We start from the raw sequence: 61,362 nt of genomic DNA on the forward strand, positions 1-61,362 counted from the left end.
AGGGAAAAGACAGAGACAGAGAAACAGAGACAGAGGGAAAAGACAGACAGAGAAAGAGACAGAGAGAGACAGAGAAAGAGGGAAAGATAGAGACAGAGACAGAGAGAGAGTAGTATAAGGGAAAGAGCCCTGGATTGAGAGCTAAGAATTCTGGGGGTTAAGCTCCAACTTTGCTGCTGCTACTAATAATAATAATTCATAGAACAATTTAAGGTTTGTAGAGTGTTTTGCAATTATTATCTCATTTTATCACAACAACTGTGGGAAGTAAGTAGTATAATACACTCACTTTACAGATGGGGAAATTGAGGCAGGTGGAGGTGTTTTGTTTTGTTTTTTAATCGACTTGCCCAGGGTCACACAGTTAGGTGGGGTCTGGAGTCACATTTGATCTCAGGTCTTTCAGATTCCAAGTCTAAAGCTCTATCTGCTAGGTGATACAGTAGATAGAATGCCAGGCTTAGAGTCAGAAGATAGCTCTCTCAACTTCCACAGTGACTTCAGCATCTGCCTTTCAATCTTCCCCTCTAAGCTAAACCTTATCATCATCTTTGGGAATTTCGACATTCACATTAGTGATCCTTCTAACACACCGTCATCACAATTTATCAACCTCCTCAATTCCCATGGCCTCTGTCTCCATTCTACCTCAGTTACTCACACCTGAGACCTTACCATTACTGGAACTTTTCCAAGATCTTGAATTCTAAAATCCCTCTCTCCTTTTCTTCCCCAAATCTGCCTTGCCAACTTTCCCACTGTTTTTCTCCTCCTGAATCTTCTTTTCAACCTCACCAAGGAGTCCAGTCTCTTAATCCCTCCCTGTTATTTACATTCTTTACCCCTATTCTGGCGTTATATCCTTTCCTTCACAGCCTTGACCCGAAAACCATTTCAGCAAAGCACTTCCCCCAAATCTCTGCTGTTCCTGCCTTGTTAATACTTCCATGTGACCTCTATCTCCCTTCTCTTTCCTATTCCTCCACTGAAAAGTGCTCCTAAAGGAAGCAAATACCTTCCTTGCTAACTAGGTCCACTAAAAATTCTTGCCTCGCTGACCTTAATTGAGCCCTCACTCCTGTATGGTCATTTTTAATTCAATAAGTGTCCCCTGTCATACCACCCAGAGAGGTTCCCACTGTTCTCAGAAGGATCTAAATCTCTCTTCTCAAGCCTCCCCCTCAAATCCACCCCCACTTTTTTCTATTCTCTTTTATGTGTTGTCTCCCCTAGTTAGAAGGTGAGCTCCGTGAAAGCAGGGACTGTCTCAGTTTTTCTCCATTTGGATACTCAACATTTAGTACAGTGATTGACCTATGTTAAGCACTTAAAAATGCATCTTTTTGGGTTCATGAATCTCCAACTTTACTGAGAATATCAAGGTCACCCTTTATGTGCTTCCTTTCCCACACTCAAAAGTCTTTGTGCTCTTGGCTGGAGGATGAGAAGGCCTTCTTCCTCAGCAAGGCAAGACCTTCTACTTCTGCCCTTCCCATCCCCTCCTGAACCTTGCTTCATTGATCATATTTTCTCTTATATTCAATCTCCTCTTCTTTTGTAGCTTCTGATCTGTTGCCTATAAATATGCTGAAATCTCCCAATTCTTCAAAAAAGATTTCCTTGAACCTGCATTTTTCTCAAGCTATATCCTGTAGCTGAAAGACTTATGAAAGCTCTCCTAGCCTCAGGAAGAAAGCTACTTGGTAAGCAGCTTTTTGCTCTTGGGATAATTCTGGATTTTAACATTTTATTTTTTTAAGAGAAACCATTTCCTCATTTTAGATACCATTGCTTCTTTATAATAATAATGCCCTTTTATACTTCTAAATAAATACTTCTAAACTATATATCTTTTATATTATACTACATAGTATAATATGTATTTATATAGTATAGAGTTTTTATACTACAGTATCTTTCTTCCAAAAGATCTTTAATCTCTCTTTAAATACTTCTGTCTTTCTGACTGCCTAGACACATTCTCAGACCTCACCCATCCATCATCATAATCATCATCTTTGCTAGCAATAATATGGTATCTTAAGGTTTGAGAAGGAATTAAAATATGCTACCTCATTAGATCCTTAGAACAACTCTGTGAGGTGGGTGCCATTATCATCTCCATTTTACAGATGAGGAAACTGAGGTTAAGAAAGGTTAAATGTCTTGCCCAGAGTCACACAGCTAGAATCTGAGGTGTCAGGTCTCTCTGACTCCAGGTCCAGTGTTCTATCCATTGTATCACCTAGACGCTATTTTTAAAACAACACCAACTACTACTCCTGCTACTACTACCATAAGCTCAAGATGCCCTATAACTCTCCTCCCTTTCACAGCTAACCTCCTAGATAAAGTTGTCTGTATTTGTTGCCTCCATTCCTCCTCCTAAGACTGGAGGTCCTTGGGAACAAGGGCTGTTTTTTGCCTTTCTTTTTCTCTCCAGCACAGTTCCCGGTACGTAGTAGGCACTTACTAAATGCTTACTGATTGCCTTAGCCTTTTGTAACCTAGTTTCCACTTTACCACAACTGTGCAACCTTTGTCCTGTTTACCAACATCTCCTCTTGAATACTCTTAGCTCCTCCTTAGCTTCCATGATCCTGCTTTTTGCTGATTCTCCAGCCACCAATCTGACTACTTCTGTGTCTCCTCTGCTGGGTTATTACTTTACTCCTACCTCCTAAGTGTGGGAGTCCCCCAAGGCTCTGTCCTTTCTTCTCTCCTCTAATATCCTTCCCTTTAGAGATTGCATCTACTAGTATGATTTCTATGATTACTTCTATTTGGAGTTGAGAAATAGCCCCATTCTCTCCCATAGAGACTCACTTCTCCAAATGTCTGTGGGACACGTCCTCTTGGATCTTGCCCTCTGCCCCTCAAACTCAACACGTCCAAAGCTGAACTTGTCATCTTCCCTCTCTAAACTTGTTCCTCTTCCTGGAGTCACCATTACCCCAAGGCACTGAGAGTTTAAACCTCAGCCATCTTTCACTCATCCCACGCGTCTAATTAATTGTTTATGTCTGTTGACTCTATCTCTACCATCTCTCTCCTTTTCTCTTTACTCACACTGCTACTACCTTAATTCAAGATTCATAATCGCTTGTCTGGACTGTTGTAATAGCCTCTTAACTGTCTTGTCTGCCTCGGCTTTCTAGTCTCTCCAATCCATCCTTTAAAGGGCTGCCAAAAAACCTTATCAAATACCTAGTTCTTACTGTCACTGCTGCTCACAAACTATCAGTAGCTCCCTATTTAGCATAGGAAAAATAAAAAAAGTTCCCACACTCTTGCTTATGGAAGCATACCCACTAAGTTTTCTTATTTCTTAAAACACAGTAATAAATTATATTAGAATAGAATCTTGGGCTAATATTTTTGGTCTCACCTGAATAAAAAACATGATCAGTACTTAAATTCCAAGAACACAATGTCTGCTGCTGAAATCTTTTTTCAGTCATTCCTCTCAAAAGCTTAACCAGCTTCTAAAGGGAGAGAGGCCTGATCAACACAAGAAGGAACCCAGATTCCCTAAAAATGATAAACTCTAATCTGGGCAGCTAGGGGACACAATGGGTTAGAGTAGTGAACCTGGAGTCAGGAAGACCTGAGTTCAAATCTTACCTCAGACAGTGTGACCCTGGACAAGTCACTTAATCCTGTTTGCTTTAGTTTCTTTATCTGTAAAAAATGAGCTGGAGAAGAAAATCAAAAACCACTTGAGTATCTTTGCCAAGAAAATCTCAGAAGGGGTCACAAAGAGTTGGATAGGACTGAAAACTACTAAACAACAGCAATAACAAAAAATCCTGATCTTGACTTCATATCCTTTGTTTTAATCTTTTTGTAGAATTTTGTCTTTGTTTCTTAGCACTATAAATTCTAAGTAGAAATGGCTTGCTCTCTCTGTCTCTCTTCTTTCTCTCTCTCCTCTCTCTCTCCTTCTCTCTCTCTCAGTCTCTGTCTCTGTCTCTCTGTTTCTCTCTCTGTCTCTCTTTCTCTCTCTCTGTCTCTCTCTCTCTCTCTCTGTCTCTCTCTCTCCAGCTATCCTTAGAATTTAATTAAATTTGTCTCTGACAGGCTTATGCTAAAAATACAAAATACTGAGTGTTTTTCCACAGTCTCCAATAGGTCAATGAAAAGATCCTTTATGGGTCACAAGTTTTAGTCTGGAGTCAAGAAAACCTGTATTCAAAACGTACCTCTGAAGTTTACTGCCTGTGTGACCTTGGCAAGTCCCTCTACCTCCCTAGCATCAGTTTCCCTGCCTGGAACAGGGATTAGATGAGATGGTCACTCGTCCCTTTCAGACCTAAATCTATGTTCCACACCACCTTCCTCTTCGCTTGTACCAGGCAGACAGGATTATTAGTTGTTCCCTGATGGTGCCTTGTGTTCATCTGCTTCTTTATCTCCTCCATTCTCATCTCTATCTGCTGAAATCTTTCTCTTTTTTCCAACATGCCCCTCAGGCACAACTTCACCCGTGGGCCTTCTCTTCCTTCCTCTCCCCTCTACTCCACCTTAAAAGCAATAGCTTCATCTTCAAACTTCTTGAAGCACTTTGTCAGGATCTCTGTTTTGCTTTCATTCCCTTACACCTTATATTCCATTAGATTGTAAGCTTCTCGAGGGCAAGAACTCTTGCTATGTTTCACTGTTGTGTTCCTGGTGCTTAGGTTGTTGTAGGTATTTAGCAAGTTTATTGAAATGAATGCAACCATTTACAGAAAGGGGAGAATATAAGCTCCTTCAGACTAGGAATGATTCCATTCTGCATATCTGAATCTCCAGAAACTAGCATAGTTCTTAGCACATAGTTCTTAGGTGGTTAAAAGTAGAGGCAATTAGGTGACACTCAGATAAAGTGTGGGACTTGGTGTGAGGAAGATCTGAGTTCAAATCCTGTCTCAGAAACTTATTAGCTGTGTGACCCTGGGCAAAGCACTTAACTTTTCTGTACTATAGTTTCCTGACTGTAAAATGGAGGTATGAATTATATCTACATCCCAGGTCAGCTGGGTGGTACAGTGGACAGAGTGATAGGCCTGAAGTCAAGAAAACTCTTCCTCCTGAGTTCAAATCTGGCCTCAGACAGTCACTAGCTGTGTAACCCTGGGTAAATCACTTAACCCTATTTGCCTCAGTTTCCTCATCTATAAAGTGAGCTGGAGGAAGATATGGTAAATCACTCAAATATCTTTGCCAAGAAAACCCCAAAAGGGTTCACAGAGAATTGGACACTATACAAAAACAACAAACCTCTCAGGGTTGTTGTAAGGATCAAATGAATTAACAAATATAAGGTACTTTGTAAACCTCAAAGTGCTATATAAATACTAGCTATGTTGCATGGTTGATAGATCAATTTCCTCTCACAAACTAGAATCCACCTACCAAATAAAAAGTCTTTCTCTTTCTGTTCATCTTGGACTTAATGCCCTCAATTTTTGGAGACCTGTTTTCCTTCCATACCACTGCCAATCTTTTATGGGTCACACGCTTCTTGTAAGAAAAGTCCTAGGAATTAACCCAGGAAAGCCAAATGGGCAGGAAAAATAGACTTTTGGGGTATTACTATTACACTTTCCTTTGAAAGAAAGGAAGGAAGAAAGAAAGAAAGGAAGGAAGAAAGGAAGGAAGGAAGAAAGACAATCTGACTGTTAAGTGGATAAATGCAATTTTTTGGGAGTGCAGTGGACCCCTAATATTGGGAGAATACCATCAGAAGGTGTTTGAGTCAATGATAGAGAAACTAAACATTACAAAACCTCCTTAAAAGTAGTAGAGAACCTGGGAGGAAGTGAAATGTCACAAATCTGGCCTTCAGGCTATAAGGACCAGGGTAGTCACTGTTGCAGAAAGAAATTTGGAGGGGCAGAGCCAAGATGGTGGAGTAAAAGCAGGGGCTTACTTGAGCTCTCCCCCAAACTCCTCCAAATACCTGTAAAAATGACTCTAAATAAATTCTAGAGCTGCAAATTTCCAGGCCAAGACAACCTGGAAGGTCAACAGGAAAGGTCTGTTGTACCAGGCTGTCTAGCACAAAATGCACCAGCATAGACCAGCCCCAGCAGACCTGGAGCAGGCCTCAGGGAACTGAATCACTGGCAGTTTCCAGACTTCTCAACCCACAAACACCACAGATGGCTTAGAAGATCAGTAGGAAAGGTCGGACATGGGTGAGAGAGGAGCTTGGTCCGGCCCCAGTCCTAGGGTAACAACAATGGCAGCAGCAGCACAGCTGCTTCTGGAGCTCTTGGCCCCCAGATGGTGGGGGGATCAAACAGCTGATTGGAGCAGGATTGCAGGGAGCTCTTTGCTGGCCCTGAGGCAGGATTCTCTTGCTTTGCCTGTGTTTGGATCTGTGTCGTAGTCCTGGGTGGTAGTCAGGCGGCAAGGAGGAGCTCTGGCATGGTGGAACTTGTGGCGGAGGTAGAGAAGGAATGCTCCTAACAGTTCCAAGACAGAAAAGAGTGCTTGTGGTCATTTACAGACCAGAGCACAGGCCAGGAAAGGAGCAAATACCTCTCCTTTGATCATACCACCTTGGAAGAACTGAAAATTTACAGGTCCCTAGAAGTATCTCTGAACACAGCTGCACAAAACCCCTGAGGCTTGGGACAATACACCCTCCACATTGGAAGCAGAACCCTATCTTAACAAAGAGTTTAAAAAGTCAAGTAATTGGCTAGGGAAATGAGCAAACAGCAGAAGAAAAAAAAAATCAGACTATAGAATTTCAATTTGGTGACAGGTAAGATCAAAACATACAACCAGAAGAAGACAACAAAGTCAAAGTTTCTACATCCAAAGCCTCCAAGAAAAATATGAATTGGTCACAGGCCATGGAAGAGCTCAAAAAGGATTTTGAAAATCAAGTAAGAGAAGTTGAGGAAAAATTAGTCAGAGAAATGAGAGTGATGCACGAAAATCATGAAAAACAAGTCAATGGTTTGCTAAAGGAAACCCCCCAAAATAGTGAAGAAAATAACACCTTAAAAATAGATTAGGGGCAGCTAGTTGGTGCAGTGAATATATTGAGCACCGGCCCTGGAGTCAGGAGGACCTGAGTTCAAATCCAGCCTCAGACACTTAACACAAAAACTAGCCTGTGACCTTAGGCAAGTCACTTAACCCCAATTGCGTTACCCTCTCCTCTCCAAAAAGCAAAAAAAAATAGATTAACCCAAATGACAAAAGAGATCCAAAAAGTATGAGGAGAAGAATGCCTTAAGAAACAGAATTGACCAAATGGAAAAGGAGGTCCAAAAGCCCACTGAAGAAAAGAATTCCTTAAAAATTAGAATGGAGCAAAAGGATTATAAAAAATGTACATACCCTTTGACCCAGCAATACCATTTCTAGGGTTATATCCCAAAGAGATCATAAAAATGGGAAAAGGACACACATGTGCAAAAATATTTATAGCAGCTCTTTTTGTAATGACCAGAATTGGAAATTGAGGGGATGCCCGTCAATTGGGGAAAGGCTGAACAAGTTGTGGTATATGAATACAATAGAATACTATTGTGCTATAAGAAATGATGAGCAGGACTTCAGAAGAAAAACCTGGAAAGATTACATGAACTGATGCTGAGTGAAGTGAGCAGAACCAGGAGAACACTATACACAGTAACAGCCACATTGTGAGATGACTAATTTTGGTAGACTTAGCTCTTCTCAGCAATGAAAGGATCTAAGACAACTCCAAAGACTCACTCAGGTCAAAGAGCCATCCAAGCCCCTCCAACAAATTCTGTGGGAGGCAGAGTAATGGCTCAGTTTAACCACTCACTGTATTGCTGCCCTGAAAAGCATGAGCAGCCAGTTTGCAGGTTGCTGATCTGGCAATTCTTTCTCATGCTTTCTTTAAGTCCAGTGTGAAGTTGAAGGGAAGAGGAGAGAGGTTAAGTAAGGGCAGGTTACTGAATAAAAGATTCTCTCTTCCATGCCAGTTATTTCTTCAAAGGAAGGAGGGAAGAGAGAGATCTTCTTTTCAGAATTAATTCATTAGTCAACCAAAAAAAATCACTGATTTTATTCTTAATCTTAATTTTAAAAAGAATCAATATGAAAATTAAAATTTCACTGGACAGTCTGTAAATGGCCCACTCAGTCCTAAACACTCAGCAAACTTTAATAAGACTGTTTGAAGCTACTCTCCGAAGATATTTCAAAACAGTATGAATGTTAATGCATCTGAGGCAAAGTCCTTGGAGGGCAACCCGAAGTTAACGTTTTCCCCACAATAGTCTTTTGTTCTTAAAATACAGACTTGCTATTAAATTACTCACCATCCCATCTCACATTAACATCAAAGGATCCTCACATTTCATCCATGTTACCTGAGACTGTAGCACTTCCTTTCCTTTCTGAAATATTCATAACCCAGATGAAGAATGAGGATTTCAATCTTTCTGTTTTAGGCGGAAATGGCTTAAAGAAATTATTCAGAAGAAAGCAACCTGAAAAACCCTTAGATTTTGAAAAGAAGTTGCTATCCGTCGGGTCCTCTGGTGGTTGTTCAGGCTAGTGAATGAATCAAGGTACCTGAAGTGAAGACTTATTCTTTCAGTTCTTCCTTCTTTAAGTTTAGTCCTAAGTATTAAGTTACCTAGTAGATCACTCAATTTCTGTGTGAGTAAATTAAGGACTGTAATTCTGGCTGCCAAGAGAGTCTTTGGTATACTACTAAATCAGTATGCATGATTCTCCTGGAATAGAAATTATATGTGTCTGAAACATATATAAATCCAAACAGAAAAGTTTCTAATTAAAGTAGTTTAAAAAAATATATAAGGTGCCTTTCCCCCAAGATAGCACCAAAGACGAAGAAGGAAGCTGTTTTTACCCCCACCAAGACAGAAGCCAAGTCTGAGGCCTTGAAGGCCAAGAAAGTGGTGCTGAAGGGAGTCCATAGCCACAAAAAGAAGATCTGAACATCCCCCACCTTCCAGCGACCCAAGACACTAAGACTTTGAAGGCAACTCAAAACCCTCAGAAAAGTGCCCCTTGGAGAAACAAGCTCGTTCACTATGCCATCATTAAGTTTTCCTTGACCACTGAGTCTGTTATAAAAAAGACTGAGGACAACAGCACTCTAGTCTTCATTGTGGACGTCAAGGCCAGGAAACATCAGGTCAAGCAGGCCATAAAGAAGCTGTATGACGTCGACGTGGCCAAGGTCAACCCATTGATCTGGCCTGATGGAGAAAAGAAGGCCTATGTCTGACTTGCTCCAGACTATGATGCTTTAGATGTTGCCGGCAAAACTGGAATCATCTAACCTGTGTCCAGTTGTCCCACTCCACCTACAATAAAAAGTTTTCCAGTAAAAAAAAAAAAGGTGATTGTTGTTATTCAGTCATTTCAGTAGTGCCCAACTCTTGGTGACCCCATCTGGGGTTTTTATTGGCAAAGATTTTGGAGAGGCTTGCCATTTTCTTCTTTAGCCCATTTCACAGATGAGGGAACTGAAGCAAACAGGGTTAAGTGACTTTCCCAGGGTCACAAAGCTAGCAGGCCAGATTTGAACTCATAAACACAAGCCTTCTTGATTCCAAGCCCAGTGCTCTATCCACTGTGCCATCTAGTTGCCCCAACAAGGTGAATACTACTTTAAAAAATAATTTTCCTACTTATCATTTACTTCCTATGGATATACAGAAAAGATATATGAGTTTAATGATATGCACTGTGAAATTGTTATTTTGGTAGAATTGACTCTAGCTTTAACTTAACACGTATTATTTTATAAATGACTTCATATGTTCCCCTCCTCTTGGTAAAGAGGCAGGGGACTATATGTGGGGAATGTTGCATATACTGTCAAATGGAACTGTTGTGCCTGTTATTTTTGTTTAATTGGTTTTCTCTGCTATGAAAGGGCTTAGTGTTGAGGGAGGGGCAGTGTTTAAGTCAGAAAATTACTATGGTTCTGAAAAAGTTAAAAGCCTCAAGAAAACAACTCTTCTCCTTCGCCCCCAATCACATATCTCTGGGGCATATTCCTCACTATTGTTGTTTCCCTCTGATGTATCTGCTAACATCTATTTCCTGGAGAATGGATTGGCTTGGAAATGGTAAAAAGAATGAAATTCTACATAATCTGAGGTGGAAGAGATCTCACAAGTGATCTGGGGTGAAAGATACCTGACAAGACTGTCCTCTGCAACATGGGGTCATCTCTTCTCCCCATGGAAAACCTCCAGGGTGAAGGTCTGCTGGCCATGGCACTTTGGGACAGCTCTAATTGTTTTTACCTTAATTATTTATAATGCTCTCCTGAGGCAAGTCAGTCTCACAGCTTTCATTGAACTTCAGAGTCCAGAGATCTGTGGTAGGTGGGTGGTGGGTGAGTGGGATGGATGAGGTTTACAAGTTGTGAAATGCTTGGTTCAGGGCCTCTCTGGGCAATCAGCTTGAGTACAAATGATCTCTTGTTTATATGACACTACATTATATTATATTACATTACGTTACGTTATATTGTTAGGTTATGTTGTGCGATGCAATGTGATGTGATAGGATATGATGTTACGTGATGTTACATTATGCTATGTCATGTCATATGATATCATACTATATCATATTATATTAATTGTATTATTTTGTATTTATTCTACTCTATTGTATGTTATGTTATGTCATATATCATATCATGTAATATTATATTATGTTATGTTATACTATGTCACATCATATGATACTGCACCATACCATACCATATCATATCATACTGTATCATATCATATTATAATAAAAATGCTCCTGTTGGAAGGGAACTCAAAGGACATTGATTCTAAGAAATCCCAAACTGTGGGCCAAGGAAGCTAGTTATTGTAAGGGGTCTGAATATGTGAATAAAATACAAACATACTTTCTGTAGATTGAATAAATAAAATATCTTGTACCTATATGAATTACTGTTTTCAAAGATATGCAAATGCTGTTGCGATGAGTAAAATACAAACTCAATTTTCAAAAGAAAATACTCACATTGCTCCCTGTTTCTGGAATGCTGTCTTCCCCATCCTTGTCTGCTGTTTATATCCAGATCAAATGCCACCCCCTCTAGGAAGCCTTCCCTCCCTCCTGTCCCCACCTTCTTACCCCAATAACCTTTCCTTCTTCAGACCTCACCTTGCTTGTGCCAATCCCACCTGCTTATCCATTATTACTTTGTACAGCAGCCATTTGTTTAAGTATCATTGCCACCTACTATGAGTATAAGCTTCTTGAGGGAAAGATTTGTAAAACTGTAGCTTTGCCCTAAGAAGCTCCCATCCTGGGAGGGGAAGACATACTTTTGCTACATAGTGGTCTGGAGACTGGTGTTCTCATACCCTTCCCCCAAGGCCTATTCTGTGCAGCATGACCCCCCCAGCTCTCACCTGGTCCAGAGCCACCATCACCATGGGTCCCCTCTCCTGGGGACCACCTTTCTCCTTGGGGCAGGGCTTTATTCACTCCTGGTGGGAATATACTTGTGATAATACCGCCCCTATACCACCACTGCCAGCCTTCCATGGGACCATCCTCTCCCACCCCTCCATCAGACCCTCTCAACTTGCCCCAGTGGAAAAATTCCTAATTACAGCTCTGAGGGACAGCTTCTTACTTGAGTATTCTATCTTCACAGAGGAAGCAGCTCGTACATGTTTATTGAACTGAATTGAAGGTAGTTACAACTTCCTTACTTTTACTAACATCAGTATGGCTGAATTTACTTGACCTAAATGCCTTCCTTCAAAATGCTCATGCCTCCACTATCACTCAGAAAAAGCAAACATTGGCTGTTTTCTGCCTGTGTTCTCATCAGAGTCTGTATTCAGCAGAAGAGAGCTGTATGGGACTTGTGTTAGGCATATTGGTAGTGCAGGGGGAGAGATGGTGTCCTGGAATGCTGGAGGGCAGCTCAGGGTGGATTTGGCTTTGAGTGATGGGTGATAAGAAAGGGAGGTGGTTGACTATGTTTATCACTGAGCACTCCAGTGCTTTTATGGGCCCTGTCCTTGCCTCTTTTCTCTGCTAGGCTGACTTTCTAGAGCCTGAGCAGAAGCACATTTCTTTTTTTTTAGCAGGGATGTTTGTTTTTATTTTCTGGCTTCCTGCTTTAACAGTTTCTGTCAGACCAGTTTTCTTGAGAAACATTTTGAATAAACACCAAAGAACAGGGAGGGGGTGGGGGCGGGGGGGAGAAGTAGTGGGACTTAAGAAAATTTAATTTATCCATATCATAGATCTTAGGTTTTGGTTCCCACACAGAGGTAAGCACAACTCACTCAGGTACAGAGAATCTCTTTGACTGGGGGAGAATTAGGGAACCAGGGAGATAAGCTGATGCCTTAGGCCAGCCCTAAGCGATCATTCTACTCTAAGGCATTCAAGTTCATCTGTAAATTAAGAAATAAATAAGACTAAAAATACAAGTGTACTTTGATTTTGTGTAAGAGATGTGTTCCTGATTTTGTGGGTAAAAGGATTTTAAAAAAATGTTATCATTTTAACTGACTAGACAAATTGCATGTCTGTTGCCTGCCAATCAGCCTGAGTCTGTAGGGGCTTGTCACCAAGGGTGACTACCAAGTGATGAAATTTTTAACCAGAGTAACTCATGGACACTATCTCTTGTCCTGTGCAAACACTGTCACTGTCATCTGTGTCAATGCAGGAACAACTCATCATAATACAATTACAGATCTTTGTAGGACGGAAACACCACCATTTAAATAAAATAAGCATCCAAAAAAGTACAGAATCTGATCCTGTGTGTTCTACTATAGCAACAGCTTGTTCTTTAAATAACTTCTCACATTTCTATAGTTCTTCCAGATTTACAAAGCACTTTTCTGACAACTCCATGAAATAAATAGTGCGTTATCATCTCTATTTTACATAAGAGCAAACTGTGTAGGGAGAGGCTAAGTGGCGCAGTGAATAGAGCACTGGCCCTGGAGTCAGGAGGACCTGAGTTCAAATCCAGTCTCACTCAGACACTTGACACACTTACCAGCCATGTGACTTTGGGTAAGTCACTTAACCCCAATTGCCCTCCAAAAAGCAAAAAAAAAAAAAAAAGAAAGAAAGCAAACTGAGTCTCCAAGTAATACACCCAAGGTCCCACGACTAGTAAGAATCAGTCCAGCCTTAGATATTGTTGTAGATCTGTGGCAAAGGCCAGAGCCCTTCCACTCAGGGTGGCCTTGACATCCTTTGCCAACTCCTAGCTACGTGACTTTGGGCAATTCCCCATCCCTTATTGGGCCTCAACTTCTTCAGTGTAACATGGGATGATTGGACCTTCTGGAAATCCCCATCAACTCAGTCTGAGAAATTTTCTGTGACTCAAGTCATCTCTGTGGTTGAGAATACAAGACAATCAAACTTACCTTTATGGGACCTACAGTAGAACCTCACTCTTTTGAATTAATTGTGTGAATTACTGAAAACTTGGAAGAATAGAATACTTTTTTTTTTAGTCTGTGGTCTCCCTGTCTGGAAGTACCACAGCTGCTTGGGGGCAATCCCATTACAGCTCAGTTTAGGCATGTTGACTTGTTTTGTTTCTGACCTAGGCAAATTTGCCCCTTTTTAAGCAATCCTCTTATACCCCTTAGGGGCTCGCCATTTTAATGCCAGCACTGTGAATTGGCTTTAGCTCACTGCAGCTCAGAACTCCCAAGCTCAAAAGATCCACCAGCCTACCCTTTAGTAGGCATTATAAGTAGAAAAAAAAATTCTTAATTCAGTCTTAAATATTTTCAAGTATGTTAATTTAGCTATATAGTATGCTCAAGTGAGATTAATAAGACATTGCCTAGTAAAAAGAGGAACTAGTTGAAGGAACTGAAAGGAGTTTATATGTTTTTAAGGACAAAGATCCCCCAAAATTCAATTAACCTCGGCTCAGTGAGCATTTTTGTCATTGATTATTCAGAGATTAGATTGCTTTGCTCTCATATTTATTCTCAGGTTAGTGGAAGATGACTAATGAGGTTCTATTTCAACTTTCAGATTGTGTTTTTCACAAAAAAGGAATTCCTCCGAACCTGAACTGATGGTTTATTACTGTTGTCACTTGTCATCTTGTTCCTAATAGTGGAAAAATACCCTTAACAGTAAGGATTGGCTTCGATGCCTATGTTCTCAGAAGTAATCTAACTTGGAAACATTAAAGACTAGTCTAGAAATATGGCGCAGTAGAGAAAATGAAGGACTCTATCCTAGTTGGCCGTTCGGGTTATTGCCCAGTCTCCTTCAGAAGCTCCACAGTGTTCCTTCTTCCACCATGTCTATCTGGAGTGTCCTCTTAATCTCTCACTATATCAGTCATCACTCAAAAGGGTTCCACTATCTATATCCACAGACTTTCCCTATAGAATATTAGATTTGAAAGGGGCCTGAGATGTTATCTCATTCAAATCTCTTCCGTTACAGACAAGGAAACTGAGGCCAAAAAAGGAATTGTCTTGTCTAAGGGATCATACAACAAAATCATTAGCAGAGCCAAGGCTAGAATCCGGTCTCCTGACATTCGGTCTAGTGTCTTTTCTCAATTCTATCAAGCTGGCTTCCTATAAAGATAAAACACAAAGGCGCCTATCTTTTTCAGCTTCATATACCATTCCAACTATGAGATACCTTAAACTGAATGTAATAGCTCCTCTCAAACTTCAGTAGAACATGGAGACACTCATCTTCTCTCTATGCTTTTCCCAACTTCTTCAGTAGGGCAGTCAATAGCAACATATCACTTACCTCCCTGAGCCCCAGTCTAAGAATCTCAGCCATTTTTGTCCTTATTTTTGCTTCCTTCATTGTACATATCCACTCTATTGATTAGGCCCAGGAGGTCTCTTAACCCTTTCAGTTCTGAGACTTCTGTTCTTCAGCCCTTGATATCTTGGTTGGTGAATACCTCCACTAACCCACTCTCAGGCAAGCCCCAGTCACAGTTCATTTTATTCTTTATTCCCTGTACATTTTTCTTTTCCTTCTTGTATCCCTGTAGCAGCAAGCACCCCAGCATCCCCAGGGTCCTTGCCAACACAGGTTCTTGGATCTGCTTTGATAAAGGAAAGCAACTCAAAATGGGTTAACAAGCTTACTTTGATCAGTCAAATATGTATCATTTACCTAGTTCAGGGGAAAAAGGTCAGCACCCCAAACTTCAGAATACACAGACAGAATTATCAAGACAGAGAAACAGATCAAGTAGACAGTTTCCAAACTGTCCAACCATTACATCCATACCCAATCAACATCTGGGTTTCAACATCTGGGTTTTTCAAAGCTGAGGGGGGGCTCTCAACAATGGCTTCCCAGAATCCAGATCAAATCACATAACACTTCTCAAAGTGAGCCCCAAAACAAAGCTACACATCAGGGCTTATATAGCCTTCTCCTGGCTCAGAGAATGTAACAACCTTATTGACCCACTGGCTAATCAAAAAGTATCTACTGAAAAACAAGCCTCCCACCCCAGGCTCCAGGTGCACTTTAGCCTAGGGGCGGGGAGGATCTTTAAATTTACATTCCCATTACAGTCCCCCATTCCATCTCCCACTGGGGAAAAAAAGGAAAAAAAAAGAAAGACAAAACACTAATAAAGCATAAGCATAGTCAAGGTTCTAAGACAACTCCAAAAGGCTGATGGTGGAAAATGATATCCACATCCAGAGAAAGAATTACAGAGTCTGAATGCAGATCGAAGCACACTGTTTGCTCTATTTTTTGTTTCCTTTTGTTTTGTTTCTTCTTTTCTGTGCTTCATTCCATTGGTTATAATTCTTCTTTACAACATGACTGCTGTGAAAATATGTTTAATATCAATGTATATGCAGAGTCTATATCAGATTACACACTGTCTTGGGGAGGGAGGAGGTGAGAGGGGGAAAAAATCTAAAACTCAAAAGTTTGTGGAATTGAATATTGTAAACTAAAAATAAATAAATAAGCAGTAAAAAAAAAGAATAAGCACTCAAACAAGACAAATACCTTGTTGTCCATGTATTAAAAAATATGCTTCAATCTATATCCCAATTCCATCACCTATGTGTAAGGATGCTTACATCTCATTCCCACTGTTTGTCTCATAAGCTATGCCATTTTCATGGCTCTCTCCCCACCAGGCTCAGCAAATTCTCTTGCTCTCAATATTTGAATCTCATGCTTCCTTTAGGAAATACTTTTTTCCAATAAGAGGATGGTAGTTATTTACTCCATAATCATAATCAACTCCCACGATTTCTTTTTTATTTGCCATCGCAGTGAATGGTGTCACCCTTTTGCATGTGCTTCATGAAAATACTTTCATTACTGTACAAACACTTGATTTTAAATCAAAGCATACAGTTATCTCAATAACTGTAGTCTTGTTTGGGTCAAAAGAGACCAGATCAGTGTAGTTTGTTTTGTAAGGTAAAAATAGGCACATAAATACTCTTGATTAAGTTATGATTAGTGGGACTTGAGGGTAAAACTGAGACTGGAAATCAGCAGGATGCTTTTATAACAATTTAGTAAAGACTTACATTTAGACAATAGCCAGCCCTGGACAAAGTATCAGCTGGTGACAGTGATATAGTTCTATGTCAGTGTATAGTTCCCTTTGGTCATAATCTCTGGGGATGCACATAGAGAGCAAACATTTTATCCTTGAACATATACTTACTCAGCTTAGCAACCTGCAGAAGTTACCAAAGAGGTGTCCAGAGCCAACACTAGGTACCAAGGCATGGAGAGGACCTAAAGGCCTAGGGTGGAAAAAGAACCTTGATGTTCCTGGCTCAAAATTATATGTATTGTAATTTGCACCAGTAAGGGAAATGCAGGAAGTAAGACCCGAGTAAATTGATCTGGTATCGTTTATTCTTTTCTGGGTTTAAAATATTTATACTGTAATTGCTCCACTGAGATACCTGACCTTATTCATGAGGGTACCTATCACTAACTTGGGGAGGGGGGCGTGGAGGGGAGGTGAGAGGGGAAGGTGGAGATTTTTACAGACCTTACAGTAAGCCCTAATTACAAAACAAACAACTAAAACAATTGTCAGAAATTTTTTTTAATGCTCCAAAGTACAGAGAAGTCTTGGTATTCCAGAGCCCTGAAACAGTCAGCAATGAATGAGCCATCATTACCATGGAGATTGGCTGCAGGAACATCCCCATTCAACCCATAATTCAGTGCTTCCTACCATCATCCTGTTGATGTAAGTAATCTGCAGATGTTTCCTTCTTCACTAGCTTTCCTTTGGTGATGGGTTAGTGCAATCAGCCACTGCATTAACAGGAGAGGAAATAGGCATGGAGAATGGACGACTTGCACACTATTGCCTAGAGATTCAGGGACAGAGAAAAGTGTGGAGGCAGATTCCTTATCTTGAAAGTGGATGCTGATGGACTCCCTCCAAAACCTCATTTTAGCTTCCATCATAGAATCTTGTTAAAAGTTAAGAGAAACCTCAGGTCAAGAAACCTTAACTTTTTTGTGTGTCATAAACTATTTGGTAATCTTGATGAAGCCTGCAGAAGCGAAGGGAAGAAGAATTTATTAAGCACCTACTATGTGCTAAGCACTTTACAAATATTATTTCGTTTGATCCTCACAACAACCTGGGAAGTAGGAGCTATTGTTATCTCCATTTTACAGTCATTGGAGGAATGCTAAATTTTAGCCAAAGGCTAGTGAAAATAAGCATGTGATATTTTTCCATCTAAATTCACAGACCCCTAAAGCCCCCTCAGTTAAGAAATCTCACTTTATATGATATCCAGTCTAACTTATTATGTCATGCAGGTATTCAGTTTGACTCAAATCAACAGATATTTACTAAGCACGCGTTCTGTACTAGGCATTGGGGATACAAAGATGGAAGATGCTATCTTCTCTCAATGTGTTTCCTTTAGCTTATGCCTCTCAAAATCACTGTCAGAGTGAGAAGAGAGAACATCCAGATGGAAGGAGGTGTTTGTTATGGAATAATCAAGGAAAATAAGGGTTAAGAAAAGGCCAACTTGGTCATCCAGCTTATATTTGAATAATTCCAGGGATGACAGTCTCAAAGGTGTAAATCTTTCCACTCTCCCATAAATCTAACCATAAAGTATTTTCTAATATATAGCCAAAATCCACCTTCTTGTAACTTCTACCCATTGGTCCTTATTCTACCTTTTAGAGCAGCAGTGTCAAAAGCAACTAGAAACCAAGGCCACTAAACTGTACATAAAGATCCCTGCTTCCACATGTTGACTTAGAAAAGCTTATATTCTGGAGTAAGGAGGACCTGAGTTCAAATTACACTAGCTGTGTAACATTGAGCAAGGCACTTAACCCCAATGCCTCTCCAAAAAAAGAAAAGAAAAGGAAAGGAAAGGAAAGGAAAGAAAAGAAGAGAAGAGAAAAGAAAAAAAAGAGAAAACTTTATATTAATATTATCCTATGTTTTATTGTATTTCTATTTATTTTGTTAAGTATTTTCTAATTACATTTTAATCTGGTTCTGGGCAGCAGTGGTTAGAGCTATATACAATAAATAAAATCCCTCCACTTATGGGGGGAAAGTTCCTAATTCTTCCATAAATTTTGGATTATCCAGATAAACATCTCTGGTTATTTCAGCTCTTCCTCATGTGCCGCAGATTTAAGCGCTCTTAAAAGTACCACTCACATATCGTCAGGTAACCCTCCACTGCCTGTGCTCTGGTCTGTCATTATCTCTCTTAAAACAAGTCACCTGGAATGTCCTGCCTTTGAATCTCAGCTCTGCCATTTACTGGTGCTGTGAGCTTGGATATTTTTCTGATCCTTGAGTTTCCTAATTTTTGAAATGAAAGGGAACAACTTTGACAGCATGAAACTACAAAACTTTTCCAAGAATAAGATCATTAAAATTGAATTAGAAGAGAATGGTTAGGGGAGGTTAGGTGGCACAGTGAATAGAGCACCGGCCCTGGAGTCAGGAAGACCTGAGTTCAAATCTGACCTCACTTAACACTTACTAGCCATGTGACCTTGGGCAAGTCACAACCCCAATTGCCCTGCCCTCCCCCCTCCAAAAAAAAAAAAGAGAGAGAGAAGAGAATGGTTAGAGTCAGGGGAAGATATCACTGAGAGAAGTCTGACTCCAAAATATATATGAAGCCATTTTTCTTTCTTTGACTTTTTTTCCCTATAAAATGACTAATGTGGAAATATTTTTACACCATTACCATGTATAACCTATATCAGATTGGTTGCCATTTCAGGAGTGGGGGAAGGGAGAGAGGGAAGGAGAGAATTTGGAACTTAAAATTCTTAGAAAGAACATTGAAAATTGTTTTTATATGTAACTGGGGAGAAAATAACATTATACTGAAGTAAGGTTGTAGGGAATGCTACAAAAATGAAAAAGTTAGACTGCATGATTTCTGAAGTCCCTTCCAAACATGCAGAATAAGACAAATTTTCAGACCCAGCTAATATATTGATTTGTTTTGTTTGACAATACTTGTTTATTACAAGGGAGAACTAATTGGGAGTGGTAGGAACTGGTTGATAATGTTAGTAATGCCAAAAAAAAAAAGGAGAAGAAAATGTTAACATTTAAAAATACATATACATATATATGAAACTGACACAAATGTGTAATATAATACCAAAGGCCAATCCCTCAAAGATGTACCACCACAATATGTGAATTTTATCACACCAAACCAATCCTCTTTGTCTCAGTTGTCCTTGGATGATTAGTGAAGAGAATAGATGCATGACAAAGGAATACAAGAAGGAATAGAAGCAAAAAAAGTGAGGAGCTGACCTCCAGAAGCTCAGATGTGGCTCCCTGGAAGGGATTTTACTGTTAATACAATGGCAGAAGTTGGAACCATGCAATGGAGTCTTGTACTGAATTGTAACTGACTCCAGTCAAGGTACAAGGAAGCAGTTGGCACTGACTTGTGTGCCATGAAAGCATTGTGTGATGTTTTTTGGATATTTCAGTAAAGATAGAACCCTTGAACTAGTGAGAAATTGATTTCACTGGCCCCAAAAGATGGTTGATATGCATTTTTAAGTATGTTTTGGGTTTGATATTATAAACTTGTATTGCATACTTGGAGAGTATCTGAACCAGCAAATCATTAGAACCTTGGGAGCATTAAGCTTTTCTCTCTGGAAAGAGAAAGTAAGAACATGAGCCATGTTCTAGTAGTGACTGACCATTTCACCCAGCACAAACATGGCTTCCCAAGCAGAATTGTCCGAGGCCATGGCTACTTCAAACTGTCTCTTAACTAAAACACATACTAGTTTTGAGGCTCTTAATTTTCTCCATTTTCTTGTACTTCAAAGCATAAGTTAATAGGCAAATATTTCTCTTTCCCAAATGTTAACAAGCATGGGATAAAACCTAGGCATCATTCCTGGTAGCATTGTATGTATGCACTAGAAGTACCACAAGCTGACTCCACTGAGGTGGGCTCTTGAGATCTGAGCAGAAATCTCAGTGGAGTCTGGTGTCAGAGTTCTACAGAGAAATCTTGGTATGAAAGAAACATACAAAAGAGCAGTCATTTATGAAAAACCATGCCCTACCAAGTCACGGAGAGAACATGGCAATTTGCCAGTTAACAAAATAGTTCCAAAGAATGATCAGGGCCCTATGAAGACATTGAACCAAAACTGCCTATTACCTATTAGAGAGTTAGTCAGACTCCCTGATGAACCAGTGAGGATGCTGAGGAAAAGGAAGGGAAGGGAAGGGAAGGGAAGCATAAAGGAAAGGGAAGGAAAAGGAAGGGAAGGGGAAAGGAAAGGAAAGGGAAGGGGAAAGGAAAGGAAACAGAAAGGAAGGGAAGGGAAGGGAAGGGAAGAAAAGGACCCTCACTCCTGTTGTAAAGACAAACAGAGCTAGGTTCAGGAGATGATAACTCTGACTTGAATAGAATTGGATTCTCCTCCACACCAGAGAGTCAAGGAACTCACCCTATATATCCTAACCACAAGAATAGTATCCATCTCTTCAGCCGATGAGGGAGAACTAAACTCAGAGGCAACTCCTTTTCGCCATGGTACCCAGATGCAACTGTCCATCAAAGAGGAAGCCAATAGAGTCTAGCAGATTGACTCATCTGGTAGAGACACTACATTCTGTGAGAAGCTCTATCAGAAGCCAAGAAACCTGCCCAGTCCAGCCCAGCAGCAGTTCCACCCATCTAAGAGATGCTATGTTCTTTGAGGAGCAAGCCCAAATGAGCAGAAAAATGACTTTTCCATTACTAATGCCAAATATTGTAGTGAATTTCACGAGGACTCTTCCAAGAAAGAAAGCACATCAAGGCCTTGCAGTTCCAGTTTTTCGTTGTCTTGGTCTCATGTGTTTCCTACTCATGTATGCCACAACTATTGTACTTTAAATCTGTTTCCATTCTCATCCCCCATGGAATATGTGATATTTTGGGAAGTGCATCCCAATTTTGGGAGGGGGGAGTACTTTGTAACTCCTGTTCTTCCTATGCCATTTAAGTAATTTTTTTTCTAAGAGCTTATTCAGTCTATTTGCTGATTGTTAATGGGAAGCACGCTAATGGGGACTCATAGGCTACAGTGTTACAAATTATAGTACCCATAAACTTACTGCTAGAATCTGAAGAGTTGTTCCTCTGGGGATTAATCTGGCCAGTTCGAGCACAGATTGGAGAAGTGAGGTTATAGGGGATGCTACAAAAAATTAATGAAAAGGTTAGACTGAACAATCTCTGAAGTCCCTTCCAGACATGCAGAAGGAGACAAGTTTTCAGATCTAGATAATGTATTGATTTGTTTGACTATACTTATTTATGACAAGAGAGAACTATTTGGGAGTGGTAGGAATTGGTTGATAATGATAGTAATGCCAGAAAAAAAAAGAAGTCAATATTCATAAAATGCACAAAAGAGCAGAAAGTTCAGAAGGCCACACAGACAAGCAGGGAAGTTCTGTTACTATTATGTTAAATTTGCACTTACTAATTAATTAATTTGCTCTTATTTTTTTACTTTTGTATACTGAAATGTTTGTATTTGTTAAATTCATAATAAAAATTAATTTTTAAAAAGTCTCTTCCAGCCCTCATGGTCTATAATTCTATTTTGTTTTTTCCCCCCAGGGGGAAGGCAAGGCAATTGGGGTTAAGTGATTTGCCCAAGGTCACACAACTAGTAAGTGTGTCAAGTGTCTAAAGTCAGATTTGAACTCAGGTCCTCCTGACTCAGGGCTAGTGCTCTATTCACTGCGCCATCTAGTTACCCCCATGTTCTATTATTTTATAAGAGAATTAATGTGAAATAAAGCCCAAAAGGTCAGTTGGAGAGGGATTTTAATGCCAGATGAAAGAGATTGTATTTTATATTAGAGGCACGAGGGAAGCAAAGGCTTTTGAGAATGAAATAACGTGACCAAACGTGCCTTAAGAAGATCACTTTGGCAGCTATATGAAAAATGGATTTGGGAAAGAGCTGGGAGCATGAAGGCCAATTAGGAAGCTATTAAGCTGTCCAGGTGAGTAACAAAAATCTGAACTAGTGTGTAGTTAATACGAATGAAGAAAAGGGGAGGGATGAGAGAGACTACAGAGATAAAATCAACAAGTCTTGGCAACTGACTGCATGGCAGGGGACAGGGTAGAATCAAAGATAAGTCTCAAATTTTAAACTTGTATGTCAAGAATAATGGCAGTAGTTTAAAAAGAAATAGGATTAAGTCAAGAAAGAACATATTTATTTCAACTCTACTCTGGTTAGGCTACCATCAAGTGTCACGTTGATTTCTATTGACTAAGGTGGTGGTCTCTCACTTAAATCCAATTCACTTGCACATCACGGCATCACCTCCCTGATGGTCCTCTTCGAGAATGAAGGGCAGACAGCAACAACAAGGTGGGACAATAAAACCAGTTGAGACAAAATATCCCCTCCTGTCCAAAAAACTCTATGGTCCATTGTCCCGCAAATGCTTTCGAAGTCCCAGGGAAAGTGGGCTCAAGCACAGAGAGCTCATGTGGCAGAGGGATAACACAGCTTTTGGCTACTAGAAGTCCCTTTCTCCCATTTGTGGGGAAATCATGGGGTTTTGCTTAAACATGGTAAATCTATATCTATCTCTCCTTGGCTCTTGTTGATGCAGACGCTACTACCGACTGGGATAAATCTGGGACCTCTACAACATTGGCCAAAGCCTCTTCTCACCCCCTCCCCAGGGTGACTTCCCTCTTAGCAGAGTGCTAGAAAGCTACACGTTCCAATTTCTGGGACAGCTCCTCACTATAGCTAATTGATACTTTCATACAAAACCCAGAGGGCATGACAAAATTCCCCAGCCAATTGGAACAGACCCCTTCATTTCATTTCATCCAATGACTATCAAAGATTTTTCACCTTTAGTCTAAATATTTTCTCACCTTGCTCAGGTATCAAGGCTAAAATAAGGTGAGTTAGTTTAAACCCTACACTTACATACCTAGTATTATTCTTTGCCTTTCTCTGTATCCTATGTCTCTCAAGAGCAGGGTCGTGTCTTTTACATTTTTGTATACCCCGTGACGCATAGAATCTTACATATAGTAGGCCCTCAAGAAGTGGTTTGTTTTTTCAAAATCAGGATGATGATTTCTTTTCTCCCCACATACCCTGATACATTTTGTAGGTCATAAGAACCCACCATAAAAGGTACTGGACTTCCTTGAAGGAAATCTTCTGAAAGCTATATTAACCCTTTCAGAAAACTAGAATATTTAGTAAACCATTGCCTTAATATTAGTCGGGGGACATGGCTACAGACCTTTCCAAAAGGGTTTAATTTTCAAGTAGGATATATGTTTATCTCATGAAAAGTTGGGCTATCCAGGCTACCTAGAGCCGATTTCCTGACGGTGAGGAATAGGGGTCAAATAGGCTTGGATATACTGGGATCTAACAAACCTATTATTGGCTTCTTTCTACAGCCAAGTTTTTGATGAAGAATAATTTAAACTTACTATAGCTATTTTAATGATGACACATTTCTTTAAGAACACATTTTCCAAAGCAACAGAAGACTAGGTTCTTGATCATTAGTTGCTGGTCATTAAAATATAAATCTAATTATCTAATAAGGTTGACATATGTAAGCAGAGGTCTTAATGATCTATTTTAATTAACCTAACCTTTTGATGAGAAATGCTTAGATTTGCTACAATTATTTCAATGATGACACATTCCTTTAAGAACACATTTTTCAAAACCACTCAAGACTAGGTTCTTGATCATTAGCTGCTGGTCATTAGAACATAATTCTAATTATCTAATAAGACTGACATATGTTAAGCAGAGGTCTTAATGACCTATTTATTTTCTTAGACTATCCCTTTGATGAGAAATGCTTAGATTTACTATAGCTATTCCAATGATGACACATTACTTTAAGAACACATTTTTCAAAGTAACTAGAGACTAAGTTCTTGATCACTAGTCAGTAGTTACTAGAACATAATTCTAATTATCTACAAGGGGTGGCATATGTAAGCAGAGGTCTTACTGACCTGTTTCCCAGGATTGGAGTCCACCCACAGAAATTCCAGTGGCCCGCAGGCAGCTGCTGCTGCCGCCATTTTGTGGCTGTGACATCAGTTCAACTCTTACTTTGTGATCCCAGCTCCCAAAATAATGATGATAATAACATATTTACATAGTGCTTTACAGTTATAAGTCAGCTTCATACATTCACATGCATCATCCCATTCTGTCCTCATAACAACCCTACAAGGGGTTATTATCTTTATTTTATAGGGGAGAAAACTCTCTCTCAAAAGTTAAGAAACTTGTCCAAGGTTATGTAGCTAGTAATTATCAGAGCTGGGACTTGAATGCTAGCTGTCTGCTTTGAAATCCAGTACTTTCCACTATGACTTTGTGTTCACAATCTTAAAGGTCTTGTAACTGCGTAACCATATTCCACTTATGTTTGAAATAAAAACACTCTAGAAGAGTAGATTGTATGGCTAGGTCACAGCTGGACTAGCCCTGAAATCTTCTCATAAAGGGACCATGCTATGGCATGAAATTTAATATGAGGCAGTTCTGTCTTAGACCTCATCTGAGGGCATTCAATACTGGAAGGGCCTTGTAATATTGTCTCCCACTTATATGGTCCAAAGCACAGAGTCTGAGGGTGGTATTGTCCACTTATAAAATTATAGAAGTATAACTACTGTAGGTGTAATCAACCAATTATCTAAAAATCAGTCCTCAGGCTATTTTTTGGGCTGCCAGAAACTCATTTTACTGCTGTTCCCAGTCTTTAGCCCCTTCCTACCCCCACATCTTGTGCCTTCAGACATATCCTGGGCTCTCTAATGGTCTTCAGCTTTGATCTCCCAGCCACTACTTTGTAGGGTTTACAAAAACACAACAATAAGGGCCCCTCAACCTCTGACACAAGCACAGCCAGGAGAATGGCCCAGAGAGTGTCATCAGGACTACAGCTGCCATTAAGCATGTGGGTCATCACTGGCTGGCCCTTTGGTACTTTCAGTGCCTTGCAGCCCAGCACCTAGGTCAAACCAGCACACATGGAGCCAGCAGCTGTTGAGTGCAGAGCACTGTATTAGGTGTTGGGGAAAATAAAGATAAGATGACAAAACAGAATATCATCACCCTTTAGGGAGAAGACTAATGGGGGATAACTTCTCGCTAGAAGAGGGAAATCTTCCAGTTGGGGAGATCCATGTTATCATCTGCTGCTATCGCCTGAGCTGGCCTTTGGAATAAAAGGAAGATTTCAATGGACAGAGATAAGGAGGGTGCTCTAGGCAGGGTCTGCCCTAGTGCACAGAAATGGGAGCTATATCTAGGCAAATATCTAGGAGCAGCTAACCACATATAGCCAGAACACAGACCATACGTAGGGGAATAATGTGATCTATGTTAAGAAAGGTCTGCCTAGGACAGCTAGGTGGTACAATGAACAGATCACTGGCCCTGGAGTCAGGAGGACCTGAGTTCAAATCTGGCCTCAGACACTTGACACACTTTACTAGTTGTGTGACCTTGGGCAAGTCACTTAACCCCAATTGCCTTGCCTTACCTCCCTCCAAAAAAAAGAAAAGAAAAGAAAGGTCTGCCTGAACCAGACTACAGAACCCTTCAACGTCAAGCTGAGGAACTTGTACTTTATCCTACAGGGAATAGGGAGCCACTGAAATTTTTTGAGTAAGAGAATGACATGGTCAGATATGTGCACTAGTAAGATTACTTCAATGAATGTTTGTGAAGCCTAGATTATAAAACAGAATGGAATGATGGATTGGGAATCAGGAAGGCCTGGGTTCACATCCCACTTCAGACACTTGATTATTGTGAGACCCTGAGCAAGGCACTTAGCCTCTCTGTCCCTCTGTTTCCTTATCTGTAAAATGGGGAGGGTGGAGTGGGGAGGTGGACACAATGACCTCGAAGGTGTCTTCTACCTCTAAATCTATGATTCTAGATTGTAGAAATGAAGACAGTGATAACAGGGAGAGCAGTTAGGAGATTATCACTATGGTCTTGTCAAGAGGGGGTCAAGGCCTGGACTAGGTTGTGAGTAAAGAGGAGGGGAGAAATCAGAGAGATATTAAGGAGATGTGGTGACCGACTGTAAGTGGGAAGTGAAAGGAGAGGAAGGAGCTCCAGCTGATTTCAAGTCTTTGAGCCTGAATGTCTGAGAATATGGTGATGCCATTAACAGAAATTGGTTGGTCAGTAAACATTTTTGTGTATTTTTCAGTCATTTAGTCATGTCTGACTCTTTGTGACCCCACGGACCATACGATCCACAGGGTTTTCTTGGCAAAGAGACTGGAATGGTTTGCCACTGCCTTCTCCAGGGGCTTGCCCAGGGTCACTCAGCGAGTAAGTGTCTTAGGTAAAATTTGAATTCAAGAAAAGAAGTCTTCCTAACTCCAGACCTGGCACTCTATCCACTGTGCCACCTTGATGTAAAGTACACTCAGGTTAAAACTGTCAAGCACAATGTGGGGGCAGCATAATTATATATTAATTTGGCTGAAAAAGATTGGGGGGGGGGAATTAATGGACTGCAAGCTGATTATGAGTCCACAGTGTGATATAGCAGCCCCCCCCCCCCCCCAAAAAAAGAAAATCAACCCGAATGCAATTTTTGGCTATGGTTTCTAGGAACTCTGCCCTAACTCATGTTCAGTTCTGATCAGTTCAATTTAGGAGGGCCATGGATAAGCTGGAGAGCATCCAGAACTGGCCACATAATTACTGGTTGAAAGGACTTCAGGAATTAGACATAAACAGGTGCACCTGGTGCAAGTTACAAAGAGATACATTTTGGCTTAATGCAGGGGTGTGTTGGTAAATTTTAACAACCAGCTCTTTCCTGCCCCCCCCCCCCCCCCAAATGTACATACAACACACTTTTAAGTTTAATCTGTATTATTAACATTTGCTCCAATACTTTCTCAACAAAACAATAAATCCAGGCCCAATTTGTATTATTTGCCGGTTTCTAAGGTGTAAATATAATGAAAATTTAACAACCGGCTCCCAAGTTGGTTAGAGCCATCTCCAGCACAACACTGGTTTAATGTCAGGAAACATTTCTGAATAATTAGAGGTCTCCAAAAGTAGGATGTGCCATCTGGGGAAATAGTTCCCTAGGGAGGTCTTTAAGCAGAGACTAAATGACCACTTGTCAGATATGTTGTTAACACCTAAGTAATGGAGGTAAAAGAGTAGTAATTGATAAGTATAGTAATTAACTTTATTTGGTTGATCTGGAGGGTTCCCCAATCAAACTGATGATCTGATTTACATGACATCCAACAGCATTATGGGATTTGAGAGGAATGCTCTTGGGAAATAGACCTAGTAGTGGCATTGTTGGGTCAAAGGGTCAGTTTAGTAACTCTTTGGGCATAATTCCAGAATGCTCTCCAAAATGATTGGATCGGTTCACAGTTCCACCAATGTGTCCCAATTTTTCCATATCTCCTCCAACATTTCATAAATGAAAGCTACATGATAATTTTATTACATATTTAAGAGGAATCGCAAGTTGTACATAATAGATTTGCAGTTTCGTGTAGAATTAGTTTTTTTCTATTCTACTGTTACAGAAATGCTTGTTTTATTTCTTACATTCAAAATAAAATAACTAAATTTTTTTAAAAAAGGAATCCTCTCATCCAACCACTGTAATCCCCTTTGTTCCTATGCAAATCAGTCCAAGAACAAGAATAAAAGGGGAAAGGGTAGAGTAGGCAGTCTTTGTCCTACCCATCCCCACCTCCGTGCCAGCAACAAAACCCACTATAGTCCTAGCTGTTCTTAAGCACTGTTAACTACACAGAATTGTTCTTTGCCCTGAGTAATGGGTTGCATGCAATGAAGAGTGGTAAGTCAGAAGATTCTCTAATGTGAATAGTTTATAAGTTCCATACAATTTGTGGGCCACCAAGTTAAAACTCAAAGCATACCTTCTCAAAATCATTGCCTTACATATAGTAGCCAATAAGCCATAATATATTAAAACGTAAGTTGTTATAAGATACAAAGTCAGCTTTCAAGGATTTTAGAAGGTCATTAGGAGAGATAAGACATACACACAAAAAATCAATCAGTCAATAAACATTTATTAAGCACCAACTATAGGGCAGGAACTGTGCTAAGTGTTAGGGATACAAAAAGAGGCAAAAAACAGTCTGTGCCCTCAAGGAGCAGCAGTAGCTTAAGTGTGAAAATAAGTGGTACTAAAAATACTTAAAGGAGCTCTTTCTGTGGTGGCAAAGAACTGGAAATTGAGGGAATGCCCATCAACTGGGTTAAACAAGTTGTGGTATATGAATGTAATAGAGTAATACTATTATGCTATAAGAAATGAAAAGAAGGATGATTTCCAGAAGAATCTGGAAAGACTTGCATGAACTGATGCAAAGTGAAATGAGCAGAACTAGGAGAACATTGTACACAGTATCAGCAACATTGTGTGATGATCAACTATGAACAGCTTTAGCTTTTCTCAGCAATACAATGATCCAAGACAATTCCAAAGGACTCATTATGAAAAATGCTATCCACCTCCAAAGAAAGAACTGATGGAGTCTGAATGCAGATCAAATACACTATTTTTATTTTTTTGTGATTCTTCTCTTTTGACCTGTTTTTTCTTTCACAACATGACTAATATGGAAGTATGTTTTACATGATTGCATATATATAGCCTATATTAAATTGCTAATGGTCTTAGGGAAAGGGTGGTAATGGAGGAAGGAAGACAATTTGGAACTCAAATTTATTTTTGAAAGAATTAAAAATTGTCTTTACATGTAATTGGAAAAAATAAAATTCTATTAAAAAAACAAGTGGTACTGACATTAAATAGTAGGGGGCAATAGGTGCCAGTGAGTGAGAAAAGGGGGTGAAATAGGATGAGTGTAGAGAATTCCTGGAGAAGGAACTTGTTCTGTAATTTACAATCTCAAAGAATTGCCTAGAGTACTGAGAGATCAAATTATTCACCATGTTCATATAACCAAAATGACAGAATAGGACTTAACCAGGTCTTTCTGACTCTAGGTCTGAATGTCTCTCCACTAAACCAAATCACCTCTGTAATTTCTCACATTCAGTCTTTTTAAAAAATGATTTTCTGGGTTGTGAAGGAGAAAGGAGAGCAGCAGTGACTTTCCACTGTTGAAAACCGGTCATTTGGTCATGTGGGAAATTCCCCCGCTTTACTTTGTGGTGATATTCTGACCCTGGATGAGCTCGTCCATATTTGAGGGATGAGCAATCTTGGATGGGCCACAGTGGAAAGAAAGCCTGGGGCTTGTGCCAACTTGCTTATTTCCTGGGTTCCTGCTGCACCAGATCGGGAACTATGAAACCGTACAGTGTAAAAAAAAGTTGGCTTGGAAGGATTAGCCACACAAACTAAAATGCCAGGAATAGTGAGATAAGATGGGATAATCTGAGCCAAATGAGCCATGTTCAGGCAAGCGAGAATCAAGGGTGGATCAGGCTTCTTGCTAGGAGCTAGTCCTGAGCTCAGTCTGATTACTATAGGAAGCAGCCCTGCCTCTGAGAAACAGGACATTAGTGAGTGTGAAACAGCTGTGCTCCCAAAGCATCTGAGCAAACTTCTCACGTTCTGTCATGAGCATGGACAGGGTGGCCCACTGAGAACATTGCTGCATGTGGATATCTCTCTCCGCAATGAGCAGCTCCCAGCTGTTTCTAGAAGTTATTTGTATGAGTGGGTCAAAGAACAAATCATAAAAGCATTTAATAACTATGAGAACAAAAGTGGTATCAATGTGATTACATAAGTTATATAAATTTTAAATATATATAATAAAAATCTCTGGGATGCAGCTAAAAGAGAAAAACATATTTCTGAGAGCATACATGAACAAAACAAAAAAAGATTAATTATCTGATCATATAATTTTAAAAATTAGGGGACAGCTAGGTGGCACAGTCAATAGAACATCAGCCCTGGAGTCAGGAGGACCTGAGTTCAAATCCAACCTCAGACACTTGACATACTTACTAGCCGTGTAACCTTGGGCAAGTCACTTAACCCCAATTACCTTGCCTTTCCCCCTCCAAAAAAAAACAAAAACAATCGTAAAAAATAAAAGGCAAACAATCCCAAAACAAGCACAAAAAAAGAAAAATATGGAAAATTAGAGAACACACGTTTCTATTAAAAACACTAGATCTGTGTTCAGTCATTTTTCAGTCATGACCAACTCTCCATGACCCCACTTGGGGTTTTCTTGGCAAAAATACTGGATTGGTTTCCATTTCCTTCTCCAGCTAATTTTACAGATGAGGAAGGTGACTTGCTGTAGCAGCAAGCACCCCAAGCATGTCCTCAGGGTTTGCTGCCCATACAGGTTCTTGGATCTGCTTTGTTAAAGGAAAGCAACTCAAAATGGGTTAACAAGCTTACTTTAATCAGTCAGACATACATCGTTTGACCAAAAAAGGAATAGGAAAGGTTACAGAAGATCAAATGGAAAATTTTTATTAAATTAAAGCATTTTGTATGGGAAAAACTCAGTACAGTTAAATAAAAGGTAAATGGGAAAATTTTTTGCCACATGTTTCTCTGATAAAATCTTCATTTCCAAGACACTGGGAACTGATTCAAATTTACGAGAATCATTACCCAAATAAAAAATGGTCAAAGAATATGAAATCATAATTCCTAAGCGAAGAAATTTGAGTTATCTATAGTCATAGAAAAAAAATGCTCCAAAGAACTAATAACTAGAGAAATGCAGCACTGAGATTCTACCTCATACCCAACAGATTGTCAAGGATGACAAAAAAAAGAAGAGGTTGTAGGAACCAAAATACTGTTGGTGGAGCTGTAAATTGGTCTAGCCATACTGGAAAGTTATTTGGAACTATGCCCCAAAAAAGTATTAAACTATGCAAACTGGGGCAGCTAGGTGGTGCAGTGAATAGAGCATGGGCCCTGGAGTCAAAAGGACCTGAATTCAAATCCAGACTCAGACACTTGACACACTTACTAGCTGTGTGACCTCGGGCAAGTCACTTAACCCCAATTGCCTTGCCTTCCCCCCTTCAAAAAAAAAACTATGCAAATCTTTTGACCCAGTGGTGTCACTTATAGGCTTATATGCCCCTCAAAAATCAAAGAAAGAGGAAAAGGACTATATGTACAAAAACACTTAGAACTTTTTGTAGTGGTAAAGAGCTAGAAACTAAGGGGGTATCCATCAAATGGAATGGCTAACAAATTGTGGTATATGAATGTAATGTTATAGAATTGTGTGAAGGGTATGGTTTCAGAGAAATCTAGTAAAACCTATATGAACTAATGCAAAATGAAGTTATCAGAACCAGGAAAATTTTTACAGTAAGAGCATTACAAAGAAAAACAATTTTGAAAGAACTCTAATCCCACCCACCTTTCCAAGAGTCTTATACCTATTTCTGCCTAATGGTAGCCATTTCTACAGCAAAGGGAGAGAAGAGAGAGAAAAAGGGGAAAAAATAAATTTACATGATAACATTATTATATATTTAAAAGGAATAGCAAGTTATATATAATGGATTTGTATTTTCATGTGTGATCAACTTTTTATTATACTGTTATGGAAATGCTTGTTTTACTCCATAAATTAAAAATAAAAGTTTTTTAAAGAGAAAAAACTCTGATCAAGGCAATGATCAACCAGATTCCAGAGGACCAATAATGAAGCATGGTAGGTGGTACCTTGACAGAGAGGAGATGGATTCAAGATGTATAATAAGATATGTTTTTGGACACAGCCAATGAGAGAATTTGTCTTGGTTTGGCTATGTAAATGTGTTACAATGGCTTTATTTTTCCAATGGGGGAGGTTGGGAGGTTAAGGAAAGTTAGGGATGGGGATAGGGTAGGAAAAAAAAGAAATAAAAGAGGGTCACCAAGGTATTTTTTAAAATAGAAAGCAGAGAACAGAAGAAAGCCCAGAAAGAAACACATACTAGCAAGCTAGTTTTGAAAGTTTTGAATTTATTATATATTTAAAAAGAAAAACAATCCACACCCAGAAGAGACCTACAATTTCATGCTCAGTTCTCTACTTCTAATTGACTATAGATATGAAAATGCTTATTTTATTTGGTGTTTGTTAAGTTCAGAATAAAGTTTAAAAAAATTTTAAACCTCATAGAAAACAGAAAATTAAAGGAGAAATAGAACAATTGGGGGGGGGGGAGGCTTTAGAGCTGTTGTCAATTTTTTTCAACTAAAAACTGGTTCTTTAGAAAGACTAACAAAATTGATAATACCTTAAAAGCTGATTAAAAGGAAGAGGGAGGAAAAATCAAATTACAAAAATAAAAAGTGAACAATGGGAAGTTATAAGAAGCAATTAAAAGAACTCTTTGAACCTACTATGTATAATCACATGCCAATAAAACTAAGAACTTAAAGGAAATTAAGGATTATCTACAAAAATGTGAAATACCCAAATGAACAAAACATGAAATAAATACTTAAATTTAAAATTAAGTTAATTAAAAACTTCAATTTCAGAGTATTAGAAATCAGTGTCTAAAGCCACAATCATTTACATTTGGCTGGCAACCAATGTTTGCTAAAACTATAGAAAACAAAAATGATATTTTTTTTTGGTAGGAGAGGGTCCCTGTGCATGGTGATGGTGAAGATTATTGGAAAGTGATTGGAATGTAAAACAAAATGCATTAATAAAACAGCAAAAAAATTTAAGGAGATGTAGTTTAGGGTAGTATATAGAAAGTCAGGCTTGGAATCAAGAAGAACTTGGTTCAGGTCTCCTGAGTCTGAAACAGACTGCCTACACGGCCATGGGCAAATCACTGAACTACTCAATGCCCAGGAATCTTAGACTATACACTATAAATAAGTTGCCAGTCTGTATCAATGGAGAGAATTTCCACACCAGAAGCTTCCAATTTGATTAAACACATAATAGGTGAGACAAGATTGGAGGCTGAAAGGATCTAACTCCCCTAGTATCTTTTTTTTTTAATAGATTACAAAAATGTTAGGGGTGGCCAGGTGGCTCAGTGAGTAAGAGTGCCAGCCCCAGAGTCGAGATAACCTGGGATCAAATCCGGGCTCAGATACTTAGCACCACACCCAGAAATAACTGGCCATGTAACCTTGAGCAAGTTACTTAACCCTGATTGCTTAAAAAAAAAAAAGTTCTCTTTATTCACAAGATTTAGACAAAATAAACATTTCTTCAATAAAATAAAACTATTTCAAGAAATAAAATTTCTTTAATTTCTTAGGTAAAGTTTGAATGAATGGAAACATAAATCTGTAAGTCACCTCACACACAGCACCTATCAGGGAGAAAGAAAAAAAAACAAGCCCACAAACGGTACCAATTATATAAGCCCCCAAATTAATCTGTGACCAATCTTCAGTCACTCTTGGTGCTTGGGCTGGGAGGAATAAACCTGTCACATAAACAAATTTACTATTCCAACAAACGTGACAGTTAGGAGCTCGAGTACCAGCAAGTCATGCTGCCCAAGAACACAGGCAAAATGGCCCCTACAGAATGTTGAAGTCTGAGCAGGGAAACCGTGGTGTCCAACAAAGAATGGGGGGGGAGAGACAAAAAGGGAGGGAGAGGGAAGGGAGAGAGAATCAGATATTTTGACTATGCCCCTGGGCATCAGGAGATGCTGGTACTTGAATTCTTCACTGTCCTATTTGTCAGAATGGTAGATGTGTTCATGTGACATGTCCACTCTTTCTGAGGGATGCCCCAGCCCAACCCACCACCAATGGTCTAACAGCCTGCCTTAATGTCTTTAAAGTATAATTTGATTTTTAAATTCCATTTACATCAACTTTAGCAAACATTTGCTGTGTAAAACTATGCCCGTTGACATTTAAAGGTCAAGGTAAATCTTCATTCCCACTCACTCATTTGGGGACCCACAATCACAAATTCCCCATCCCAATGCTTCTGAAATAGTCCAGATTTTGCCTGACTACATCCTTCAAATTGCAAATATATATTTGGAATGTATGGAAGGTCTCTGTCATCTCTTTCCAATGTTTTCTATTGCTTCACGTTTTGTCTTCCTTGTTGCTTATCAATTTGGAGTCAAGGCATGGATTCAAATTTTGTTTTAGGAATCGCGATTCAGGGCAACTTGTTCCCTTATTCAGACAGAGATGCCCAGGGAGTAAAGGGAGGAGGGGCTTCTTAGAGGTCACAGTCCTGGGAAACAGCAGGAAGGTACATAGTCTGGATACACAGAAGAGCTGAGCTGTAGGAAAGGTATGTAGAAGGTGTTGAGGGATTACAAGAACAAGGTCCCAGAGATATCCTTGGAATTCCCTTTGTCCGGGAACAGGGCAGTTAGAAACATAGAAACTATGGCCCCCCCCCAGGTCTTCTTGGGGACAGTTAGAGACTACTGGAGTATGGCCCCCCCAGGTCTTCTTGGGGGCAGTTAGAGACTACTGGAGTCTGCCCCCCAGGTCTTGGGGGCAGTTAGACTGCTGGTCAAAGCAGGGTAGGGGCCCAGCTTTTCCCAGGGGCTGGCACAACTGATCTACAACTTTTTACAGTCTTAGTGAGTGGCTAGAGGTATCTAGAACAGGTGCCTTAGCTCACAGTAGTGGCAGGGGGGGTGGGGAAGACACTACAAAATCACAGAATTAGAAAAATTAAAGAACTCAAACTTGGAAAAGACCTCATAGGTCATCAGGTCCAGTGATTTCAAATAGGGATTCACTCAACCAAACATAAGGATCCCTGGGGGCACATATTGACTTAGAAAACCACATATTAACTTTATCTGTCTTAACTGTATTTTTATTTATTTTGTTAAATATTTCCCAATTACAATTTAATCTGGTCACACTTGTGAATGTGTTGTAGGAGCAATCCTTATGTTTGACACCTCTGATCTAGTCCAAGCCTTCCTCAACAGGAATCATCCTACAATATTTCAATCAACTGTAATTTCAGGAGCAGAGGCAGTATCTCCCCCAGAGCAGAACACTAAACTCTCAAAGTCTTGAGGGCTGCTTAAGGGCTGCTTGAGGGCTGGTGTGAATGAACAAAATCTAGAGAATTCTACTTAGAAACCTCCTTGCCCACTGCTATCATACCCATCAATAACTACTCCTTGGGTGTGGTCATCCACCAGGTGTGTGTGCTAACAGTACACTGACCTAGATGTAAACCACTGCCTCCATCTTATGTACAGGATATCTAGCAGGAGACAGTTTGTCAAAGGTTTTGTTACTATGGATGCACCAAGGTAGGAGAAAGACTGAGCCTTGGACACACAGTGAGGCTGTGCAAAGCCAGCATAGTTAAGCCTCCTAGGGAGCATGATCAAGGCTGGAGGTGATCCTTCCAGCTGGCTCCCTCCAGATACTATAAATACAGGGTTGCAGAATGAAAAAAGTCAGATGGGACATGCTCAGCAGGAAACAGCCCAGTTAGGGGCATTTCCTCCCGCACTGGGACCCCTCCCTTCTGGGAGAGGAAACCATCGGGGTGTGTCCTGTTAGTAACCCCTCATGCTTCTGTTATCTGTGGATGTTGTTAGCTAAGCAGCCACAAGACTTGGGTTTACCTTCTCAGCAGGTCTATGATTCACTTCCAGGGGAAGTTTCCTATCAGATCACAGGCTCATAGAATTAGAGCTGAAGAGACTTTAAGGTCCCTCTGGTCCTCATCAGTGCTTTCTGAAGTCACTGCCGTTATTTAAAGGACAGGTGAAGAGACCTGCATGGGCCAGACTAGGAGAGGCAGTAAAGCAAATACAGCACCCCAAAATTCGGGGATTCTATTACAAAGTTTCTGTTGGAAGAATTTACTGGTGCATAGACTAGTTACTGGGGTTTTTTTTTTACTGTTTTGTTTGAAAAAAAATGTTCCTTTGTTTTGAAATCACCTACATTTCCTGACATATTTCTCCCCCTGCTCCCAAGGAGTCATCTCTTTAAAAAAAATTTTTTTTAAACAGTTCACCAATCCTAACCAATACACTGAAAATTAAGTGTTACAAATTGCATGTGCACGTGCCCTCTACAAAGAAAGGTGGGAGGTGCCTTTTCCTTTCTCTTCATTAGGGTCAAACTTGATTATGATGATTTGGGACCGTAGCTTTTATTCCCAGCTTTATTTGTGTTCGGAGATGAGAGAGAAGAAGGGTGTATAAAACAGCAGGGAGGGGAATCTAGATAACATTCTCAACTCCATGGGGATATTTATAGGGGTTCAAAGGGCTCATTTTTAACTTATTTTAAACAGTTAAAATATTTAAGACCTCTAAGGTCCTCAGAAAATGGAATGGAGGGAGACCTTTCTAAATCAAAGTCATAATTTCAAAATTCAGAAGAAGATCCTAGGGGAAGGAAGACTTCAAAGGACATTTAGTCCTTCTCTCTCCCTGCTTTAATTGCCATTTTACAGATGAGGAAGTTAAGACCTAGGAAAGTAAATTAGTGTGCCCAAGGTCATAGATGCAATTCTTAGGCATTAGGTTTAAATCCCCTTCCTCTAGACTTCAGAAACAGCATCTATTCCACTGTACTACCTGACTCCAAAGAACTTTTACAAATTTTACTGAGAAAAGTCATCTGGCAGCAACTGCTTCAGTGCTATTTTTGAATCCTTGGAAACCATGACAATTCTTCTAACTTCAATCCAGCAGAATTCCCTTGGACTCTGAGGTCTCTTCGGATATGTATAGCCTGGGATTCTTCATCAGTTCAGGAATTTCAGAGGCCTGTGCATCACATATCCCAGTCTAGGTGGCCAAATTCTGCTCTTAAAACCATTCCCTCCAGATTAGAACATAACCCTTGGGTCTTCCCCTCAGGAAGGAAGCTGGCTGTTGATCAGGTCCTTTTAAAAATAAAACACAAACATTTGATTCTCTTTCATCTAGGCCATGTGTTTCCCCCAGAGGTCCTAGACTCTTTTTGCAGCTAAACTTTGCAGGATTAGATATTGGCAGCTCAAAATACATTTACTTTAAACTTAGATTTGACCGCCTGCAGGAGATAATTGTGCCCTGAACCAAAACACAAAAATGCTATATTCATTTTGAGAAATCTAACTTTGTCAGATATTTTAAAGTGAAGAATCCTGAATTGTAAAACAGAAAAAGGAATAGCTTTAAAGTACACTATTTAGTTTTGGAAACTGAGAAATACTTGTAAAAAGCACCCAGTATTTATAAACACACTCAAAAGCTCTTTTAATGACCCTTTAACCACTAAAGGTGGTCTTTGAATCTAGGTTTAGGAAGAAGCTTTAGAGATATTCACCTTGATCATGTTATGTGGATTCCCTCTTTTTAAGTTGTCTCCTTGCCCTGAATCTCCCCCTTCTCAAAACCCATCCTTCACCCCATTGTGCATGTGATCATCTTAATTCACTGTTCTTATGTTTCCATGGTTACCAATGATCTTCTGACTCAAGTATAGACTTCTTATCTTGGCATTCAAGGCTTTCCACAGTCTGACTGCAACTAACCTTTTCATCTTATCCCCTTGATACTAAAACCTTTTGTGTACTCTTCTGTTCCCAACAGACTGAAGTATTCACTCTCCCCTCCTCTCATCCTGCCTGTTTCCATCTCCAGGTCATAAATGGGATGTGCTTTCCCCCTTGATAGTCTCTGCCCATAGAAATCCCTTCGTTTCATCAAGGTTCAGATGCAATGAAGCCTTTGCTAACCTCCCCTTCACTCCCTCCCCTGAGCTCCTTCAGCCTCGAAGCTCTTTACCTGAACTTTGTTTTTGCTCTTATCAAATTCTATTTGTGCTAAATAGAGTGCTTAGCAAAGTGTCTGGCATATAGTAGGTGCTTAATAAGTGTTTATTGACTGACTGGCTGGTTCAGTTATTTCTGTATGTCTTACCTGTTTTTCCTGACCCCATTATAATTTTCTTGAGAATAGGATCTGCATCATAGCTATCCTTGTATCCCTGTCAACCAGGACAGTGCTTTGTAGGTAGTAATTGCTCAATAAGTGTCATCAAAATATTTTGGAGATAAGGCCCAGCAAGCAGTATGTGTCCTGTTTGTGTCCCTTGGCATAACAATAATCCTTTGCACTCAGGATGATATTAACCTTTGGCAAAGTGTATTGCTTGGACCAGTACCAGGAGTTCACTGAGGGGTTTAGCTCCGCCTATTTCCCAGGGCCGTCCATCATATATTAACAACCCCTATTCCTTTTCACTGATAGGTACTGCACTCTGGTTCTGTGCCCCACAGGGTGGGCACGACCCCCAAGACTTGACATAATACTGTTCCCATAGGGCCTGTGGCAACAGGAACCCGAAACCTAAAAATGATTATGTCATGGTCCAGCCTAGGATGTATTAAGACCCGCCTTTAGTCCAGCATATTAAGCCCTCCTTCTTAGGAAGGGGGCTTTCCTATGCATGTGTTATTTTCTTCACTCTGAAATTAATTTAACTTCTGTTTTGTGTCCTGACTCTTGAATCTAGCCTGCTCTGTTTGTTTGGCCTGGCCACCCACAGGTTAAAGTTAGGTTCCGTTCTGGTTGACATTAATTGGTGTCAAAAATGGGATTTGACATGGAACAGGGCCAGATGGACCTTCTGGTACCAGTGGGAGTGGACTAGGCGCCACTGGAGATTTATTTCTCTGAAATCTGACTCCCCTCATCTGGTGAGTCCATAGCCCTTTCCTGCTTAAATCTTCCTGCTTACCCTTGGTTGAGCTTTACTTTTCATTGTGAAGAATGTTTCAGAGCCCCTTTTCTTGACCTGGATCACTCTGATAAAACTTGTTTGTTTGTTTTTTCTGTCTTTCTGCACATGAATGGTGGGTTTGTGTGTGTGTGTGTCTTTTAAAAAAAAATTTATTTGTTGCACTTGTCAAATTTTATTTGTGTAAGACTTGCTTACACATTTGGTTTTGTGTGCATCTGGAACCAGTTGAAATTAAAGTTTTAAAAGCAGCCGGTAATGAGGTACACCCTTTTTTCCCCTTTTTCTCTGTGTGCCTTATGGTTTAAACTCTTTTAAATGCATGTCTGGTTATGGACTATGTGCTCTTCTTTTTTCCTTTTCTATCTGTCTTGTCTGTGTCTTTGCAAAATGCAGAATATCTGCATGTTTGTGCTGTGCTTCAAAGACTCTGTTACCTTGAAAGATTTAAAAATGCAGCCTGTCAGAAAAACTCTAAGAGCTGTGGGTAGTTGTGGAGACCATTATAACCCATGTTCCTCTGTTAATCCCTCTCATCTCAGATCAGATTAAGAAAAGAGAATACTGGAGAATTGTGGGGAAACTTGAATTCTGCCCCACGTGGTAGAAAGGGGGGAAGAAGTCGAAGTGGGCTCCCACACACCCTGCCCCAGCAGCTCCCTAACCCCTGAAGGCATGAGGTGATGGGAGCCCACACTAGACTGGCAGCAGTGTTAGAGGAGAAAAGGGGATTTTATTCTGGAAATGTTGCAACTGTGAAATCAATAAACCTTGGCCATGGCTTTGATATGGGGGGTGAGAAATAGTGAGGAGTCCAGGATACCTCCTGGGTTGTGAGTCTGAGGGACTGGGAGGAAAGTATTACTTTTTACAATAACAGGGAAGATAGGAGTCTTAAAAGGGGGCATGGGAGGAATTCTGTTTTGGACATACTGAGTTCAAGGTGCCTTCTGGACATCCAGTTTGAAATGACTGAAAGGTAGTTGGAGAAACAAGATTGGAGGTCAGCAGAGATATTGGAGCAGGATAGGTAGATTTGAGAATCATCTGCATAAAGATAGTAAATAAATCCATGGGAGTTGATGAGGTCACCCAATGAAGCAGAATTGAGGGAGAAGAGAAGAGGACCTAGGACAGACCCCTGAGGGATACCTACAGTTAGACAGTGTGATCTGGATGAGGATCTAGCAAAGGAAACAGAGAAAGAGTGGGTCAGATAGGTAGGAGGAAAGCCAAGAGAGAGAGTAGTATCTCAAAAACTAGAAAGAAGAGTGCATCAGAGAGTAGAGAGTTCTCAACAGCAGAGAAATCAAGGAGAGTGTGGGTTGAGAAAAGGCCATTGTATTAAAAGGTCATTAGTCATTTTGGAGAGAGCAGTTTCAATGGAATGATAAGGTCAGAAGCCAGATTGTGAGGGGTTAAGGAGGGAGAAAGGAGAGAAAATGGAGACACCTATTGTAGATGACCTTTTGGAGGAGTTTAGCTACAAAGAGCCAAGGAGAAATAGGTCAATAGTTAGTGGCAATGGAAGGATCAAGTGACGGGTTTTTTTTTCAGTGTGGGGGACACATGGCCATGTTTGTAGCAGTAGGAAATGAGCCGGTAGAGAGGGAGAGATTGAAAACAAGTGAAAGAGTGAGGATGACAGAAGGAGAAATCTGTGGGAGGAGAGAAGGCAGAATGGGATCACTCAAACAAATAGAAGGGTTAGCCTTAGTAAGGAGTGAGGCCACTTCATCAGTTTAAGGGAGAAGGAGGAGGCAGAAGTCATCTGAGTCATAGGAGATGAGGAAGCATGATGGGAGAAGAGGGAGTTCATGGTGAATGGCCTCATTTTTTTCTGTAAAATATGAGGCAAGGTTCTCTGTTGAGGAGACAGTGGGAGGGGAAGCCATGAGAGGTTTGGGGAAGGATGAAAGTGTTTGAAAAAGCTGCTGTGAAGAGTGAGATAATGAGTTGATAGGAAGTTAAAGTAGGATTGCCTAGCAGTAGTCAGGGCCCAGTTGAGGTTGTGTAACATAAATTTGTACTGAATGCTATTCTTCCACTAAAAAACCTTAAGTGGCTCTCCTTTTTCAGTGAGATAAAGTCCAACCTGAGCTAGCCTTTACATTCAGGGCTTTTCATCATCTGGTACACCACCAACATAAAATGCCTCCTCACCTATTCAAAACCTCCCCATCCTTCCAAATCTCAAGGTAATATGCCATATACTCTATTAAGCTTTTCCTGACCATCCCAGCCTGAAGAGATCTCCCTCCTCCAAATTTCCACAGAATTCATTTTTTGTCTAATTTCACTTACGGGAGCATCTTCTGCTGATCCCTTGATCTGTTATTTAAATTTTATTGTTTAACATTTCACCTGTTCTATCTTATCTCTTCATGTAGGTTGTAGCTCTTTCAAGTTCATAGGATAATAAAGATGGAGGGGGCCTTCCTCAGGTAGCTGGATGGTGCAAAGGGTAGAGAACTAGGAAGACCTGATTTTAAATCCAGTCCCAGATGTGTGACCCTGAGCAAGTCACTTAACCCTTATTGGTCTAAATTTCCTCAACTGTAAAAGGGGGATGTTAACAATAATATCTACTAAGTACTAAAACCCTATCCTAGGGTTTTGTAACCCCAGAGCTGTTGAGAGAATAAAATAAAATAAAGTCCTTAGTGTGCTGAGTGCCTGACATGAACTAGGTGCTTAATAAACATGTGTTTCCTTCCTTTCATCTAATCCAATCTCCTCATTTTATAGATGAAGAAACTGAGAATGATTAAGTGACTTGGAATGTAAGTATCAGAGTCAGGATTTGAACCCGGCTTCGTTGTAGTTCTAGAGAGAGGGAGAGTTTGTTTTGATTGTTATGAGTTCCTCTGACTCTAGTATTCTTTGCATTGTCTTTGCGGGGTAAAATAAAGACTGTATTTGATATGTGTAATTAGCTTGAGTGATGGTGAGAGAGCCCAGGGTCTTTTTGACAATATCTATAGAGACTTTGACATTAACAATATATTCCAAGGTTCTCTGAGGAAATTTAGGCTAGAAGCATAAACCAAAGGTTGATTTAGGAGAAGCCCCCAAGAGTAACACCTGCTGCAGGGAGAACAAAACCAAAGTCCCAAATAAATGCCTTATGTTTTAATCCTATCAAGGTAACTGGGCTCTCCTGACGTGTGTTGGTAATATAGTGAAAATTGTTCTAATATGACTAGCTGATTAAAAGCTCATCTAGAAGTGCTAAAAGAAAATGGCTCTGCAAATTACATTATTCTGTGATGAGGTCAGGCAAAATCAGACAAAGGCTACCTAGGGCACTGAGCTTCTTGCCCAGCCTGACATGAATTATTTGTGTTTATTTGGGGTTTGGTTCTACAACTTTGTTTCAAGTGAGGGACCACAACCTAGTGTTGGATTTGTGTTTGTTCAGTTTTTCAGTCGTATTCAGATCTTTGTGGCCTTTTTGGGGTTTTCTTGGCAAAGATGCTGGAGTGGTTTGTCATTTCCTTCTCCAGCTCATTTTCCAGATGAGGAAATGGAGTTAAGTGACTTAACCAAGGTCACACAGCTAGTAAGTGGCTGAGACCAGATTTGAACTCATGAAGATGGGTTTTCCTCACTCCAGGCTTTGCACTATTGCAGCACCTAGTTGTCCTTGGACTTTTATTTACCCATCTACAAAGCAGAAAGCCTCTGCCAATGTTGTTCCTAAAGCCAGCCTGAGCAGGACATCCAAGTTCTGGAACTATATCCTTTGAATGTCCTCTAAGACCTTAGACCAAAGGCGAGGAACCTGCAGTCTCAAGGCCACATGCAATCCTTTGGTCCTCAATTGAGACCCTTTGAGTGGATTCAGTCAAAGGGCCATACTTGTGGACCTACGGGGGCCACATGTGGTCTGAAGGGAGAAGGTTCCCCACCCCTGCTAGACAGTTTGACTTGCAGCTGATGAGAAAGAGAGGAGAGAGAGAGAGAGAGAGAGAGAGAGAGAGAGAGAGAGAGAGAGAGAGAGAGAGAGAGAGAGAGAGAATGAGAATGAGAATGAGAATGAGAATGAGTTAGTTTCCTCATCTTGTCTGGCTAGAAATCTAGATGTCCACTTATGGCTTAATCACTACTGATTGGTGTGGAAATTTTGACCTGGTCTCTCTCTGATCTGGGCCAATTTGCTCCTCCTCAGGCAGCCTGGAGGCCCTTCTTTTCAAGCCTTCAGTTTATCTAGTAGCAGGGACTCCAGGCCTTCATTGCCATTCTTGATGGAGGGCATAGGTTTAAAAGCCAAAGCATGGGGGTGTCAAAAGTCCTAAGAACCAGCCTGGCAGCAGTTAGTGGAGAAGAGGCCAAGTGGGTGAATCTTCAATGTTATCTCTGACATCAGGACTGAGAGAATGCAATATGCCAGCTCCAGAGACCAAGATGAGAAATGTGGAGAGACTGTTTTACTAAATACATCAATTCCCAGTTAGGGTGGGTCAGTAGGTTTTATTCTGTCCCTGGCTACTCTCTACATGCCAGCTTTTTCTGACTCAAACCAATTGCATTTCACCCCTTTATCGTAGCAGGAGTTCCCACACTTGCAGAGCCCTCCTGGGAGGTTGGCTGACTTTTGGTCCAGGCCATGTGATTTCATTGGCTAGGGAACTTACAGTGAGAAATCTCTCCCACACAAAGCAGAGTGGCCATGGGTTTGTGATTTGCAGTCTTACAGAGTTGCCTGGGCCCCTGGGAAGTTAGTGATTAGCAACCACAGCTTCAAACAAACCACTTCTAGTTTATGCAGATGGAAATGGGGCCTTCAAGGAATCAGAGCAGGAAGCTTTCAGGTGCAGTTTCCAGTTTTACAAAGTTGTCCAGATAGCAAAGGAGAGGCAATGTGCATCGGGAGTCACCAGTTTGGCAACATTTCCTTTGAGGTCTAGACAGATTCATTGGTTCGTGTGGGCTTTTCCCTAGGAGCCACTGCCCCCTGGTGTTCCAGCACTGGTCTAGGACTGTTCAACTGCAATCACAGCTGAAGGACAGTGATTCAGAAGATGACAGTATGTAAACAGTGGTGTGTGTGGACATTTTTGGATAAAGTTTTTCATTTTATACTTAAATACAAAATGAGAAAAGAAAAAAATGCCACAGGCATAGCAGAGAGAATTCAGGAGCAGCTAGGTGGTACAGTGAGTAGGGTACCAGCCCTGGAGTCAAGAGTACCTGAGTTCAAATCCAGCCTCAGACACGTAACACTTACTAGCCGTGTGACCTTGGGTAAGTCACTTAACCCCAATTGCCCTGCCCTCTCCCTCCAAAAAGGCAAAAAAAGAGAATTAAATATAAAATAACAAATTTCCATTAAAGAAAACCTATATAATAAGTACTACACATGGTTTTGAGAATTACCTAGCTTTTCTTTGCTTCTTTGTTGGTTTTCTTTTGTTCTCTGCTGTGCACTTTTTACTTTATTTTTCCCCTCACTCCTTTCTCACCCTAAAGAAGGCTACAATTAAGAGTGAATATATGTACATATATTTATCTATAAATATACACATATATACATACATATACTCATATACATACATATATATCCTCACTATGCTTATTTCCTCCTATCATCGGTTTCTCTGAAGGTGGATAGCATCTTTCTTCCTAAATTCAAGTCTTTCCATGTTTTTCTAAATCAAACAGCTCATCGCTTCCCACACCACAGCAATATTTCTTTCTGGATTCAAACAGTATTTTCCTTCTTAGGATTTTTGAGGTTAATTGGGGTACTTATAATTTACAATAGAATGACTTGGTTGCTTAAAGTTGTTCTTAAACAGTACTGCTGTTACTGTATACAATGTTCTCTTGGTTCTGCTCATTTCACGCTTCATTATTTCATGGAGGTCTCTCTATGCTTTTCTAAAATCACTAAGCTCATTGTTTCTTAGGGCAGAGTAATATTTCATCATGAACATATACCACAATTTGTTTAGTCATTCCCCAACCGATGGGCATCCCCGCAATTTCCAGTTTTTTGCCACCACAAAGAGAGCTGCTATAAATATTTTAGAACATGTAGGTTCTTTTCTATTTTCCCTAATCATCTTGGGAAACAGACCTAATAGTGGTTTTGCTGGGTCAAAGGCAGTTTAGTAACTTTTTGGGTGTAATTCCAAATCTCTCTCCACAATGGTTGGATCAGCTCACAGATCCACCAGCAATGAATTAAGGTCCCAATTTTACCACATCGCCTTTGACATTTGTCACTTTCCCATTTTATCATTTTAGCCAATCTGATAGATGTAAAATGATATCTAAAGGTTCTTTTTATTTGCATTTCTCTAATCAATAATAATTTGGAACATTTTTTCATATGACTATAAATTATTTGATATCTTCATTGGAAAACTGCCTCTTCATATCCTTTGACCATTTTATCAATTGGGGAATGACTTGCATTCTTATATATTTGACAAAGTTCTTTATATATTTGAGATATGAGACCTTTATTGGAGGAACTGTCTATAAAAATTTTTTTCTATTTTTCTGCTTTCCTTCCGACCTTGGCTACATTTGTCTTATTTGTACAAAAACTTTTAAATTTAATGTAATCCGAATTATCCATTTTACATCTTGCAATACTCTTTGTCTCATTTGTTCACCTGTCCATAAGCCTGATAGGTAATATGTTCAATGTTCTTCAAATTTTCTTACAGTATCTCCCTTTATATCTAGATCCATGTATCCATTTTGACCTTATCTTGGTAAACTATATAAGATATGTTCTATACATAATTTCTGCTAGACCTTTCAGCTTTCCCAACAATTTTTAACAAATAATGAATTCTTATCCCCCCAAATTAAGTCTTTACACTTTTCAAACACTTGGAAGCTATATTCATTTGTTGCTGTAGATCGTTTGTATGATCTGTTCCACTAATCTACCTTTCTATTTCTTAGCCAGTACCAAATAGTTTTGATAATTACTGCTTTATAGTTTAATATCTGGTACTCCTAAACCTCCTTCCTTTACATTTTTTTCTCATTAATTCATTTGATATTCTAGACCTTTTCTTCTTCCAAATGAAGTTTGTTGTTATTTTTTCTAGCTCTGTAAAATAATATTTTGGTTATTCAATTGGGATGGCATTGAATATATAAATTTTGATAAAATTGTCATTTTTATTTTATTGGTCCTGACTACCCATAAACAATATTTCTCCATTTATTTAAATCTGATTTTATTTGTGTATAAAGGTTTTTATGGTTTTGTTCATATAGATCCTGGGTTTTGATAGATATATTCCCCGGTATTTTATACTGTCTAGAATGCTTTTAAATGGGGTTTCTCTTGCTATCTCTTCCTGTAGGATCCTGTTGGTAATATATAGCAATGGTGAGGGTTTATGTCAGTTTATATCCTGCTACTTTGCTGAAATTTTTAATTATCTCAATTAATTTTTTAGTTGGGTCCTTAGGATTTTCCAAGTATATCATCTGCAAAAAAAAGATAGTTTTATTACATCATTTCCTATTCTGATGCCTTCTATTTCTTTTTCTTCTCATTGCTATGGCTAAGATTTCCAATACAATATTGAATATCAGTGATAATGGTCATTCTTTTTGCTCACCTGGTTTTACTGGGAAGGCTTCTAGCTTATCCCCATTTTGGGGGGCAGCTAGGTGGTGCAGTGAATAGAGCACCGGCCCTGAAATCAGGACCTGGGTTCAAATCCAGCCTCAGATACTTGACACTTAATTAGCTGTGTGACCTTGGGCAAGTCACTTAACCCCAATTGCCTTGCCTTCCCCCAAAATGATTGCTGATGGTTTTAGGTAAATCCTTCTTATCAATTTAAGGAAAAGTCCACTCATGCCTCTACTTTCTAGTGTTTTTTGATAGAAATGAGTGTTGTATTTTATCAAATACTTTTTCTGCATCTACTTATATCATTTTTTGTTACTTTTATTATTGATATAATCAATTGTTAATAATTTTCCTTATGTTAAACCATCCTTGCATTCCTGGAATGAATTCTACTTGGTCATAATGTATAATTGTTGTAATATATTTTCATCTCTTAGCTAGTATTTTATTTAGGATTTTTGCATACATATTCATTAATGAAACTGGTCCATAATTTTCTTTCTTTGTTTTTACTTTTCCTGGTTTAGGTATCAGGATCATATTAGTTTCATAAAAGGAGTTTGGTAGGACCCCTTCTTTGCCTATTATTCCAAATAATTTAATATTGGAATTACTTGGTCTTTAAATGTTTGACAGAATTCACTCATAAATCTGTCTGGTCCTGGTGCTTTTTCCTTAGGTCCTATGTAATTCTAATTGTGGATCCATAGTATTTTCTAAGGAAACCTGAGGGTTTTGGAACTGGGTTATGATAGTCCTGAAGGTTTTCATCATGACATCTTTCAGGTGCTGATTGGTGGAATTTTGTTTTATTTCTATTCTCCCCTCTTGTTTTTTTGCTTGGTTTTTTTTTTTTTTTTTTGCTTTTTGGAGGGGGGAAGGCAAGGCAATTGGGGTTAAGCGACTTGCCGAAGGTCACAGGGTTAGTAAGTTTTAAGTATCTGAGGCTGAATTTGAACTCAGGTCCTCCTAACTCCAGGGCCAGTGCTCTATTCACTGTTCCACCTAGCTGCCCCAATGCCACCTAGCCACCCCTCCCCTCTCATTCTAAAACTTCCCGGCAATTTTCTTTAATTATTTCTAGTATTGTTGTATATTCTTTTTCTAATTGTAGTTTTCAGATAGTATGATTATTCTTGTTTTCACTTCTTGATCTGTTCTCCAGATGAGTTTTCTTATGAGATGTTTCACATTCTCTTCTATTTTTTCATTATTTTTATTTTGTTTTATTATTTCTTGGTACCTTCCCTATCATCATTCACTTCCCCTTGCCCAATTTTAATTTGACAAATGGTCAAAGGAGAATGAAAGGCAGTTTTCAGATGAAGAAATTAACTCTATCTACAATCACATGAAAAAATGTTCTAAATAACTATTGATTAGAGAAATACAAATCAAAACAATTCTGAGGTACCACATCACACCTATCAGATTGGCTAACATGACAAAACAGGAAGATGATAAATTCTGGAGAAGATGTAAGAAAATTGGAACACTAACACATTGTTGGTGGAGTTGTGAACTGATCCAACCATTCTGGTGACCAATTTTGAACTATACCAACAGGGCTATAAAACTATGCATGCCCTTTGACCCAGTATCACTTCTAGGGCTGTATCTCAAAGAGATCATAAAAATGGTAAAAGGACCCACATGTACAAAAATATTTATAGCAACTCTTTTTGTGTTGGCCAAGAATTGGAAGCTGAGGGAATGCCCATCAATTGTGGAATGACTGAGCAAGTTGTGGTATATGAAAGTGATGAAATACTATTGTTCCATAAGAAATGACGAGCACAGGGGCGGCCAGGTGGCGCAGTGAATAAGAGCACCGTCCCCAGTGTTGGGATGACCTGGGGATTGAATCCGGGCTCAGATACTCAGCACCACACCCAGAAATAACTGGCCGTGTAACCTTGAGCAAGTTACTTAACCCCAATTGCTTAAAAAAAAAAAAGAAAGAAATGACAAGCAGGCAGACTTCTGAATAACCTGAAAAGACTTCCATGAACTGATGCTAAGTGAAGTGAGCAGAACCAGGAGAACATTGTACACAATAGCTGCCACATTATATGATGATTAACTTTGATAGACTTAGCTCTTCTCTACAATGCAAGGATCTAAGATACCTCCAAAAGACTCATGATGGAAAGTACTATCCCACCTCCAGAGAAATAACTATGGAATCTGAATGCAGATCAAAGCATACTATTTGCTCCCTTTTTTTGGTTTGTTTTGTTTCTTCTTTCTCGTGGTTCCTCCCATTGGTTCTGATTCTTCTTTACAACATGACTAATGCGAAAATATGTTTAATATGAATTTATATGTACAGTCTATATCAGATTGCATGCTGTCTTGGGGAAGGGAGAGGGGAAGAAGGAGAATTTTGTTATTCTTTCTTAGAGTTTAGTTTCCCAAGATCCATGGCCATGGCAATCTCTAGTTTCCAGGTGTTAGATAATATTTCCCAGGCTTATGACTTGTAAACATCTCCACCATGGTTGCACAGTGAGATATAGGAGTGACATAATGTGATTTTTACTACACTTGTGTTGAATGATAATATTGCTAAAGTTAACCTCTGAGCTGGACATTGGCAAGATGCCTTGTCTGTTGCCCTATAAAGTGGACATTGGTCAGTGGGGGGGGTACCTTTGGGGGAATATAACAGTGTAATGCTGTGTGGGCCTTGATTGGCCCCATCAAGGCTTGGGGGGAATCTGTGTTTGCCTCAACTGGCCCCCATTGAGGCTTAGGGGATTCCATGAGAGTTGTAGCTCCTACTGTATTCTCACCAGCCCCTGTGAGAAGGGTGGTCAGGGAATGCTGGAGTTGGTTCTCCCAATATCAGCAACCCCTTTGAGAAGCCTAGACTAGAATAAAGTAAGATTATTAACCTCTCCGAAGCTGTCTTCCTGTCTAACCAAATCAAGAAGTGAACCTGTTAGGGGTTAGAGTCCAAAAACTCCAGTGCCTCCTGTGTGTTATTTATGAAATAGGCAAAGAAAATTTAAAACTCAAAAGCTTATGGAAGGGCAGCTAGGTGGCACAGTGAATAGAGCGCCGGCCCTGGAGTCAGGAGGACCCGGGTTTGGATCCGGCCTCAGACACTTAACACAAAAAATAGCCGTGTGACCTTGGGCAAGTCACTTAACCCCAATTGCCCTCCAAAAGCAAAAAAAAAAAAGCTTATGGAAGTAAATGTTGAAAACTAAAAATAAATTAATTTTTTAAAAAGGCCATATGGCTATACCATGCAGTTCCTTCCCACAACCCCTCTCTCAATTAGATCTTAGTAATATATTGGTCTGATCAGCCACAGTCAGACACACTGAAACTTGATTCTAGCTTAGTGATGTTGTTTTGGCCCTCTTCAAGAACATAGGACAATAACCAACCAACTAGTAATAAATCTTCTGGGAAGCAGTAGAGAACTGAGTCAAGCAAATTTATGGAACATGAAAAGTAAAAGCTAAAATTGCAGGTGATTTTCCCATTTTAAAGTGTTTCCTCTTGGCCTCTGAGTCTTTTCTTCTGTGTCTTTTGAACTATGAGCAGGGCCCCTTCCATTTGATTTTAATATCCTTGTCTTGCTCCCTGCAAATAGAACCAAAGTTCCCAATTATGGCTTACTCCATTTCAAACTGAAACAAAACAAAGTGCCAACACCACCCTGCCCTTAAAAAAAAAAGTCTTTGCATCCTGTGTAATGTTTTACTCTCAGGAGGGTGTTTATTCAATTTTGGGAAGCCCATGCACTGTGGGGGGAGGGAAGAAGTCTAATATCTGTACTTCCTCCTTGGATTTCTATCAGCAAGGAGCACCTTGGCATGTCTATAACTTCCCTCTGTGGAGGAAGGCCTGACTGGGGTGGGGGTGGGGGGGACTGGAGGGGAATATGTGGAGACTTTGAATGTATCTAATGCCAAAACGCTAAGAATGTGTGATTGAAAAGCAGGAATTGTGAGTGCCTAGCTAGCCACTGCTCAGTTCATCATTATCATCATCATCATCATCAAGTCCATTGAAGTACATCAAGTACAGTGAACTAAATAAATTCCAGAATTTTCATTAGCTAGAACTTCTCTATAAAGAGATAATGTGGTGTAACAGCATTGGCTAGGAATGAATGACTCTTGGCATCAGAAAGACTTGGGTTTGAATTTTGCCTCAAGCTATTGATTTAGCAGGATAAGGCATTAAGTCTGAGAGAGACCCAGCTTCCCAATATGTTAAATAGGATATGACAATATCACTTATTTTCCAGGGATACTGTGAGGTAATATAATATGGGTACCACACTTTGCAAACCTGAAAGAACTATACAAATTTAAAGTATGATTACTGAAGTCCATAGGCTCAGAATGTGTTTTGCTTAACTGTGCATATTTGATATGAAAATTTTGTTTTTCTTTTTCAGTGGGTGAGGGAAATGGAGGGAAAAAAGTAAATGTATGTTAATTGAAAAAAATTTAGAGAAATTTACTGCTTAATGTTGGGGGATGAACAGAAATGGTTGACCATTTTTCCTTTCTCTGAAATTATCCCTATAAACCTAAGACAAGATGTTTAGACTAGAACATCCCTTCCATCTCTAAACCCTATGGTCTGAATTTCTTGATTTTTGTCCTTTGCTAGCTTAAGACAACAAAGAAACATCAACCATATCATAACCATTCTTTTCAAGTCTGACTCCTGTAGTTGTTCTGGAAGTAAGAGCCACTCAACATCTGATTCCTTTACTTAATAAGAAATCAGACCTTATTTCCTAAATGATCAAGAAGCTAAGAGGGAATAGGGCTATGGAATGGACTTGAGGGGTCCATTGCTGTCATACATTACCTATTTTTCTCACAAAGTGTACATTCATTGGCATAGGTTAAGGAATCAGTTCCACATACTGGGTTTAAGTCTCTTGGACATCCTGGAGTTGCATACTGTTTGCAGTCAGGCTAGGAAAAGAGAGAATTAGAGAAAAATCTGGGACAACATTTTCCAAATAGCAGAATATCATAAGATGTTCTCTCTTTTATTTCAAAACATAAATGGGTATATGATTTTTAAAAGATCTGAAGCTTTGCTACATAATGAGAAAGTACACCTTTGTAATAACATGTCACATTCAAACCTTAGAATTTGTCTAGAATGTACAACCTATGCTGAATTGCTTATCTTTCCAGTAAGGGTGGGTGACAAGGGAGGAAGGGAATGAATCTGGAATTCAAAGTTTTAAAATCAAATGTTTAAATATATATATGTATATATATTATTATTAATACTATTTTAGATGTAATTGGGAAATAAGATATACAGGCACTGGGGCACAGAGATCCACCATGCCCTACTGGAAAAGTCGAAGGGAGTATAGGAGAAGATATGGGAGAGAGCAGATTGGAGGAGGGGATATCCTGTGGGACCGCTATTTTGGGGTGGTGGGTAGGGGAAAAACAGGGAGAAAATTTGTAACTCAAAATCTGGAAGAAATGAATGATGTAAACCAGAATTTAATAAAGTATTTGAAAAAAAAAAGAATTTGTCTAGAGAGAAAAGAGTAGGCACCATATTTTACAAGATCTTTGATACAACAATCTGTCACTATAATTGTTTTTTTTTAACAACATAAAATAGAAAGCTATGATAATCCATGAGATTCTTTAGCTTTGTTTATCTTCTGGGCACAGGCAGTTGAGGGTGACGAATTCCTTTTAATAAAATCTTGGGAGTATTGCTTAAGAAGCCATGTTGATTTTCATGTTAGTTATGGACAGAAAAATAGTTAATGACTAAACAAGAGATAATAAAGGATCATGGGAAGTAAAATGAACAATTTTGATTATATAAAATTTAAAAATTTTGGGGCTGGCTAGGTGATGCAGTGAATAGAGCACCAGTCCTGGAGTCAGGAGGACCTGAGTTCAAATCCAGCCTCAGACACTTAACACTTACTAGCCATGTGACCTTGGGCAAGTCACTTAACACCATTTGCCCTTCCAAAAAGCAAATAAATAAATTAAATTAAATTAAAAGGTTTTGGCATAGGAAAAACCAGTGTAGCTAAAATTAAAAGGGAAACAGGTACATCAGAAAAAAAATTGTACATTTCCTTGGTAAAGATCTCATTTCTAAAATAGATAAGAAACTGATTCACATATGTAAGAAATAGAGCCATTCCCCAATTGATAAATGAAAAAAAATGCTTTAAATGACTAATAATTAGAGAAAACAGTTCTGACACTTCACACCCATCAGTGTGCAAAGATGGCAGAAAAAGAAAATGACAAATACTAGAGAGTCTTGTGAGAAAATGGCTACATTAATACACTGTTGGGGGAACTGTGCATTGGTCTGAAAAGAAAGCCATTTGGAAATATGCTTCAAAAGCTATTGAATTGTGCATATCCCTGAGATACTGCCACTACGTCTATATCCCAAAGAAATCAAAGAGGAAAGGACATATATATACAAAAGTACTTAGAGCAGCTTCTTTTTGTGGTGGCAAAGAATTGGAAACTGGAAGAGTATCCATCAATTGAGGAATGGCTGGACAAGTTATGGTATGTGAATGTGATATAGTATTATTGTGCTGTAAGAAATGATGAAGGGGATGGCTTCAGAAAAATCTGGGAAGACTTGTATAAACTGATGCAGAGTATAAAGAGCAGAACTGAGAAAAATTTTAAAAAGATAACAGTATTGTAAAGATAAGTAACTTTGAAAGACTTAGAAACTCTTATCAACACAATGATCAATTACAGAGGAATCGTGAGGAAACATGATGCCCACTTCCAGATAGACAGCTGATGGCCCCAGGTTGAGGCTTATATATCATTTTTGGTTTGGGACACAGCCAATGCTGGAACTTGTTTTGCTTGACTATATGTGTTTGTAATGGGTTTTGTTCTTTTTTTCTTTCTCAGTGGGGAGATGGAAGACAAGATGAAAGATAGAGAGGATATGGATTTGAAAATAAAATATAAATTTATTTTTTAAAAGAGGCTATGTGGTACAGTGCCAGAGTTCAAATTCTGCCTCAATAATTAATATCCTGTGCAATTTTGAACAAGATACTTCATCTCTCTGGGCCTCATTTTCCTCATCTGGGAAATAAAAGGATTGGACTACCTGATCTCCCTGGTCCCTGCTAGGATCTATGATCCTAAAGATAGAGGTATACCACCTGTTTAGTGGACAGCTAAATCTAGAAGATTAAGGAACTTAGGAGGCAAATATCACATCTAGCATGAAATTTGCTTGTGCCACCTCTCAGTCTCTATTTACAGATCATGTTCCCTGGGGGTAGTCATGAGACCATGATGGACAGAGTGCCAGAGAAGATAGAGGGCAATCTTGGAATCAGGAAGACTTGGGTTCATGTGCCTTTGACACTGACTGCGGGGGGTGTGACCCTGAGTAAGTCACTCATTGTCTCAGGAAATTCTCTAAGATTATTAATTAGAGATAAACTTCTAATCTACATTGATGAAAGAAATGACTGAACCAAAATTTCCCTCCAGGAACCTTTGACCCCCACTCCCAGCTCCCCTTCTGATTAGAGGGGATAAAATGCTCTCTTCCTACTATGTCCATTTAAGAAGGGAGCCCAGGTAAGGCATCTCTTAATTTCCCACCCAGTTGCACTTCTCTCATCCATCTTACCTCCTGACAAATACCTCCTCTCCTACTCCCTTGCTATTTTGCTTCCTTTCCTACGTTGTCTTCTTCCTTTAGATTGTAAACTCCTTGAGGGCAAGGATTATTTTTTTGCCTTTGTATCCCTAGCACTTAGCACAGTGCCTGGCACATAGTAGATTCTGTGGTGTGTGGGAGTTGGGGGGGGGGCAATTGGGGTTAAGTGACTTGCCTAGGGTCACACAGCTAGTCAGTGTCTGAGGCCAGATTTATACTCAAGTCCTCTTGACTCCAGGGCTGGTGTTCTATCCACTGTGGTACCTAGGTGCTCCTTGGTAGGTTCATAGTAAATGTTTACTGACTGACTAATGAAACCACATGTACAGTTTAAGAAGAAAAAAAAAAGCCAAACCATGCTTTTATATAGTCATACTTGTATGGTTTCTAAGGGGCAGCTAGATGGCACAGTGAATAGAGCCCTGGGCTTGGAATCAGGAAGACCTGAATTCAAATACAGCCTCAGACACTTCCTAGCTGTGTGACCCTGGCAGTCATTTAACTGTTTGCCTCAATTTCCTCATCTGTAAAATGATATGTAGAAAAATATGGCAAAGCACGCTAGTATTTTTGCCAAGAAACCCCCAAAATGGGACCATGAAGTCAGAGACAACTGAAATGATTGAACAAAGTGATTTCTCAGTTCTCTTCCAGCTTTAGATGCAATAAATCTCATTGTCTGATATGAACACATTAATGTGTTCTTAAGAAAACTGCGAAAAGACCTTCAAAATGTAGTTCTTTTTAATGGAACTCACACACCTATGTGTACCTATATCTTGCCTAGCAAGACATTAGTGTCTGAAAGGAAGCCAAGAATTTCAAATGCTTTTGGCCAGACCTAAATCTAGAAGTCTAATGAAATTCAACTATAATTTTGTGACACTTTCTCTAACATAAATAGAAACAAGAAAAATTATTTCCTACTTACTGCTATTATTGAGGTGACGTCATCACCATAGAAAGCATCATAGGATAAAGCCACTAAAAGAAATCAAAGAACATTGTTTCATAAGCATTCCTTAATTATTATCCAGCAATCTTTCATCAGTGCTTTCATTCACAGGTTTCTCCAGGTCTTGGACCTTTATTCTCATCCATCCTTCTAGAACAGCCCTTACTCACCCCTCCAAACTCAGGCTTGGTTGGAATTTGCTTGCTCTCTCACACTTCCCTGGGAAGCCTGACAGGAAGACCATTTATTCCTATCATTGGTCACTCTCTTTTATGTGTTTAGCGGTCCAAGTTTATCAGAGTTTCAAGCTACAGAGTAAAGTTCAGTGTGGGGATTATTTATGCTAAAGGTAATAACATTCTTGTTCTCCGTGGCTTTGAACTGAAAGCCAGATAATCAAAGTTACCCAACTTTACTTAAACTCTATTCCCTGCCAAATAGCAGTTCTTTAAAGCCTTGTCTGGCTTGGATTCTCTTTAATTTTACATTTCGCGTTTGATAACACTTGGTGTATCACTGACACCCAATACATAATGACACAAGTCAGCCTAAGCTTACCTTATCAAGTTGCCAAGTACAAGATTGGGAAGGCATGGGTAGGCAGCAGCTGTTTGTTTGAAAAAGAGCCCAGGGTTTTAGTGGATTACAAACTTGATAAGTGTCAGATGTGACAGGGCAGCCAGAAAAACTCATGTAGTCTTAGGGAACTGAAGAGAGATAGGGTCTCTTAGGATTAAGGAAGTAATAACATAGTTGCCTGAAACATAGTAGGCACTTAATAAATCCTCATTGTGTCCTGGTCAGATCGTATCTAAAATATCTAGAGGGCTCCATGTTTTACAAAAGACACTAATAAAATGAAAAGCATTAGGGCGGCTAGGTGGCACAGTGAATAGAGCACAGGCCCTGGAGTCAGGAGGACTTGAGTTCAAATTTGGCCTCAGACACTTAACACCTAACTAGCCATGTGACCTTGGGCAAGTCACTTAACCCCAATTGCCCTCCAAAAAAAAAAAATGAAAAGCATCCAGAGGAAAGCCATCTCAAGATCAGGCACATGAAGTTTAGGTGATGGTACTTCGGATCTTTAGCCTGGGGAAGACATGGAGGGAACATAATGTCTGTGTTCATGTTTTCTAAAGGCTATCACATGAAGAGGGGTAACTATTAGACCTATAGGGAGTCATCTCAGAAAGCAGACCCCTAGATCTTGAGTGAAGGAGGAAAGAGGCAAATTTAGGCTTAATGTAAGGAAATTTTCCCTAACAATTAGTTATACCCCAAAATGGAATGGGTTAGCTGCTTGATGAAATAGCTAGCGAGTTCTTGCTGGAAGCATTCGAGGAAAGAATGGATGTCCCATTGTTAGAAATACTGTAGAGGTCCTAAAGCGCCTTACAAATGTAGTTATTGCAAATTTTTCTCACCTTGAAGTACTGAGAACTCCCCCACATGTGGTAGGATCGTTTTTATGATTAAAAACACAACTCCTGATCTTTATTTCCAGAAAAATCTCCATTTTCCACCTGCTCTAAGTTAGCAATAACTACATGAAACAGTAGAGCACTCACACGGAGAAGGCAGGGGAATTGAAGGTAAAAAAGGCAGTTAGTAAGTAGCCGCCTAGCTAGGTGCTTGGCTTGGGAACTTTCCCTCACCAGGCAGGAACCTGGCCACTGTTGTCCAAAAAGTAACAGAGGTTCTCTGACATGCCAAGGGTGGAGTGGGACTGGACCTCTGATTTCATCAGTGTGGGGAGTTCAAACTTCTTCAACCAATTTAAATCCTCACCATCTCTGCAACTTAGAGTCCGAGGGCATGGCTTTAGTGGAGAGAGAGTAGTCCTTGAAGTTTGGTTCAAATCTTGCCTTGGTACACTTAGGCTCGGTGACCCTGGCAAGCCATTTCTTTAATCTCTCCTTCCTGAAGGCAACAAGATGCCGTACAACCCCAGGATACTGGGATTTGGACAGAGGTTTAATCCAAAGTCCCCTTTTTTCACAGATGAAGAAGCAAGCCCAATCTAAGGGAAGTACCTTCTTTCCTCTACCTAATCACCTTGCCCAGCACCGGTACCTCGTCCCCTAAAGATGTTCACTAAATGGGAATCCCTTAATTTTTTTTTTCCCTACCCTCTCTGGTGAGGGGTGGGAAGGAAGAGTAGACAAGGAGGGCACTGGCCCGTCCCAACTGTGCCCTCTACCTGTGAAGTCCTCAGTAAGAAGCATCACGAACAGGGCGAACACAACGAAAAACCGCTTCATCCTCCCACGGTGGGCGCGCTGGCGCGCTCCCCAATCTATCCTTCAGCACCTTCGGAAACTCTTGGTGGCGGGCGACGTCAACTCTTACCAACTCTCCGACCCTACGGGAAAGGGGTATCTATCTATCTATATATATATATACACTTCGGCCCCGCGCTTACTCTCCATCCCCCGCTACCCGGGGCCCCCACTGGACTTGAGGGCCGTTCATACGTCACAGAGAGCTCTGAGGCCGCGGGGTGGAGAGCAACGGGAGCGGCGTAGGGGAGAGAGGAAAGAAGGGGGCGAGAAAGGTGGAGTCGTGACGCTACCTGAACTCCAAGACGGCCTCTGCTTGGGACGCGATTGAGCCCATTCTAGGGAAGGCAGGCGGCAGTCGGGAGGTTTCCAAGGATAGGAGAAAGATTTCCTTCTTTCCGGATGTATGTTCTGAACTATCTGAGCTATCTTAGGGAACTATTCCTCAGCACCCTAGCCTACCCTTAAAATCCAAAGGGGAGAAGCAACCCCAGAAACTGCCTTGGGTTTAGCCAGTGTGTGTGCCCTTATGTGTGGTTTTCTTCAAAGGGACCATCTGGATAAGAAGAGGTTAAATCTTAATTAATAGATCACTATCACCAATGATAAAGGACGTCTGAGCAAAGAAGACATTGAGCATATGGTCCAGGAGGCTGAGAAATACAAGGCTGAGGATGAAAAGCAGAGAGACAAGGTGTCTTCCAAGAATTCTCCTGAATCTTATGCTTTCAACATGAAAGCAACTGTAGAGGATGAAAAACTGCAAGGCAAAATTGGTGATGAAGACAAACAGAAGATCCTTGACAAATGTAATGAAATAATCCACTGGCTGGATAAGAACTAGACTGCTGAGAAGGAAGAATTTGAGCATCAGCAGAAAGAATTGGAGAAGGTCTGCAACCCCATTATTACTAAGCTGTACCAAAGTGCAGGAGGCATGCCAGGAGGCATGCCTGGTGGGTTCCCAGAGGGTGGAGCAGCCCCATCTGGAGGTGCTTCTTCTGGACCCACCATTGAAGAGGTCGACTAAACACATCAGAGCATTCCACACAGCTTTTCAAAAATTGAAGGACTCAAATTTGTAGCCAAGGCAGTAGCAGTTTAAAAGTAACATTTAAGCTACTGTGTAAATCTGGGCATTTTGAATACTTGAATGTGTGCAGAGGGAGAGAAGTAAACAACATTACACTTTATCAGTACTGTAAACAAGTGTAAATGCAATTGTCTTGGAGAATAAAATCTATTTAAAATTGGCACCATAAAAAAAACTTAATTAATAGTTTTATGTTTGTTCCCCTTCCTTCTTTCCTTCCTTCCTTCCTTCCTTTCTTTTCCTCCTTTCCTTCTTCCTTCCATTCTTCCTTCCTTTCCTTTTTCTCTTTCTTTCTTCCTTCCTTCCTTCCTTCCTTTCTTCCTTCCTTCCTTCCTTTCTTTCTTTCTTTCTTTCTTTCTTTCTTTCTTTCTTTCTTTCTTTCTTTCTTTCTTTCTTTCTTTCTTTCTTTCTTTCTTCCTTTCTTTCTTTCTCTGTAAGGATGATAGTAAACAAAGGTGACTTCTATTACTGAATATAGATAATTTCACTTTGAAGAGTCAGCATACATAGAGAGCACCATTCTTCACAGTGGAGGATCAAAGATTTAGAAAAGGATCAAAGAAGCTTTCTCATCCCTCCTCCTTCTATGACAGATAAGGAAACTGAGTCCCAGAGAAGAGAAGTGATTTGCCTACAATCACAGAAGCATAAGTGGCATAGTAGACTTTTAAATCCAAATCAAAAACTCAGATGTCACATATAATTTATATTGCATTACAATGTCCTGGGGAATCAGCAAAGATATTGAAACCATAGCTTCAGTAAAGTCTTGGACTACTAAATTAACCCATGAAAATCAACAGCATATCTGATTAATAATGATAAAGTCCAAGAGGCAATAATAGTAGAGCAAGTTCATTAAGATAACTGTAAATTTCAGGAAATATTTGGGAAGTGATCTGCCAAAGCACAAGAAATACGTGTATAGCTTTGATTACAAAGTGCTTTTTTTTTTTTTTGCTTTTTGGAGGGCAATTGGGCTTAAGTGACTTGCCCAAGGTCACATGGCTAGTTTTTGGGTTGTGTCTGAGGTCAAATTTGAACTCAGGTCCTCCTGACCCCAGGGCCAGTGCTCTATTCACGGTGCCACCTAGCCACCCAACAAAGTACTTTTTAAAGAAATAAAGAACATTTTAAATAGTTGTAGGACTATTCAATGCTCATGGCTGGGTCATGCCATAAATATAATAAAAAATTATATACTACTGTCAAGTCCAAAACAAATTACTAAGTGTAGGAATAATGTCTTTAATCCAGATAACAGGGTCTAAAACCTCCCACCCTGGGCTGTCTTACCAAGAGAAGTACAGGAAAGGTTCTTTGTTGTTGTTGTTTAGAAAAAAAAGGGAAAGGAGGTATTGTAATGGTAATGTAATTTGAATTTGAAGATCCATTTGTGTTGGCAAAAGTAGCAGGTACTTAGTACTTAGTAACTGATCAAGCCTCTGTTGGGGAAACAGAAGGTATGAACTCCTGTCTCCTGTTACTAATGTAACAGAAAGAGGTTGGCTGAAACAGGAAGCTAATGCTGTGTGTATATAAGGAAAAGCCCCAGAGAGGCACAGTCAGAATTTCTTGGAACCAGCATCTAGTGGCAGAGCAGCTACAGAAGAGAGAATGATGCATTGAGCCAGAATTTCCTTAGAACTTGTGGTGGTGGAGCTTCTTCTGAACAGGAGCCAGGAGCCCGGAGCCCACGTGACTGAGGAAGCATGACTGGGGTGCTGAGACTTTGTTTGTTTGTGGCTTGGTTGAGCCTTAAATTCCCTGGAGAAAAATGGTGAAGGATCTGCCATGGGAGCAGAACCTACCCAGAGAGTCAGACAAGGAACTGGGAGCTGTCTGCCACTGAACCCAGGTGACAGGCTAGTGAATCCAGGTAGAATCTGGGACCATGGAAGGGGATCCAGGGAATCTGAGAACCAGCCCCAAGTCAAGATGAAAAGACCTTTCCTTGGGTACTGAATAATTATGGAATTATAGTTTACTAGTGACCTAAGGGGTAGAGGGTTTTGTGTATGATACTTAGTAATTGATTGCTGAATAAGTGACTGATTGAGCTAATCAAGTGTGCCCCACAAGTGGAAGACTATTATATGATTGTTACTGATAAGTGACTGTTTGAGTTAACTTAGTCACCCCATGAGTGGAAGGCTTTGACTTTGACTTTTGGCTTTGACTTTGAGACTATGTTGTGAATATTATATTGTGATTTTCTGTGATAAGTTGTAATATTGTGAATGCTGTACCTTGATTTTCTGTGAAAGTTTTGCTTTGATTTGTTATGGAATAGAGTGATCACTATACTATGTAATCAGAATCTTGAAAGCTGTTCACAGTACCATTCTTCTGGAAAACTTGCTTGTGCATGGCATTACAGGTATGACATTCCAAGGCTTGGTCATGAGATGCCAGCCACTCTCAGCAATCTGAGCAAGAAAACCATTTCATTCTGGCTATTTTGCCCTTTATACCATGAATCCC

At 39.8% G+C, this 61,362-nt stretch overlaps 1 protein-coding gene across 1 annotated transcript; it reads right to left on the bottom strand.

Moving 5' to 3' along the window:
• Positions 1-50,294: 50,294 nt before the first annotated feature.
• SPINK2 (serine peptidase inhibitor Kazal type 2) lies at positions 50,295-57,933 on the bottom strand. The gene is made up of 4 exons (XM_069105037.1): positions 57,707-57,933; positions 55,480-55,532; positions 51,705-51,814; positions 50,295-50,459 (listed from the first exon to the last, which is right to left on the bottom strand). The coding sequence occupies exons 1-4, from the start codon at positions 57,765-57,767 to the stop codon at positions 50,411-50,413; spliced, it is 273 nt and encodes a 90-aa protein (XP_068961138.1). The 5' UTR covers positions 57,768-57,933; the 3' UTR covers positions 50,295-50,410.
• Between the last annotated feature and the right edge of the window lie 3,429 nt (positions 57,934-61,362).

Source organism: Petaurus breviceps, unplaced genomic scaffold (genome assembly GCF_028583685.1).
Source record: "Petaurus breviceps papuanus isolate PSGF00001 unplaced genomic scaffold, PetGlider_PUasm1.0 76, whole genome shotgun sequence".
Lineage (NCBI taxonomy): Eukaryota > Metazoa > Chordata > Mammalia > Diprotodontia > Petauridae > Petaurus > Petaurus breviceps.

What these genes read in the sequence shown, in the direction of transcription:
- SPINK2 (XM_069105037.1), bottom strand. Translation starts at nt 57,767, where the DNA reads ATGAAGCGGTTTTTCGTTGTGTTCGCCCTGTTCGTGATGCTTCTTACT. An exon ending in TCTTACTGAGGACTTCACAG is followed by an intron (nt 55,533 to 57,706) that starts GTAGAGGGCACA and finishes GATTTCTTTTAG; the next exon opens with TGGCTTTATCCTATGATGCT. An exon ending in ACACTTTGTGAGAAAAATAG is followed by an intron (nt 50,460 to 51,704) that starts GTAATGTATGAC and finishes TTCTATTTGCAG; the next exon opens with GGAGCAAGACAAGGATATTA.